Raw genomic sequence first — 68662 nt, 5'->3', positions numbered from 1 at the left:
AGATGGTCCCCTCCCCTTCCTTAAAGCATTTACTTTACACGACTTGTAAGTTCTTTCTTTGTTTCTTTGAAAACAGGTAGTATTTTTAAAGGGTAGAGGCACCTGGGTGGCTCAGTGCTTGAGTATCCGACTTGAGCTCAGGTCATGATCTCATGGCTCATGACTTTGAGCCCTGCATCGGGCTCCGTGCTGTCAGCAGAAAGCACTCTTCAGATCCTATGTCTCCCTTTCTCTCTGCCCCCCCCACTCCTTCTCTGAATAAATAAATAAATAAATGAATAAATAAAGAAAGAAAGAAAGAAAGAAAGAAAGAAAGAAAGAAAGATTTAAGGAACAAAAGGCTAAAAGAGCCCCTTGCCATCTTTATAGCCCAGGAATGTGTTCTTCAAGGACCTGGGAAACATCTCTTTGGAATGTAAACATCAAGCAAGATTGTGTCCCGATCTTCAGTTTCTGTGGGAGGGTAGAAGCCTAACTTCAGTAGGCACCTTGCTCCAAGTTGCAAAACTAGCTCCTGTCATAAAGATATGAAAAAGCTTATTTTTTCCTTGGATAAAGCCGATTAATTGTATTAGTCTGCTCAAGCTGCTATAGCAAAGTACCTCACACTGGGTGGCTTACACAGCAGAAATTTATTTTCTCACAGTTCTGGATGCTAGAAGTCCATGATCAAGGTGCCAGCAAATTCAGCTTCTGGTGAGAATTTGCTTCCTTGCTTGTAGAGGTCCACCTTCTCCTCTGTCCTCACATGGCCTCTCCTCAGTGCAGGTGAGGAGAGAGCGGGGGAGTAGGGGCGGGGAGGGAGGGAGAGGAAGAGGGGGGGTGCTCTCTGGTGTCTCTCTTATAAGGACACCACTCTTATTGGACCAGAGCCCCATTCTTATGACCTCATTTAAACTTACTTCCTCAAAGGTCCCATCTCCGAATACAGCCACACTGGGGTTTAGGGCTTCAGCATATTAATGTGGGGGAGGGAACACAAACGCACCGTCTGAAACAGCCACGACCTAATACACACGGCCACCCCAGTTCCCAGGGAAATTCAGGATGGACTATGTGCGGGGCCTGGTGGCGTCACGTCCTCTTACTTGAGGTCTACTTATGGTGGATGTTGAGAACACGTGATGAGCTCTACCCGCTTACCTATACAAAAGGGTGAAAGCTCCCTGTCTTTGGAATCTCTTAGCAGATTGCCTGTGGTGCGCATCACATTCTGGTGCAATGCCTACTCAATGAGAAAACTGTTTTGCTTCCACAATTGTGGAGACTTTTTCTGGGTTGGCAGATGATTTGGCTCTATTTTTTTCTCAGCTAGGAAAAATGCCTGAGAAGAGCCCTCTTCATAGTCGAGGGAAGAGGGCAGGGGGAAGAGGGAAACAGGTACCCCCATTGTGCCCTCCATTTCAAAGAGGGCCAAATGAAGATTTCAAGGTACAAAAGGACCTGGGAGCATAGAGAAGCCACTGCAAAGCCAGGATTGGGATTCTTATCAACCTTATGTTCTCCTCAATTCTTTCTAATTTTTTTTAAATGTTTATTTATTTTTGAGAGAGAGAGACAGAGAGACAGAGAGACAGAGCGTGAGCAGGGGAGGGGCAGAGAGGCAGAGGGAGACATAGAATCTGAAGCAGGCTCCAGCCTCTGAGCTGTCAGCACAGAGCCCGACAAGGCGCTGGAACTCACTAACTGTGAGATCGTGACCTGAGCCAAAGTCAGCCGCTTAACAGACTGAGTCACCCAGGCGCCCCATGTTCTCCTCAATTCTTACCTACTTTGCCTGCATTTGCCCATTTCTGCATTTTTCATTAGTCACATGGATGTTCCCTGGAGCCGTAAGAAGGAAAAACACTCTCCCAGTCTCCTGGTGGCTCCACTCAACCGTGCTGAGGTTGGAGGGATAGTGTGGCTAAGACAGTAGGTGCTTGAATCAAACAGACCCGGCCTCTGTCAGCCTCCATTCTTCACCTAGAACCGGTGTAGAGACGACAGTACCCAGCTCACCAGGCTGTCCTGAGAATTACACATGGCGATGTGGGTCGGGAGCATAGCATAGCGCCTGCACACAGAAGATTTTGATTTCATTCTATTTTCCCAGCGTGGTCACCACAATCACAGCAGGCACCAGTGGCAGAATTCTGGCTACCAGAGTGGTTCGCCTAATTGGCAAGTGAGGAATTTCCACCTCAGTGTTGGAGCACGTGGAAGCGTCATGAAGAGTGAAAACTACGCTCTCTCGAGTTATGTCGAATGGCGTGACTATCCCCTGCCTGCTGTGGCCCACATCGACAACGTCCGCCAGCCAGAAGGCCTTGAAAGAGAAGAGGCCTTCCTGCAGCATCCTCTCCACTGATGAAAAAGCTGAATCGTGCCACATTCAGCTCAACGAGAGCTTGGCTGAAACGAACAGGAGCACAAACAAGCAGAAGATGGTTGTAGGCACCACCATGTTCTCCATCAGCCACTGCTCTCGTTCTGATCTGGGAGAAGCACTGCGTGTACGGCCCCATCCCGCAACCTCTGAAGAGGAGTGGGTGGCCAAGCAGACCGAGAGGAGGCTCGACTTGGAAGGCCAGCCCAATCCACGGCTTCTCAGTCAAGCGGGACTACGACAAAAACGAGTGGAAGAAACAGTAGCCCGCCACCCGGCCATCTGAGCCTCGCCTTGTCCTGCAACCTCCACGCAGCTCGGTGTACTTGCTGGGAACTGTTGTGTCGCAGCACCGATGCTAACAGGTGAGCAGTTTACGTGACAAAAAATATTTCCCCCAAACTATGCTACACTGCCTCTCTCTCTGCCTCACTCACCCCGACCGACCAATTGTCCCAGCACTTGTCTTCTCTGATTTGAAACAGGCCAGGAAAGCACAACGTTCTTATTCTAGTGTTTCTAAGTTCTTTGCTCATGCAAATTGAGGTTTTTTTTTAATATATGAAATTTATTGTCAAATTGGTTTCCGTGCAACACCCAGTGCTCATCTCAAAAGATGCCCTCTTCGATACCCATCACCTACCCTCCCCTCCCTCCCACCCCCATCAACCCTCAGTTTGTTCTCAGTTTTGAAGAGTCTCTTATGCTTTGGCTCTCTCCCACCCTAACCTCTTTTTTTTTTCCTTCCCCTCCCCCATGGGTTTCTGTTAAGTTTCTCAGGATCCACCTAAGAGTGAAAACATACGGTATCTGTCTTCCTCTGTATGCCTTATTTCACTTAGCATCACACTCTCCAGTTCCATCCACGTTGCTACAAAGGGTCATATTTCATTCTTTCTCATTGCCACGTAGTACTCCATTGTGTATACAAACCACAATTTCTTTATCCATTCATCAGTTGATGGACATCTAGGCTCTTTCCATAATTTGGCTATCGTTGAGAGTGCTGCCATAAACATTGGGGTACAAGGGCCCCTATGCATCAGTACTCCCCTATCCCTTGGGTAAATTCTTAGCAGTGCTACTGCTGGGTCATAGGGTAGGTCTATTTTTAATTTTCTGAGGAACCTCCACACTGTTTTCCAGAGTGGCTGCACCCAAACTGAGTTTCTTCTTGTGGCAGAAAACAGATCCAGCCACGACAGGGATGCGGGGAAACCACCATTCTGCTGGTGCCAGAATTCTGGCACATTTTCTGGAGAGCCACTCTGTATGCTAGATCTGCCTCTTGGAATCCATCTTAAGAAAACAGCCATTCACGCAGAGACTTATACACAAGAATCCCACCGAAACATTATGTGTAATAGGAAAAAAGTTGCAAAGAACTGAAGTGCTGAACAAATGCATCATAATACATCTTGTACGTATCCATGCAATAAGATATTTTTGAAGAAGTTTTAGACAGAGGGAAAGCCCAAAAATGTTTCAGGAATTAAAACCTGATGCTAAACTTGAAAAAGCTTACTCCTTGCTATGATTGTTATACATTTAACGTATTCCTACAACCCTAAAGCTACGAGAGTATTCTGAAATCCTGACAGTAGTCAATGTTGAATGACAGGACCCAAGCAATCTTAATTTCCTTTCACTTCGTCAATTGTATCCGATCGCCTTGTACTAGAGTACTAGAACCAGAACCTCCCCTCCAACCTGAGGACACACGGAAGAAAATCTGGGTGCTGAAAAGAAACTCAGATACGGAACATTAACTCAGTTTTATTATCTGTATTCTTTAAGCAGCAACCAAAACAAGTGGGCACAGAGCACCCAAGGGCCAGTACAGGCAAATAACCAAGCCCCAGAAATAAAGTGGCAACTACTGCAAAGGTCATGCCCCTGGGGAAGGGCACATGGCCTTCCACTGGATACTGTCATGGACTCAGCCCCCTTTTCCAGGCCGAGGCCTAGAAAAAATCGCGGGCACCAAGTGCTGCATGGTCTGCACCACCATGAAAAGCTGGTTGAGCAAGGAGGCGGTGGAAATCTGCAGGAGGACAGGGTCTTCAGCAGTTAGTCGGCTAAAAGTAAGGGGAAAAGGAAATCACTTTAGATTTGAGAACTCCTGGCCCTCCTCACTCCAATCTCCCCCCTCAAGGTTACTCCTCCGTGTCTCCCTTAGAGCAACCCCTGAGGCTGCCACAGACCCGGGGCCCCATGTGCCTCCTTAGACCAAGCCCTTGGTGTCTGCACATCTCCAACCGAAGTGTCCGTCGGGCAGAGGTTACCTCAGCTCCCACTGCCTCCCGCCAGCCCCTTCTAGAACTTACATAAACAAGTCACTGCCAATCACTGTGAGCTCCGTGTGAACCGCTTCGTGGTAGCATTCGGCACTCGAGGTCAGGTACTGGTAGGTCAGCTCCGCATCCACGTAACACAGGAAAGGCACCGTGAGGGCACTGGTGGACATTCGGTTAAGGCACATCTGGGTGGACCTCATGGAGGAGGCTTCCTTGCCCATCGGAGGCCCGCCTTCCCCCAGACCGCCCTTAGGGCCACCCAAGACCACCTCGGCCGCCCCTTCAGGAAACGTGCATCACGGCACCCCCAGCTGCTTCCTCCAGCCTCCCTCAGCCCCCCCCCACCACTTCCCTTCTGTGCCCCCGCAAGTCCCCGAAACCTCTCCCGCCCATCCAACGGGGCCCCCACCTGCCTCCCCTCCCAGCCATTCCCCACTGCCCCCCCGACCTCGGGAGCTCCTTGGAAAGGATACAATTCCAACACTTGCTTTTCTGAGGCTTCCCCGGAGGCCGAGGCCGAGGCCGAAGCCTCTCCCCCCTGCCTTGGGGAGGGCGATGCCCCCTCGACCTGGGGAGCTTCCCCAGCCACGGTGCCCGACGTCGCGGTGCCGTCCCGGCCTCCGGGATTTCCGGGGCCACTGGACGAGCCAGCACTACCCGTCGCACCACCGGCGCCGTCGTCCAGGATCTGCGCGCCGTCCGCGCCGTCCGCGCCGTCCGCACCGTCGCCCGGGGCCTGCATGGCCCCCACACCCGCCCGCTCAGAGGCCGCCGCCAAAACGCGCGCCCCACCGACCGCTGAGGCGCTGGGACTGCTTCACGAAGCTCCGCCCCTCCGTGCGCAAGGCTGCTGGGGATGCCCAGGGCGCCTGCGCAGACAGACCTCTGGTGAGGTTTCTGGCATGTGATTGGTTCCCGCCAAGCTGGCCCGGCTGCCCACGGGCCGCCAGGGAGACCCCGTCGGCAGCGCTGGAGAGCCAGGGCTCCCTGACGAAGCCCCGCCCCCAGTACGCGACGCAACTCAGTCTCCCTCGCGCGCCTGTGCAAACAGGCCCCTCTTATTCTGGACGGAGGGTTAGAGTAGGAGCGTGGGGTTGGCGGAAGGTGGAGTGACGCCAGACGAAGGGGGACAGACAAAGGGGCAAATGTGGCGCGGGTAATGCGGTCAAGACGTGGCTGCCTTAGCTTTGTGGGGACGCTGGCCACCATGGTTAGGACTTGGAGAAGTGTGCACTGAGGGAAAGAATCTGCCGGTATCCCTGTGGTCCCTCGGTGCGTCTCAATTGCCCCATCGATACATGGCGGGTGGAGGGTGGCAAGCTGAGGGAAGTTGGATCGTTTTACAAAGTGTCTGCCACTCTCAAACTTTCCCGTTTCTAAGAATAACGGCATTCCTCGCTTGCAAGAGCTATTGATATGTTCTGGATAGAAGTCCCTTATCAAACACATGATTTTAAAATACATTCGCCCATTTTATGGGTTGTCTTCTCACTTTCTTGATTGGTACTGTTTGCAGAACAAAACTTTTAAATTTTGACATAGTCGGTTATCGATGGTTTCTTTGTCACTTACGTTTTTGGCCCCCATTCTATAGGGAGAAAGGCAGATACTCTGTGCAATACACAGTCCCACTGGGCAGTCACCTGTGTCAAAGAGTGGTGACTATGTGCATGCTGAGGTCACGCTCCTAAAAGCGGCTCATTCACTGGGTTCGATGGCTAATTCTATGTATCAGCTTGCCTGGGCATAGGGTACCCTGACAGAACGTTATTTCTGGGTGTGTCTGCAAGGGTACTTCCGGATGGGATGAGCGTTTGAATCTGTGGACTCAGTAAAGTAGACCCCCAATGTTGAGCAGGCATCGTCCAATCCATTGAGAGCCCGAATGAAACAAAAAGTGGAGGAATGAAGGAGGAATTTGGTCTCTCCCCCAGGCCTTTCCTCTGCCTCACTGTTGAGCTGTGACATCACATCTCACCTTGTCCTGCCCCCTGGGACTGGCATTTACACTGCTACCAGCTCCCTTGGTTCTCAGACCTTCAGACTCAGGCTGAATTACACCATCAGCTTTGCCGGGTCTCCCGCTCAGCTTGCAGGCAGCAGGTCATGGGACCACTCAGCTTCCATTCTCATCTATCCTATCTATCTATCTATCTATCTATCTATCTATCATCTATCTATCTATCATCTAATCTGAATGAATGAATTATCTGTTGGTTTGGCTTCTCTGGAAAACCCTGACTAATACAGATTTGGTACCAGGAGTGGTTCTAGAGGAACAGAATTTTAAGGATGGGTTCTCGGAATTGGTTCTGAGGTTTCTGGAATTGGCTCCAATCTGATTAGATTTAAAGATGCTCATGACTGTTTCTGGTAGCAAAGAGAACACTGGTAGCCTATGACATAAGCTGATAGAGATATGCAAAATATATGCACTGGCTACTCCTAATCAACTACTTATAAGAAACAAGGAGCTGGGTGACTCTTCTATGATACTTTTGAACCTCTTTGGAAAACTAACAAATATAATGACATTGGTTGGTAGCTCCTAATGTGGTTTGGGAACGTGGTTAAATGGAAGGATGAGCTCAGAGATTTGAATTCCCAGCTCAAACACCACATCACCGGCCTAGGGGCTTTTATGTGTGCCCTTTAAGAAATCCTAACGTTCTTTAGCCACAGAGCCAAAACTGCTGAAAATTCAAATGCAGAACCTAAGTGCAACTAACTGAACTATAATGCAAGTTGAACTCCCAGACTTGAAGTGTGCCCGCTGTGAAACTGAGGCCATGGATTGGGAAACAATGGGATCCTCTAAGTTGAGATGGAGACTACATGTGGGAAGACACTGCTGAGGCTGGGGGCATTGAGCCCCTAAATTCTTTTTTTAAAATGTTTATTTCGGGGCGCCTGGGTGGCGCAGTCGGTTAAGCGTCCGACGTCAGCCAGGTCACGATCTCGCGGTCCGTGAGTTCGAGCCCCGCGTCAGGCTCTGGGCTGATGGCTCAGAGCCTGGAGCCTGTTTCCGATTCTGTGTCTCCCTCTCTCTCTGCCCCTCCCCCGTTCATGCTCTGTCTTTCTCTGTCCCAAAAATAAAATAAATGTTGAAAAAAATAAAAAATAAAAAAATAAAATGTTTGTTTGTTTATTTATTTATTTATTTATTTATTTATTTATTTTTGGGAGAGAATGACAGAGTGTGAGAGGGGGAGGGGCAGAGAGAGAGGGAGACAGAATCCAAAGCAGGCTCCAGGCCCTGAGCTGTCAGCACGGAGCCTGATGAGGGGCTCAAACCCACGGACTGCGAGATCATGACCTGAGCTGAAGTCGGATGCTTAACCAACTGAGCCACCCAGGTGCCCCATTGAGCCCCTAAATTCTGATGAGTCTTCTTTACCAGTGGAAATGGCCTCCCCACCCCCAGAAGAAGTGGCCTATTTACCCCCAGTGGCAGCAGCCTCCTAGCTCACAGTGGTATGGGCCTCTGCACCCGCCTCTGAGGGGATTAACCACACATTGCCCAAGGAAACCATAATGGCCTCCCCGAGGCAGTTGCCATGCAAGATAATGCTGATTCTCTTCAGGACCTACCCCCACCACCCCTTTTTGCTTCTAGACCTATAAGTAGACTCAAGTCCCAGCAGGCCCCTACAGGCAAGTTACAAAGTGTGACACATGAGGAGGTATGTTCCACTCCAAAAGAATGACTTGACTTTTCTAATTTATACAGACAGAAATCTGGGGAGCATGTGTGGGAATAGATACTGAGGGTGTGGGACGACGGTGGAAGGGACATAAAGTTGGATCGGGCCAAATTTATTGACGTGGGCTCGCTAAGCAGACATCCTTCATTTAATATTGCATCTCCAGGAATTAGAAAGGTCTCTAAAGGTTTGTTTGTTTGGCTGCAACATGGACCTAAAGGCGGCTCACCATGAACAGATTAGAAATGCTGGACCTACGTCATTTTGGTATAGAGGAAGGGATCAAAAGGCTCAAGGGAGGGCAAGGAGGTCTGGTGCGGGGTGGGTGTCAGGAGGGGATGGGGAAGTCGGGTGCAGGTTGGCGGTGGGGACACAAGGGGACAAAGTGATCGGGTGCTTGGTAGGAACAGGGGTCAGGAGGGGAAGTGGAGGATGGGTGCAGATTCTGGGTCAGGAGTCAATGGGGAATTGGGGTGCAGGGTGGGGGTCAGGAGGGGATGGGAGGTTGGGTGTGGGGTGGTGTCAGGAGGGGCCGGGAAATTCGGGTTTCGGTTGGGTGGGAGTCAGGAGAAGACAAGGAGGTCTGGTGCGGGGTGGTTGTCAGGAAGGGATGGGGACATCGGGTGCGGTATGGGGTTGGGGTCAGGAGGGGACGAGGTGATCGGGTGTGGGGTGGCGGTTGGGGTCAGCAGGGAAAGATGAGGTTTGGTGTGGGGTGGGGGCCAGGTGGGGCGTGGAGGTTGAGTGGGCAGTGGGGGTCAAGAGGATGGCGGAGGTTGGATGTGGGGTAGGGTGGGGGTCAGGAAGACACAGGAATATCAGGTGTGGAGGTTGGGTCCAGATTCCGGATCAGGAGAGGATGGGGAATTGGGTGCGGGGTGGGGATCAGGAGGGGACCTGGAGGTTGGGTCCAGATTCCGGGTCAGTAGGGGACGGGGAGATCATGTGCGGGTTTGGGGTTCAGGAGGGGATGGGGAGATGGGGTGTGGGCCAGGAGGGGACGGGGCGTTTGGGGACAGCGGGTCCAAACCACTCCCGGGAAGGGCCGCACTGTGGCCGCCGAGCAGAGAAGGCGGTGGCTTCGGGGTGGCCAAGTCGCAGCGTGTGCAGAGGTGGGGGGCTGTAGCCCTTCCCACGTGCCGGGGACCCGCAGAGAGCGGGGTGCGTGGACGCAGGAGGGACAAAAGAGCTCAGGCAGGGGAGGACGGCTTGGCAAGGGAGGGAGCGGCCCCTCCTCGCCAGCCCGGCTCCGGGGGGGCCCTCCTCCCCCAGGTCCTCACCGCTCTGGACCGAGACGCCTCCTGTCGGAAGCCTAAGTTGGGGCAAAACCTGGAACAGACCATCAGCCTCTTGTCCGGCAACAGCTAAGGGTGGCGGAACCGGTGAGGAGGGGGCGTCCCAGGCCTGAGATGACCTCGGGGCCGAGCCCTGGATCGGGTGGCACGGGGGCGGGGATGGGGTGGTCACCGGACTCTCGTGCCCTGCGCACACCCGGGCCCCCTTCATTAGTGCCTTTCTTTGGGCCCTGCGTGGGGGCGATGGTGACGGGACCAAGGGTCCTGACCTGGCAGCAGCAATATCCCCGCCCTCCCACCCTCGTGCCCCCGGGTCGTGCCAGCCCCTGCCCCCTCTTCCTGTTTATACCCCCAACCACCTATTTATTTAATTTATCTGCACCTCACCGTGTCCGTCTGTCACCACGTGCCCCTTCTCTGGGATGTGGACAACCTCACGCCCCTTCTGTCCTTGGGTCGTCCTGGCTCCCTGGTGGCACGGTCAGCCTCGGCCTCGCCTCTGGCACCTGCCCCTGGCCGTGGCCGGCCCCGCCGGGTCCGAGCAGGGGCCCCCGACACCAGCAGCACTTGATGGCGAGGAGGGGGGCGCCCAGGGTGATGCGGCGAAGCCGTCCCCAGACTGTGGCTGCGCCCAGGGGTCTCCCCGCGGCTGGGTCCCGGCATCCCCTCCGGACTTCTCGGGGGTCGGACCGTACCTTTCTCGGGCGCCCTGTCCCCAGCACCTGGGGAGCTATGAGCGGGTTCGTGCCAGGGCCCCACGTGGGCCTGGGGGCTCTGGAAGTCTCCTTCTCCAGGCCCGAGCGCCCAGCTTCCTCGGCGTGGTGCCCGCTCAGCCCGGACCCCTCACCCCCGCTGCCCTGTCCTGCGCCCGCCCCGAGTGGCCGAGGCGGCAGTGCCTTACCCCTCTGTTCCCTCTTCCCCCTCCGAGGAATCTGGCCCCGGCGCGTGGTCCCGGAAACCCAGCTGTCCCCTCTGTTTTGGCATGAGCTTCTTTGTCGTTGTTCCTGGAACCTTGTTTCTGAATTAAACGTCGGGAAAACGGTGGCAGTGTGTGGCAGGTGGGTGGTCGGCGAGCAGGGAGGCAGGTGGGGAGGCTGTTGGACTCTGGAGGAGCTGGGCTCCCTTTGTGGGAGGAAGGGTGACCCGTTGCACGGGTCCCGCGCATCTGAGGAGGTCCAGGGCCACGTCCGATCCGTGCCAGCAAACCCCGGTGGCTCTCCCGTCAAGATCCGGTCGGAACCCGTTCCCTTCTCCCCACCTCCACTGGCCGCAGCCTGGGGGTCTCTCGCCTGCGTGCCAGTCTCCCCACTTCTGTCCTGCCTGCCCTCGTCCCCTTCCCAGCGCAGCAGGCACCGGGAACCTGATAAGACGTAAGCTGCATCCCGTCCCGCTCCGTTCAAGACTCCCTAGGGTCATCGACAGCACCCAAGCTCCTTCGTGTCCCACGACGCTTTACTGCCGCACGTGCACCTCCATGCTGACGGGCCCACCTGCTTCTTACCCCCCGACACCTGTGAAAGTAATGCAGGTGGGGAGAGCGTGGGACGCAACCTTAAGGAGAGCGGCCAGGAATGCTATTTGAGTGGGCCAGATGGAACCCCGGGGGACGAGAGGTCCAGGCAGGGAAGAGGCAGTGCAAGGGTCCTGAGGCAGGCCTGGGCCTGGTGTGTTTCAGAGAAGGGAGGAGGCCAGTGTGGCTGGATCCGAGAGTGAGCAAGGTGGAGAGGGGAGGGAAGGAGGCCGTGGAAGATGCGGGCCGGATCACATCTGACGCGGCGGGCCGCGGGGCAGGGCTCTGGCTCGTCTCTGGGAGGGGAGCCCGGGGACGCGTTGGAATCGACTTGTTTTGTGACCTGACTGACGTGTTAAGGCCGCCCGGCGCCTTCAGCAGTCCGTCTGTGGGGCCAGGGCGGTGGCCTAACTCTGGGCTTTGCTGGGAGAGGGAGGGAGGCTCACACTAAGTTCCGGTCTCTTGACGATCTGGCCCCACAATTCCGGGCCAGTCTTGGGAGCCCTATCCGGAAAGGGTGGGTCCCAGTGCCCCTTCTCTTTGTCCCTTTCCTCCAGCTGCCCCTTGCAGTCCCTCCCCTCCCTCTCTGGACTCTTACCCACAGAAGACTCTACCACCATACGGCTTGAAGGCCTACCAGCTAGGAGCCAATGCCTTTGTAAACTTAAAGAGCCCAGTTTCTCCGTTAAAAGAAGGGAGAGCCACGTTCTCAGGTGAAGTGACAAGAAAACCTACGGTTCCTCGAGTCAATAAAGGACAAGACTTTTCTATTACAAGTGAAGACAGACAAAAAGAAAAGCAAAAAAAAGTATTCACGACGGGGGTGCCTGGGTGGCTCAGTCGGTTGAGGGTCTGACTTCGGCTCAGGTCACGATCTCACAGTTCGTGGGTTTGAGCCCTGCGTCGAGCTCTGTGCCGACAGCTCAGAGCCTGCAGTCTGCCTCAGATTCTGTGTCTCCCTCTCTGTCTCTCTGCCCCTTCCCCGCTCACGCTGTCTCTGTCTTGCTCTCAAACACTAAATAAAAGCATTCAAACAAAAGAGAAAGGGAAAGAAAGAAAGAAAGAAGAAAAAAAGGATTCATGTTGGCTTAACCAAAGGGAGAGTTTCTGGATGTGTGTAACTGAACGATCGTGGCGGGGGCGGGGGGCGGATAGTTCTGTCTTCAGGCGTGGCTGGATCCAGGATTTGGTTCTCTGCCATGTGCCTTCTTGCTCTTGCTTCCCATCTGTCCAGTGTCAGCCTGTTCCCTCCCCCCGCCCCCGTAGCCCCGGCAAGGCCGGAAAGGAAGGAACCAAAACCGTGTTTGCTTGCAGAGATCACGACCATGCATGTAGAAACTCCGAGGGAACCCTCGTGAGGCTAGCACTCCTGTTTAGCGAGGTTCCAAGACACAAGCTACTCAGAGGGAGCTAACCACCCCCCACCCCGCCCCCAAACCCGTAGCCACTTGTGGCACCACCCCCTTGCTCATCGGAAACAAGGCCAGTAAGCCCCAAAATTCCTATTCTAGTGTTTCCGTGCTTATTTCCCTGGTACAAAAGGAGTCTTCTACTTCGGTAGGAAGCCACCCTACTGGTTGGTGATGCGGGGAGACCAGACTTCTGGCGGCGGGGCGCCTTTTCTGGAGAGCACTTGTGTGCCGAGAAGCTATAGAACGCGGGAATTCTACCTCTTGGAAACGATCTGAAGGAAGTAACTGTTCGCGCAAAGACTTCTGTTCAAGAATCCCATTGACTCACACGACCCATAATAGGGGCAAAGCTGAGAACGACCCGACTGCTCAACATTATGTAATAATACATTTGTGTGTCTCCTGGATAACAGTTTTTGAAGGGTTTTAGGGAGTGGGAAAGCTAGTACGTTCAACGGGGAAAAACAAAAACAAAACAAAACGAAACAAAAAGGATCCGGAGAAAAGTTAACGCTAAACTGGAAAATGGATACGTTATACGTTGCTATCCATTCAACGGGTAAATACAACTAGGAACGTATTCCAAAACGTCAGCAGTATTTACCGCTGAATATAGGACCTGATTTTCCTCTCCCTGAGTCGTCTTCGATAAGCTTGGGCTGCTGGACTACGATTCCCAGAACCTCCCTTCCAACACCAGAACAAAGGTAAGAAAATGTGGAGGCGCAGGAACTGAGAAGAAACTCGGACACAAAAGAGTAGCTCAGTTTCATGTTGTGCAGTGACAAACACGTAAGCGCCCGTCCCTCCGGGCGCAGGGAAGGAACTGAAGTGGGCCAAGAGCCACCGAGGCCCGGACCTGCAGAACGTTAGACCCCCGATAGTAAAGTGGCGAGGACGCCAAGTGTCAACGCCCCGTGCCTTGCCCAGTGAGGGCTACCAGGTTAGGCCTCGGCCCCCTTTCCCGGACCTAGGCGCCGCGGAGGCCGGGACCCCAAGGCGCGAATGTTTCGTATCACCAGGGGAAGCCGGTCCAAGAAGGAGTTGACGGAAACTCGGAAGCAGATGGGGTCTTCAGTAGTCCATCTCCTAGAAGTGAGGGAAGAGGGAAATCCGGTTAAAGGGGAGACCTGCTGTGGAGGTGCAGGGCACCAGCCCCTTCCCCCACACAACCCCCCACCCCCCCGCCTTCCACCTAACAGCGTGCGTCGGGGCCTCCACGACGGCACTGGAAGGCAGAGATGCGACCACGGCACCCGCCGCCACCGCCCACCCGTCCCGCGCATACTCTTGTTGGAGGACTCACACGGCCAGGGCGCTGCCCCTCACGCAAAGCTCCTTCTGAGCCAACCCTCGGTGGCGTTGGACGTGTGTAGTCAGGGCCCTGCGGGCCATCTCTGCCTCCAGGGGCGACCGGAAAGACACAGTGAGCCTGCTGGGAGGCACCCGGTTAAGGCACAACGGGCTCCTGGAGTTCCCATGGCCTGAAGCCTCCTGACCACTCAGAGGCCCGCCTCTACCCCCGGGACACTCGCGCTCCCTCCCGCCACCTCTGCCCACCCTGAGCCGCTTCCCCCACCCTGGGGGCCCGCCAGGCTGCCCACCCCCGCCCCCGTCCATCCCGTCCCCGGGCTGCCGCCCTGCTCCCCAGCCACCCCGCCACGGCCCCTGCCCAGACAGGCTCCACGGAAAGGATACAACTCCAGCAGTCCTGAGGAGGTCACCGCCGCCGCCGCCGGCGCTGCGTCTCCACCGGGGGCCAGGGCCCTCGGGGCCCGTTCGGCCAGGGGAGGGGCGCAGGCCCCCTCGACCACTGCTCCCTTGCTGCCAGGGCCACCCTCGCCATCGTGGCGGCTGCAGTTGCCCTGGCAACCGGGACCTCGGGGGCTAAGCTGGGGGTCGTGGCCGTCCGTGCCTCCGTCGGAGGCCTGTGGGCCTGCCCCCGCGTCCTCCGCGCCACCCTCGGGAGCCCGCGTGACCGCCGCGCCGTCCGCGCCGTCATCGTCAGGGGCCTGCGTGACCGCCACTTCCTCCGCGCCGTCGTCCGGGGCCGGAGAGGCCGCTTCGTCGTCCGGGGCCCTCGTGGCCGCCGCACCGGCCTCCTCAGAGCCCACCGCTACGCTGCGCCCACTGTCGGCCGACCGCTGAGACCCCTGGCAGGCCTCGCGAAGCCCGGCCCCTCGGCGCGCAAGGCTGTCGGGGATGGCCAGGGCGCCTGCGCAGACAGACCCCGCGGAGCTGGTTCCCACCGAGCCGGCAGAGCCTGGATCCGGTCGACGCTGACCCCGAGGAGATGGAGGCTGGTTCCGGACGCTGCGCCCCCCGACGCGTGACGTCACTGTCGGGCTCCTACGTCCCCGAGAGCATTCTGGTGAGGCCACTGGCACGTGACTGTTTCCGGCCCGGCCCGCCCCTCCCCCCAAGCCTGTGTCTGCGCAGGCGCCAGCCGGGCGCACTTGCCAGCAGCCAGCTGACCGCCGCCCGCCCGGTCCCGGGCATCGAGGCGTGGGCCGCGCTCAGGCGCTTCTGGGCAGCACCGTGCCTGTCCCTGTCTGTGGGCTCCCCGTACGGCTCGGGTCTGCGTGTCCCGGGGGCCCTGCGACCCGGGGGCCGGGGGGGGGGGGGCCTACGCGGGATGCCGAGCAGGGGCCACTCCCAGGCCCTGCCTGTCCTCAGGGAGCACACCCCGCACGGCCCCTAGGGGAGCTGGAAGGGATGGGCCTGGCTCCCTCACCATTTGTCGGTCCCGGGCGCCGTCAGTCCCCTAGTGCCTGCCAGCCTGGGGGAGGGTACACCGCCGAGGGCGCGACCGGCCTCCGGCCGGGGGCTCCCGGGCTCCTGCCTCCCACTGCAATGGCTGTGGGCTTGGGCCGGGGGCCCAGGGGGGCCCACCTGGACTTGAGGGCAGCGGCTCGGGGGAGCACCGCCCCGGCGACAGCTCCCCGGTCGCTTTGCCCTCTGCTGCGGCAGCCCTGACGGGCTGTCCCCCCCTCCCCCCAGGAACAAAGTCTTTCGGCTCTCGGGGTGGGGGGGCTGGACGTGCCAGGGGCCCTCAACTGGGAGGTGACCCTGTGTCTGCAGGCCTGCTGGGTGCTGGCCTACTTCTGTGTCTGCAAGGGGGTCAAGTCAACAGGAAAGGTACAGCTGGAGGCCGGCGGGTCGGGGTGGGTGATGATGGCAGGGGTGGGGGCAGCATGGCCGGTGGGGAGAAGGGGTGTCTCCGCTAGGGGGGGGCAGGTGGACCCTGCCATGCGAGGTGACCGGGCCAGGGCCTGAGGCGGGGGCAGGTCCTTGAACCCAGCCCGGTGGATTTCCCACGCGTGCCTGGGTAGTGCTCCGCAACCTCCACACTCCAGCCCAGCCGACTTCCGTCCTGAGGGGACAGGCCCAGGCGACCCCCAGCTGAACTTGCCTGTGTCGGGCATCCCTGCCCCAGTTTCCCTCTCTTCCTCACTCACTACTTCCTCACTCTCTGCTTTGCGGCCAGCCTGGGGGGACCCGGCCCGTGGCCCTCCCTTGCCTACCTGTCCTGCTCTGCTGAGGGTGGGACGGAGGCAGAGGTCTTCGCGGTCACCTCGCTGTCGCCTCTGTCTCCGGCCGGCCCAGTCCACTCTGTCCTGCCCAGGACCCTGCCTCTGTGCAGAGAACCACAGGAGGCATGGGACCTGCCTCCAGGCCGATGTCCTGCTCCCCACCCGGGGAAGGTCCTGCCTCCGCCCTCCCTCTCTACAGCTGACCTGTCCTTGCGGGGGCGGCCGGTGGCCAGCTGAGCACCCCGCTTCCTTCGGGAGGAGCCCAGGCTCTGAGGAGTAGAAGGGGGGGCTGCAGGCTGGCCTCCCGCTTGACCTCGGAGCGGACCGTACCACAGTGGGGGGAGTGTGGCCCGCCTGCCCCCCTGCTGAGGCTGGGGACCCCTAAGTGGGGAGGCGGGGCCGCAGGGCCCCTTCTGAGCAGGTTACCCCCCCCCCGTCCCTCCCCCGCCCCAGATCGTGTACTTCACGGCTACCTTCCCCTGCGTGGTCCTCGTCGTGCTGTTGGTGCGGGGAGTGCTGCTGCCCGGCGCCCTGGATGGCATCATCTGCTCTCTCAAGCCTGACTTGTGGAAGCACTCACTGGGTCGTGAGTGCCGCACCACGTGGGGCGTAGAGATCACGCACACAAGGATGTCAAAGAATTGAAAACACCAAAGGTCATGTAAAGTCATTCTGAACCTTTTGGGGGAGAAATGCACACAAAAGAAGTGGGGACCACCCTCAATCCCACCACACAGACATACGAGGTGTTTACACTTCAGGCTACCGTGGCAGGATTTCCGTGCACATATACAGTAGCTTCCTAAGTTGGGATTTTAGTGATTTCCCTTTTGCACTGTGGTTTTTCCCTATGCGACCGCATCCCTGTTCTCCGTGGCCACTAACTACTTTAGCTCCAGTCGCCATCCCTTCCCTCCTTGCCTGCTACTGGCAGGCTTGCCCCCCGACGGGAGCCCCTTCGTGACCTTCCCAGACCGCCGATCTGATCCGCACCTGTGCTCAGTCGCCCCCTCCAAAGGCCGCTGTGGTGTGTCCACCGGTACCGGGGAAGGGGACGGGGTGCGGGGCCGTGTCCGTCTGGGCTGTGGCCCATCTCCCTCCACGAACCGCTGCGAGGTCGTGGAGCCCCACGTGCTGGGGACACTGAGCCCAAGGAAGAGGCAGGGCCCTCTGGACAACAGGCCGTGGTGCCTGGCGGCCTCCCACGAGGTCTGGGGAGGGGCTAGGGGTGTGGGGAGGGGGTGGAGCTGAGGTGGGACTGGTTTGCGTGGGTGCAGTGGGGTCACGCGTCACAGCGCGTGGCGACGATTGGTGAGGGAGCAGCCGCTGGAGAGGCAGCAGCTGCTGGAGAGGCGGCCGAGGGCGGGGTTTATAGACGTGCACGTGTTGAAAGATCCTTGTTTTCCGGCTGCAGGTTCCTCCTGCCCGTGCCCGGAGATGAGAGCTGCCTGCCCCGTAGGCAGTGACAAAGAACAGGGCAGACAGAGACAGTCCGAGGCTCAGGCTGAGGCGCTCTTTGGTGACACTGCTCATTGAAATGCTTCCACCAGCCACAGGCCGCTCTAGACACTGGCCACCTTCTTGCTGTGACACCTGCCTCCAGGACAAGGCAGCTGTGCCTTTACTTTCCTCACTTGTCCTGAGGACCTATTTGGAGACGCTCAGGTACAGATTCGTAACTATAGAGTCACGGCGTTCTCCACTGCTCAGTCTCTCTCTGCTGACACTGCTAATTCTCCCTCAGGCAAGGCTCTGTTCCTCCTCTCTCCGATTTAGAGACTCACCTCGTGCACCGGGGCGTCGCCCATTCCCCTCCTCAGCCACTCGGGTGCCTTGTACGTGGCCCCACTGTTGTGCTAAATAAGAGAGTCTTGGAGGGGAAGGCAAAGGGTAATGTACTTCATGTCCCCTCCCCACCTCAGGGAGACCTCTTCCCCTTTTTGTTTTCCTCCAGGACCCTTGTCAGGACTTCAGGGAAGCAAGCAGCAGCGTAATAAACTGGAAAAACACTTTGGGGAAGGATGATACAAGTGAGAGCCAACCACAAGGAGCTCTGAGAATTGTGGGTTCGGAACCTCAGGGAATGAGGCCTCTGATGACACGGGAGTATAGAATGGGCAGTGGGGCCGACCTAGCCAGCTGTCCCAGCGCTCTTCTGCACAGATCTGAATCAAGGCCGAGAAGCCACAAAGTCCTACTCTGCAGGTATTATACATGACTATGTATATGCTAGTATAAAACTAAAACAAAAGTTCTAACATGTTGACAGTAGTTAATGTCCTGAATAACAGGACATAATTTTTTTCTCCCGTCGCCTAACTTGTCTTCTTCAATTGCCTTCTAGTACTTGAGTATCTGAATGTCAGAATCTCTCCCCCTACCTGAGAACAAAGGCGAGAATAGGAGAAGGCGTAGATGCTTTAAAAATAAACCCAGACACAGAATAGTAGCAGTTACCATTTGATCACCAAAAAAAAAAAAAAAAAAAAAAAAATGTGGATCTGAAGCACCCAAGGGCCAGTATAGGCAAAAGATGCGGCCTCAGTAAGAAAACGGCAGCTGCTGCAGGAATCACTGTCATGTGGGGGGGACACAGAGTTGGGTCCAGCCACCTTTTCACTGCTGCGGCTTTGTGAAAAAGGGGGGCATGATGATCTGCATGGCCCGTATCACTAGGGAAAGCTGGCCAAGACAGGAGGTGATGGACATTTGGAGCTGGCCAGGGTCATCGGCAGTCAAGCGGCTACGAGGTAGGAAAAAATAAGTCAAGTTAGAGGGCCGGTGGGGCACATTCCCCGCTCCGCCCCTTCACACAGCAACGATCCTAGAGCACCACACTCCTTCCTTCGACTCACTCCTTTCCTGTTTCCCTTGTCTCCGTTACAGCTCCTCCGGAATTGACCTTGTCCCTGGTCACCTGCCACCACCCTCTCCCTGGACCGTTCTAGAACTAACACAGTCAGGATGCTGCCGTTCACATGGAGCTCCTCCCGAACTGGCTCCTGGAGCTCCTCGTTTGGAGTCAGGAACCTGTGGGCAATCTCCGCATCCATGGCCGAGGGGAAAGGTATAGTGAGGGTGCTGGTGGAGACTGGGTTAAGGCACCATCCACAGTACTAATTTTGCCTGTGCCTCAGGCCTCCTCTTCAGTGAGGCCTGCCTTCCCCACCCCAGGCTGACCCTCAGGCTGTCCACAACCTCCCACCCTATACAGCCAGGCCACCCCGGATAGCATTGTCCCTACCGCTTCAGTCCCATCAGGCGGTCCACCCCACTCCCCATCCTCTGTCAGCACGGGCCAAACCCTAGCCGATACCCTCCAGGTGCCCGGAGCTCCCTCCTGCTCCCCTTTCAACTCCACTTCCCCAAGTCTCCCCCCCACACCCCACCCCGCCGCGCGCCAGACCACCTCCAGCCCATCCCCCTGCCGTCCAGCCCGCTGGGACTCCTTGAATAGGATACAACTGAAGCAGTCGGTTACCAGGACCTCTAGCGCCAGGCGCGGCATCTCCACCAGGACCTGGTGTGTAGGGTGCCCGCTCCATTTGGAGAGCGCCACCAGAGGCGGCACCTACCTCTCCCACAATGCTGGTTCTTTCCGGATCGCTCAGGCCTCCGGGGTTGCTGGGATGGCCAGGGTCACAGGCACCACCCGAACCACCAGGGACTCTGGGGCCACTGACACCACGAGGTCCACCTGGCACACACTGGCCACCACCTGCTGCGCCCACCACCACGCCCACGGCACCCGTGCCTTCGTCTGCTGCCCTCACGGGGCCTCCACCAGCCACCTGAGACCCAACTTTGAATCCGCCCACCCTCTCAAGGCATCACTGAAGGACAAAGCGCTCTCTCACAATGCTTCACCCCTTTACTCCACAATGCAATTCCGGATGCCCAGAGCAACTGTCCACACGGACCACTGGTAATGCCTCCTGACCTGTGATTGGTTCCCACCAAGCAGTCCCTTCTGTAGCCAATCAGTTCTCACCTATGAAGCTCCACCCCTTAGAGTGCCACGACACCCTAGGGCGTCTGCCCAAATGGGCACCCGCGTCGATGCGTCTGCCTGAACCAGCCGTGCCACGAGCCTTCGACGGCCCGCCAGCTGCGATATCCAGGAAGCCTCTGCCTGACACTACTCCCCACACGGTGGTGCGGCTCATGGTCCCCACTGTCCATGCCCAAACAGACTGCCATGGCCCAACTCCTAAAGCCTCTGAGCACGTGACTGAGCTGTGTAGAACTCCGTGACTCTATAGTCACGAATCTGTACCTGAGCGTCTCCGAATAGGTCCTCAGGACAAGTGAGGAAAGTAAAGGCACAGCTGCCTTGTCCTGGAGGCAGGTGTCACAGCAAGAAGGTGGCCAGTGTCTAGAGCGGCCTGTGGCTGGTGGAAGCATTTCAATGAGCAGTGTCACCAAAGAGCGCCTCAGCCTGAGCCTCGGACTGTCTCTGTCTGCCCTGTTCTTTGTCACTGTCTACGGGGCAGGCAGCTCTCATCTCCGGGCACGGGCAGGAGGAACCTGCAGCCGGAAAACAAGGATCTTTCAACACATGCGTGTCTATAAACGAAGCACCGCATCGTTAGAATGAAAGATAAAAACCATATGATCATCTCCCTAGGTGCAGAAAACGCGTTTGACAAAATAGAACATATTTCCATGATAAAAATCCTCCACGAATGGGGGCAGAGAAAAGTTGTATAGCTCAATACCACAAAGCCCACATACGACAAAACCCACAGCTGACATCATACGCAACAGTGAGAGGTTGAAAGCTTTCCCTCTAGAATCAAGAACAAGGCAAGGCTGGTCAGAGACGTACCGGGTTAAATTTCAATCCTTGACGTTGAAATGTGTTGAGAATTGGTCCGTGGCTCAGAAAATGCTTTATCTTGGCGAACATACTTGTACTTGAAAACAATGTGTAGTGGACACACATGTGAAATTCAGATCTCCTGTTTAGTGTTCTAAAGACATCGGTCAAGGTAGGTGATACCACTGATCGTATGTTCTATGTCAGGGGACAACAAACTTTTCACATAAAAGAGGCCCCGGGCTGGATTTGGCCAGGAGGCGGTAGTTTGCCAATCCCTGCTCTATTTCTTTTAACAGAGTGTGTTGTCTCTCTCTCTCGCTTGCTGAGAGAGGATGTTAAAAACTCCAACCGTGATTTTGGACTTGTCCCTTTCACCTATTAATCTCAAAAATTCTTGCATCGCGCGTGTGTCTGCGTGCGTGCGTGTGTGTGTGTGTGCGTGTGTGTTAAGTTTATTTATTTTGAGAGAGGGGGAGAGAGAGAGCCAGTGGGGGAGGGGCAGAGACAGAGGGGGACAGAGGATCCAAAGCAGGCTCGGTGCCGACGGGCAGAGAGCCCGACGCTGGGCTGGAACTCACCAACGGTGACATCATGACCTGAGCCGAAGTCAGACGCTTACCGACTGAGTCACCCAGGCGCCCCGTGCATTTTGAAGGTGTGTCATTAGGCACAGACATATTTATGATCATTTTCTCTTCCAGATGGATTCATTGCTGCTGTTACTAGTATGAAACGCATCCCTTCATCTTTGGTAACACAGTTTTCCTCGAAGTCTGATTTCTCTAATATCGATATAACCACATCAGGCTTCTTTGCTCACTATTTATTCGTAAGTCCTTTTCCATCCTCTTACTTGTAACCTATTGGTGTCTTTGTATCTTGAATGTGGCTCACGTAGACAGCGTGTAGTTTGGTCACTTAAAGAAAGCACCCTTCTAACGATGTCTGCTTTTAAATTGGACTGCTTGGCAAATTCACATTTAATACGATTACCGATATGGTCGGATGTAAGTCTGCCATTTTGCTATTCAGTTTTTGTTTGTCCCCTCTCTTTTTTTGTTTTTGCTCAGCTTATTTGAGGCAAAATGCACGTATGGGAAGTTGCACACATTTAAGCGTACGGTTTCATGAGTTACGACAAAGGTGTCCACAGCCAAAGCCGAGATACAGAACATTCCCATCGCTCTCACAGTCGCCCTTGTGCCTCCGTGCAGACAATGTCCTCCTCTACAGTCTGCCCCCACACAGCAAATTCAGCTTAGATTTTGCCTTTTCTGGAATTTCCAGGAATCACACAGTATGTCCATCCTTCTTTGTTGCTGACCGGTATTCCATTGCGTGGATGTACCGTAACTTAGGCTTAACCACTCACCTGCTATTGGACGTTTGGCTTGTTTCCAAACTGCGGTTATCGTTAATCAAGTTGATACGAAGATTCACGTACAAGTCTTTGCACACACATATATTTTTAATTCCCTTGTGTAACTAGCAGAAGTGGGATTTCTGGGTCACATGGTAAGCGTAAGTGTGACTGTATAAGAAACGGAAGCACTGTTTTCCGATGTGATCATACCAATTTACAGTCCCACCAGTGACATGTGAACTTTCCATTGTGTCTGTATCCTCTTTTAGTCATCCTGTGTCTCCCGACTTTATTCCTCTTTTGCAAGTTCGAGCTGCCTATTCCAGGTTCTTTGCATTTGGATATACACTTTGGAATCAGCTTGTCCATTTCTGCGTTATCACGATTTTTACTGGGTTTGCAATGAATTTCTAGAATGGTGTGGTGGGAGTGTACATCTTAAGAATACAGGGCCTTGGGGCACCTGGGTGGCTCAGTCGATTAAGCGTCTGACTCTTGATTACGGCTCAGGTCATGATCTCACGGTTTGTGAGACCGGGCCCAGAGTCGGGGTGTGCACTGACAGCTCCGAGCCTGCTTGGGATATTCTCTCTCTCTCTCTCTCTCTCTCTCTCCCTCCCTCCCTCCCTCTCTCGCTCCCTCTCTCTCTCTCTGCCCCTCCCCTGCTCATGCTCTCTCTGTCTCTTCCAAAATAAATAAATAAACGCTAAAAGAAAAAAGAATACAGGATCTTCCGCTCCACGCATAGGATGCGTTTCTCCATTTTTGTAAGCTTTCTTTCACTTATCAATAGGTTTTAGTGTTCACCGTAAAGGTTTTGCACATATGTTATTACATGTGTCCCCAAATACTTCATGTTTGGGGATGCTATTATAAATGGTAGTGATTTTTTAAAATGTCACTCTTCTTTTTTTTGTACATCACTTAGGGGTTTCTACGTAAACAAGCATGTCATCTCTGAATAAAGATAATCCCTTTTCTTTTTTTGCAATCTGTGTCACTACTTTTATTCCTCTTTCTTGCCTAGTGCACTGCCTAGGATTTCCAGGACAGTGTTGAATGGAAGTGGTGAACATCCATACCTTGTTTCTCAAACTTTGCGGGCGAGGGAGCGGGGGCGGTGATTCTATCTTTCACCATTAAGTATCATGTTAGCTGTAGGATTTTTGTAGGTTCCCTTTATCAGATTAAGAACGTTTCCCTCTAGTCCTAGTTTTCCGAGAGTTTTTGTCACGAGTGGTTGTTGGATATTGTCTGATGCTTTTTTTCTGTGTCTGTTGAAATGATCACATGTTTTTTCTCCTTTATTTTCTTAATATGACAGATGACACTGATTGACTTTTTTGTTTTTAATGAAAACCAATTCTTGGGATAAACCCCACTTGGCCATGATGGTATCATCCTCTTTGTATGTTGCTGGGTTGAATTTGCTAATATCGAATCAAGTTCTTTTGTGTGTGTGACTTCCTGAAGGATATTGCCCTGTGGTTTTCTTTTCTTGCAATGTCTTCATCTGGTTTTGGGGTTGTGTAATGCTGGCCTCATAAGATGATTTGGGAAATGTTTCTCCTCCTTTGCTTCCTGAAAGCATTTGCGTAGGATTGGTGATAGTTCTCCTTTAAGTATTTGGAGGTAGCCACTAGTAAAGCCACGGGGGCCTGGAGTTTTCGGCTCCATTGCTTTCATAGATATTCGGGTCTTCTATTTCTTCTTGAGTCAGTTTTGGTAAGTTGTGTCATTCAAGGAATTTGTCCATTTCATCTAAATTGGGAAACTTACCCACAAATATTGTTCCTAATATTCCCTGGTTACACTTTATTTTTCAAAATCAGCTTTATTGGTATTTTTAGAAAAACATTTTTTTAACATGTATTTATTTTTGCGACAGAGAGAGACAGAGCATGAATGAACGGGGGAGGGTCAGAGAGAGGGAGACACAGAATCTGAAACAGGATCCAGGCTCTGAGCTGTCAGCACAGAGCCCGACGCGGGGCTCGAACTCACGGACCGCGAGATCATGACCTGAGCCGAAGTCGGTCGCTCAACCGACTGAGCCACCCAGGCGCCCCTGGTATGTTTTTTGTTTGTTTGTTTGTTTGTTTGTTTGTTTTAAAGAAGCTTTCAGGGACACCTGGGTGGCTCAGTCGGTTGAGCGTCCGACTTTGGCTCAGGTCACGATCTGGCAGTTGGTGAGTTCAGGCCCCACATGGGGCTCGCTGCTGTCAGCGCAGTTCACTTCAGATCCTCTGTCCCCCTCTCCCTGCCCCTCCCCCACATGCACTCTCTCAAAAATGAATAAAACCTTTAAAAAGTGGGGGAGAGGGCGCCTGAGTGGCTCAGTCGGTTAAAGGTCTGACTTCGGCTCAGGTCATGATCTCACGGTCCGTCCGTCGGTTCGAGCCCCGCATCGGACTCTGTGCTGCCGGCTCAGAGCCTGGAGCCTGGAGCCTGTTGCGGATTCTGTGTCCCCCCTCTCTCTTTGCTCCTCCCCCACTCGCTCCCTGTCTCTCTCTGTGTCAAAAATAAACATTAAAACAGAAAAGAAAGAAAGGAAAAAAAGGCTTTCCGCTTCATGGATTTTCCTCTATTGTTTGTCCATTTAACGTTTTATTCATATCTCCTCTTAGCTTCATTATTTCTTTCCTACTGTGTATTTAGGTTTTGATTTTATGTCTTCTTCACAAAGTGACCCCTCTATCGTTAGCAAACGTCCTCCACCCCATCGTATTCCTTGTCCTGAAGTCTGTTCTGCCTGCTCTTAATATAGCTACTCAAACTTTCTTATTAGAAGACTTGCATGGTGTATCTTTGCCCATCTTTTTACTTTTACCGTATCTGTGTCTTCATAGAGCACATTTCTTACGCGTAGCATATAGTTTTGCTTTGCCTTTTTATCCAGTCTGGCAATCTCCGTGTTTTAGTTGCCACGTTTAGACCATTTAGAATAAATGTAACGAGGGGTATCGTTGAGTTTCCATCTACCATCCTGCTATTTATTTTCTGTTTGCCCCATGTGTTCTGCGTTCCCCTCTCTGTCTTTTCGCGACTCCTTTCAGATTGAGTAATTTCTAGAAATTCACTTTATCTCCGCCAGAGAAGTGTACATATTAACCCTAGGGTTCTAGGGATCCTAATATGTGTTTTACCTCATTATAGACCACCTTCAAGTAATTTCAAATCACTTCGCACGTAACGTAAGAACATTACAGCAGTACCCTTCCAACCACCCACTGGTGTCCTTTGTGCTGTTGTTGTCATACCTTTTATTTCTATAGCAGTTACACACCCCACGCCGTGTTGTCAATAATTTTGCTTTAGATGGTTTGCGACGATTGAGAGACATTTTGAAGGGAGAAAAAAATGTTTACATTTACCCACATACTTTCCAGTTCTGGAACCCGCTTCATTACTTCATGTAGGTCCAAGTTCCCACGTGCTATCATCCTTGCTTGTGGAGAACAGCCTTTAACATTTGTTGTAGTGCAGGTTTTCCGCTGACAACGAGTTAATCTCAGCTTTTATATGTCTGAAAAAGTCTTTATTTTGCTTCCTTTTTTCATGGAGGTAAAATCGAGATAACATAAAATAAACCATCTGAGAGTGAACAGTCGAGTGGCATTTAGCACATTCCCATGTAAAAGGGTTGCCGAGCAGGGCTGGCACAATGAAGAGAGCAGCTGGGGAAATCGGACAAGCTAGCCTTGGATAGGAGGGCAGGGCTCTCTTCCACCGAGGCAGGGGATAGGCAAGGGCGTTTGCTGCTGTGGGCCAGTCCGAAGATGTGATATGGGGCACGGAGCTGACAGACTTCTTGCCCGATGGTCAGAGAGGAGAGGAGAGGAGAGGAGAGGAGAGGAGAGGAGGGAGAGCGTATCACAGAGGGCCTGGTAGGTCGCCGGGGGGACTTTGGCTTTGACGCTGAGTGAGATGGGAGGCACTGAAAGGTTCAGAGCGGGAGGAGGAGGGACCTGACTAGTGTCCTATCACTGCTCCTGAGTTGGGGCTCTGCTGGGTTGGTGAGGGTGAAATAAGGGGACCACTGCAGGTAATTACGAGGTCTAGGGTCCTTATTCAGGTAGAAGCTTCTGAGGGACCGACTTTGATATCCTTGCAGGAGGTGCATGCACCGTGGCTTCAAGGTCTGTGCACCTTGTCTTGGTGTGGGGTTACCGATTCCATTCTACTGGCCTCGACCTTACCGCTGGCCTCCTGAACCTAGCCTCACTCCCCCAATTCTGAGTCTTATTTTCTTAAGCTTGAAACCTGTCTCTTTTTCTTGTTGTTGTTGTTGTCTCTGGACCTTCCCTCACCCCTGCTGCCTTGTGCAAATTGGAACTCCACACTTGGATCCTCATCTGACTCTGAGTTGGACTCTACAGGTGCAGGTTTCTGCGCATGGTTCCGGGCAGCTGGGGAATGAGACCCGAGTGTCGCTGTTCCTTCTGGAAGGGCTGGCCGACGCAGAGGAGTTGAGGCCCTTGCTCTTTGTGATCTTTCTGCTGGTCCACAGCGTGGCTGGGCATTGCCAGCCTTACTGTGATGGACTCCCGACTCCACACTCCCATGTACGACTTCTTAGTCAACCTCTCACTGCTGGACACTGCCTATATCTCCAGCACGGGGCCTCAGGTGCTGGAACACCTGCTGGCAGCAGTGCGGACCGTGCCCTATCGTGCTTGTCTTCCCCAGATCTTCTTTCTCCACTTCCTGGCTCCCTGGGAGTGCTTCCTGCTCACAGCCATGGCCTGTGACCGCTATGCAGCCATCGGCCGGCCACCGCACCACCTAGTCCTCTTGGGCCGTCGGACGGACCCGGGCAGGAATGGCTTCCACCTCCCGCCTGCTTGCCTTGGCCGATGCGTTCGCCCACACCGTCCTTGCAGCTCCACTGAGGTTCTGCGGGCCTCGCCTCATCACCCACTTCTCCTGTGGCCTCCCTCCACTGACCAGACTCTCTTGCTCAAGCACGTGGGCCAGCGAGCTTGCCCTGTTCGTCTTCAGTTTCGTGGTGGCTCTTGCACCCCGTGCCCCGGTTGCGATCTCCTGTGTACGTGTTGTGGCTGCGATTCTCAGGATTCACTCCGCTGACGGCCGAAGAAAAGCCTTTTCCACCTGTGGTGCTCACACCACCGTGGTCTGCATTTTCTACATCGCTCCAGTCCTCTGCTACATCCTCCCCAGCTCTGCGTGCTCTGGCTTGCGGGACCGGGCGCTCCCTGTGCTGTACGTGGTCCTCACCCCCATGCTCAACCCCGTCATCTACAGCATGCGAAACAAGGAGGTGAAGAGGGCTTTGTTCAAGGCCCTCGGGAAAGAAAGTGCCTCCTAGGCACTGGTCACATCAAATCAACGAGGAGTGTCCCCGGCTCAGGAGTTTCTCACATCCGAATGTGCTCCCAGTGCTAGGTGCCTGTCAGTCTCCACCTGCTCCACACCCCACCCTCGTCGCACACTGGATGCCATATGGATCCCTCCCTGTACAATGTATTACACGAAGGCACCAATTTTGCTGTGGACCAGAGCCAGGCTGTGACGTTTGCATTGGACATGGCAAGGGGCATGGCCCTCGTACACACTCTAGAGCCCCTCATCCCACGACACGCGCTCAGCAGCCGTAGTGTAATGATTGATGAGGACATGACTGCCCGAACCAGCACGGCCGACGTCAGGTTCTCCTTCCAATGCCCTGGGCGCAGGTATGCACCTGCCTGGGTGGCCCCTGAAGCTCTGCAGAAGAAGCCTGAAGACACAAACAGACGCTGAGCAGACACGGGGAGTTTTGCAGTGCTTCTGTGGGAACTGGTGACACGGGAGGTACCCTTTGCTGACCTCTCCAACACGGAGATTGGAATGAAGGTGGCACTGGAAGGCCTTCGGCCTACCATCCCACCAGGCATTTCCCCCCATGTGTGTAAGCTCATGAAGATCTTCTCCAGGGTGGGGCTGGCACATGCCAGTGCTTTGGGGGTGAATCCAATCACACAGGAGTTTGAAATGTCATGCACGTGATCCATTTGGTGAATCCTATTTTGGGTGCCAGGTTTCCCCCCATTTTCAGCAACGATCAAATATTTCTGTTGCTCTTTTTTTCCCCCCCCCCTCTTTCTAAAACACTGCTTTCTATTTATGGAAGTAAAACATGGTCATTGCATAGGTTGTGCAGTTACAGAAACTTACAAAGTGACCAAAAAAGAAAAAAATGCCCTCTATAACCTCACCACCGCGAGAGAACCTCACTGTAAACATTTTGATGGTTTATTTCAGGTTTCTTCTTGCACTACAAATGTATGTGCACGGGCGCCTGGGTGGCTCAGCCGGTTGAGCGTCCGACTTCGGCTCAGGTCCTGATCTTGCGGTTCGTGAGTTCGGGTCCCACGTCGGGCTCTGGTGCTGACAGCTCAGAGCCTGGAGCCTTGCTTCGCATTCTGTGTCCCCCTCTCTCTCCGCCCCACCCCTGCTGTGCTCTGTCTCTCTGTCTCTCTGTCTCTCTCTGTCTTTCAAAAAAAATGAATATACTTAAAAAATTTTTAAAAAACCAAATGTACGTGCATACACATATAAAGTAGGAAAGCAAAACTGGAATCATAGTGCACTTACAGCTCCGAACGCTTAGATATTTAAATTTTTTTCCGCTATAATGTATGCGTGTTATAAAATCATTCATGCCTTACACAAAGGTGTGTTGTTAGAAAGTAAACATTTCCCATAAACTCAGTGTCTGCAGTAACCATTATGACCAGTTTTACGTGCGTCCTCCCAGACTTTTTCCTAGGATATATTCATCTGCGTTTATAACGGTTTTTCTTTTGCTTGTTTGCATACATAGGATCATACCGATCAAGTAGGCAGTTGGTTAGACATGAGCCAGAGGCAAAGGCGGTGTTAAATAGGTGACACGTTAGAAGCCTGAGGGCACAATGTCCTGACTTTGTGGCTGTTAACATCCTGGTCCTATGGCTTCCAACACCCTCAGGTTGACAGACCAAGGGCCACAGGTGCAGAACAGGGGCTCTCCTCTTCAACCTTGGCCTCAGGGTAACCTACAGCTTCATTATACTAGATTTACCTCGTTTTGTTTTCAACTCTCCCCGCCCAAGGGAAGATGGCCATGGACTCTTCTGGCCAGAACCTTGTGGGCGGGGCCAGAAAAACTCCCCCTCCCAACCGGTAGGAGGAGTTGCCCACATGATGGGAAGCACCCTCAGTGGGAGACCCCCCTAGCTGTGACCCATCCGGAACCTATGCAAACATACAGAGAAAAGACACCCCAAACCCCAGACACCTCTGGGCCTGTCCGCTCTGCCACCTGGAGAGTGCACTGTCCTTAATAAACTGCTTTGTGCTTGCTACTTTCCTTCTGACTGTCCTTATTTGAGCGCAGATCCTCATGGAAACGTTCCGTGGGGGATCCAAGAGTGGAGGCGTCCATTCACGCTATGTAGACGCTCCCACTGGTAAACAATACCCTGTACCAAATTGGCTGTTTATAATCCTTATTCCAGGAATCCCATGGTCCTGTCATTTGTACAATCTTCTACTGGGCTGTTTGTGTCTTTTATGGATTTATTTGCTAAGGGTCACTTGTGTTTTGAAGATACTCACTTTAGTTTGCCCTTTGGGTTACTAATGTCTTCCTAACTTGTCTTTCCATTTTGTTTATGATGTTTTCTTCCCTAACAGAGCTTAACACCTTTGTGTAATTAGACACTGGTGTTGGTTTATTTGTGGTTGTGGCTGTTTGCTTCTGGATTTCGCACCCTGCTTTGTTTACTGTTTGACTTAGGAATAAGGTCAAGACCGGCTTTCTTTTTCTTCTGACTCGAGTAACCCAAATAATTTCACCATTGCTCTTTACGTACTCTTTCAAGTTGGGTTTGACTCTGGCTTCTGGCTCTTCATTTTACATCTCTTTCTCCAGGCACAGCTCTGGCTTGGTCCCTTAGAACACTGCTTGTGTCCTGGCTGAGAAACCTTACCCTCCCATGAGGACATGGGACTTGTGCTCGACTTTGGACATCAACTTTGCAGCCACCCATCTGGGCCTTTCTCCCCATATCCTTCACTCTCCTACATAGTAGAATAATGCTCCCTCAGCCGCTAACCAGGTAATATGCCGTAATTACAGAAACCTGGATCAGTAGGTCATGGGGGAATGTACAGTTCCTACAAGATCGTGAACTCAATAACCTGAAAACTCCATCACCACTGAAACTAGGGTTGTGTGTATTTAAACATATATAGAAATATATTTCAATTTCTTTTATTTCTTTTGAGAGAGCGCGCACACATGCACGTGAGCGGGGGTTGGGGAAGCAGAAAGAGAGAGAGAGAGAGAGAGAGAGAGCGAGAGAGAGAGAGAATCTCAAGATGGCTCCATGCTCAGCACAGGGCCCTATGCAGGGCTCGATGCCAAGAACTGTGAGATCATGACCTGAGCCAAAATCAAGAGTCAGACGCTTCACCAACTGAGCCACCCAGGTGCCCCTGTACAATCTTTTTAAACAAAATATTCATGGTAGTATTATTTATAATAGGTTTTTCTTAACGAAAGAAGAAAACCCCAAATGCTCCGGTATCCCCAGTGCAACAGTCCTCTAATGCACTGATGCCCTAGCCTCTCTCTCTTTCATCTCGTTCTTGTCCTCATGTTTCTCCCTGCGCCCTTCGAAGGGCAATCCAAGCTGAGCCAATCAAATCTCTCTGTCGGTCGGTCTGTCTGTCCTCCTCTGTCTCTGTCTGTCCCTTCTCCCACACCAATCCCAACTTTCTCTACTGTAACCTTCGGGCCGTTTCCTCAGAGAGGCCATCCCAGATCACCTAGCCCAAATTTGCTGGAGAAACAAATGTGCAAGAAGAAATGAAGATGCAGGTTTAGACCCTGGTGAAGGCGACATTTCAATTCAGCGGAGACATATGGATTAGTCAATAAATGACATTGAGACACCTGAGGAACCTTGGGGGGAAGGGGACAAAATTAGACCAATGTCATCTTTCACACCACAATAAATTCCTTGTGTGTTAACATTTCAAAGTACTAGAAGATGGCACGAGGGACAAATTTTATAATTTTACAGTGGGGATGGCTTTCCCTTGGACATAAACTACAAAGATCATAATGACAAAAATGTACCACTTGCATACATTAAAAAAAAAAAAAGAGGTTAGAGAGGGAGGGAGCCAAAACATAAGAGATTCTTAAAAACTGAGAACAAACTGAGGGTTGATGGGGGGGAGGGTGGGTGATGGGTATTGAGGAGGGCCCCTGTCGGGATGAGCACTGGGTGTTGTATGGAAACCAATTTGACAATAAACTTCATATTTAAATACAAGAAAAAGTTAAAAACCCTCCAGTACAGAATAGAACTATAAACAAGAATTCAGTGAAGCAATGAGGAAGGAAAGTATTTTCAATTACTTTGGCCAAGATTTGGTATCTTTGTATATAAAGAGCATTCACCAATCAATAAGTAAAATATGACTATTCCAATTGAAAAATTAATCAACGAGGGCCGCCTGGGTGGCTCAGTCAGGTAAGCACCTGAGTCGGTTTCGGCTCAGGTCATGATCTCACGGTTGGTGGGTTCAAGCACTGCGTCGGGCTCTGCACTCACAGCGCAGGAACTGCTTGGGTTCTCTCTCTCTCTCTGCCTTCTCCCCTTGCTCTGACACTGTAGCTGAAAATACACTCAGATGCGGAAAAATAGTTTTATTTTCTGCTGTAAGAACGCCCCTCCTCCAGCAATGGGGAAAAACAAGGCCCAAAGTCCAATACGAACAATTAGACCCCCGTAATAAAGCGGCAACCAGCATCGGAATGGACGCCCTAGGGAAGGAAGGGACGCTAGGTTACAATTAGCCCCTTTTGCCTGGCTCCGGCAATGTGAAAAACGGGGGCACGAAGCGCTGCATGGTCCAAACCAACAGGGAAAGCTGGTCAAGACAGGAGGCGATGGAAACCTGGAGTTGGCCAGGGTCTTCGGCAGTCAGTCGTCTAAAAGTGAGGGAAAAAGAAAATCCAAATGAAATGTCATCACTCTTGCCCCTATCTCTCTGCCCCCCCTCAGGTGGCCGCAGGCTCAGGGTGCCACACCTACCTCTTTGGACCTAACCTTTGGTGTCTCCAATTCACTATTAGAACGGCCCTCAGGAGATAGGCCCTAGCGACCTGACACCACCCCCCACGAGGGACCCGTTTGGAACTAACATAATTAGGACGTTGCCGAGTACCGTGAACTCCTTCCGAACTGCCCCGACCTGGGGCTGGCCCTGTGTTGCCAGACACTGGTGGGCCACCTGTGCCTCCGTGGGTGACGGGAAAGGCATGGTGACGTAGCTGGTAGCCATTCGGTTAAGGCATCATCGAAAACCGATCGCGTCGGTGCCTCAGGCGTCCTGACCACTCCGAGGCCTGCTTTCCCCACGGCCACTCTCCCCCCTCTCCATCCTCTCCGGTCCGCTCCCCTCCTTGCTGGTCCAAGGAGGCCGCCTCTCCCCGCCACCCCTCCCGGCCACCCCTGGCCCATCCGCCCCCCGGGCCGGTCCCTCCGGTGCCCCGGTCCCCCCCTCCCCTCCTTGCCCTGGACCCCCAGGCTGAACCCCCTCCCCTCCGCTCCCCGCCCCGTCGCCTCCTCTAGGCCCATCGCCCCGGCCACCCGCCACTCGGCCAAGAGGATACAACTGCAGCGGCTGGCTCCCCGGCCCTCCGGCTGTGGGCCCGCTGTGCCCACGGGGTCCCGGCAAAGGGTGTCCGCCAAGCCCTGGCACGGCAGCTGCGCCCGGGACGGGAGCACATGGCGCCTGCGCGACCCGCGGGGCCGCACCGGCCGCGGCACACTCCTCTCCCTCACCACCTCCACCGCCGGGGCCCTCGTGGCCTCCGGGGCCATCTGGGACACCGGGGTCTCCCGGGCCACGCTGACCCTCGGGACCGCCGGCCCCACCGCCTGCGCCTCGATCTGTGGCCTCCATGGTTCCCCGGCCTGGACTTCGGCTGAACCGCCGAGGGAACGAACGAACGAACGAACGAACGCACGAACTAACGAGGCTCCCTCGGGAAGCGGGTGACGTCACCTGCGCTCCCCGCGCACCTGCGCAAACCGGCCGGAGGCTAATGCCCAGAATCCCCTCCTGTAGGCCACTGGCACGTGACTGTTTCCGGCCCGGCCCGCCCCTCCCCCCAAGCGTGTGTCTGCGCAGGCGCCAGCCGGGCGCACGTGCCAGCAGCCAGCTGACCGCCGCCCGCCGGGTCCCGGGCATCGAGGCGTGGGCCGTGCTCAGGCGCTTCTGGACAGCACCGTGCCTGTCCCTGTCTGTGGGCTCCCCGTACGGCTCGGGTCTGCGTGTGCCTGGACCCGTCCCCGGGGGCCGGGGGGGAGGGGGCGACGCGGGATGCCGAGCAGGGGCCACTCCCAGGCCCTGCCTGTCCTCAGGGAGCACGCCCCGCACGGCCCCTAGGGGAGCTGGAAGGGACGGGCCTGGCTCCCTCACCATTTGTAGGTCCCAGGCGCCGTCAGTCCCCTAGTGCCTGCCAGCCTGGGGGAGGGTACACCGCCGAGGGCGCGACCGGCCTCCGGCCGGGGGCTCCCGGGCTCCCGCCTCCCACACCGCAATGGCTGCGGGCTTGGGCCGGGGGCCCGGGGGCCCAGGGGCCCAGGGGGACCCAGCTGGACCCGAGGGCAGCGGCACGGGGGAGTACCGCCCCGGCGACAGCTCCCCGGTCGCTTTGCCCTCTGCTGTGGCAGCCCTGACGGGCTGTCCCTCCCCCAGGAACAAAGTCTTGCGGCTCTCGCGGGGGGGGGGGGGGGGCTGGACGTGCCAGGGGCCCTCAACTGGGAGGTGACCCTGTGTCTGCCGGCCTGCTGGGTGCTGGCCTACTTCTGTGTCTGCAAGGGGGTCAAGTCAACAGGAAAGGTACAGCTGGAGGCCGGCGGGTCGGGGTGGGTGATGATGGCAGGGGTGGGGACAGCATGGCCGGTGGGGAGAAGGGGTGTCTCCGCGGAGGGGGGGGGGCAGGGGCACCACGCCTTGCGAGGTGACCGGGCCAGGGCCTGAGGCGGGGGCAGGTCCTTGAACCCAGCCCGGTGGATTTCCCACGCGTGCCTGGGTAGTCCTCCGCAACTTCCACACTCCAGCCCAGCTGCCTTCCGTCCTGAGGGGACAGGCCCAGGCGACCGCCAGCTGAACTTGCCTGTGTCGGGCAACCCCGCCCCAGTTTCCCTCTCTTCCTCACTCACTACTTCCTCACTCTCTGCTTTGCGGCCAGCCTGGGGGGACCCGGCCCGTGGCCCTCCCTTGCCTACCTGTCCTGCTCTGCTGAGGGTGGGACGGAGGCAGAGGTCTTCGCGGTCACCTCGCTGTCGCCTCTGTCTCCGGCCGGCCCAGTCCACTCCGTCCTGCCCAGGACCCTGCCTCTGTGCAGAGAACCACAGGAGGCATGGGACCTGCCTCCAAGTCATGTCCTGCTCCCCAGCCGGGGAAGGTCCTGCCTCCGCCCTCCCTCTCTACAGCTGACCTATACTTGCTGGGGCGGCCGATGGCCAGCTGAGCACCCCACTTCCTTCAGGAGGAGCCCAGGCTCTGAGGAGTAGAAGGGGGGGCTGCAGGCTGGCCTCCCGCTTGACCTCGGAGTGGACCGTACCACAGTGGGGGGAGTGTGGCCCGCCTGTCCCCCTGCTGAGGCTGGGGGCCCCTAAGTGGCGAGGCGGGGCCGCAGGGCCCCTTCTGAGCAGGTCCCCCCTCCGTCCCCCCCCCGCCCCAGATCGTGTACTTTACGGCTACCTTCCCCTGCATGGTCCTTATCGTGCTGTTGGTGCGGGGGGTGTTGCTATCCGGCGCCCTGGATGGCATCATCTACTATGTCAAGCTTGACTGGTCGAAGCTGGGGTCCCCTCAGGTGAGGGGGCGGTGGGCTGGACGGGACGAGGGGCGGGCCAGGCCGGCAGGGCCCCTCACCTCCTCCCCGCCCTGGTCTATCTCCAGGTGTGGATAGATGCCGGGACCCAGATTTTCTTTTCTTTCGCCATCGGCCTGGGCGCCCTCACGGCGCTGGGCAGCTACAACCGCTTCAACAACAACTGCTACAAGTAGGTGCCGCAAGGCTGCCCCACCGCCCCCGCCACGCATCCTCGGGCAGCAGGCGGCCTGACCAGTCCCCGCGGCCCCTCTGCCCCCAGGGACGCCATCATCCTGGCCCTCATCTACAGCGGGACCAGCTTTTTCGCTGGCTTCGTGGTCTTCTCCATCCTGGGCTTCATGGCCGCAGAGCAGGGCGTGCACATCTCCAAGGTGGCGGAATCAGGTGAGGACCCCGACCTCTCCGCCCGGCCTTCCGTCCTAACAGACCCCATCCGCGAACACACGTGCACACAGACGTTCTGGGAAACGAGAGACAGATTCACTTCGCTTGTCCCGTCACTCGGGGCCGAGGGAGGCCTGGCCGAGCAACTGCGAGGCACAGCTGTTCCCGTTGGCCCCGAGCCGGAGCCTCGCGGGCCGGGCCACGGGGGGCCTCGAGCTCTCGTCCGTCCATCCGTGCATCCCTCCCCGGGGCCCTGGGCTGAGCCCCTCACATTCGGCCGAGTGTTGCAGAGGGAGAGGAGGGGCTTTCCGGGGTGAACGGTGACCGGTGACCACAAGGGCAGCCGGCCGGCAAGACCCGGAGCCTGAGCCAGACACCCCGCTCTCGCGGGCTCAGGCCCCCCCGGCAACACCTTGACTCAAGGGGAAAGGCCCCCAGCCACCGCACGCCCCGCCCCGGCGTCATGCTTCAGTTTGGAAGCTCAGGGAAGGGGAGAAGGGGAGGGCGGCGGGCAGTGACGAGGCCGGACGGAACGGAACGCGGGCGCGGGACACAGGTGTCGAGACCCTGCCGCTTCCCCCTTCAGGGCCCGGCCTGGCCTTCATCGCCTCCCCCCTGGCCGTCACGCTAATGCCTGTGGCCCCCCTCTGGGCTGCCCTGTTTTTCTTCATGCTGTTGCTGCTCGGCCTGGACAGCCAGGTTTGCAGGGGGGGCGGGGGGGGACAGGACGGAGGGTGCCGGGAGGGTGGGGGAGGCCCTGGGGCGAGGGGGGACGGCTGGCAGGTGGCCTCAAGGGCGTGGCCTGAGCGCCCGGCCACAGTTTGTAGGTGTGGAAGGCTTCATCACCGGCCTGCTCGACCTCCTCCCGGCCTCCTACTACTTCCGTTTCCAAAGGGAGATCTCCGTGGCCCTCTGCTGCGCCCTCTGCTTTGTCATCGACCTCTCCATGGTGACTGATGTGAGTGGGGGCGGGGTGGGGGCCGCCCCAGGCCTCCCGCTGCCTGCCACCTTCCCTGACCCGGCTCCGTCCCCAGGGCGGGATGTACGTCTTCCAGCTGTTTGACTACTACTCGGCCAGCCCAGCAGCACGACCCTGCTGTGGCAGGCCTTCTGGGAGTGCGTGGTGGTCGCCTGGGTGTACGGTAGGTCCGGGCCCCGGGGCGAGCTGGGGGTGCGGGCCGGAGCAGGGGTGGTGGGGCGTCCGGCTCCAGCCCTCCCGCCTCGCTCGCCCCAGGAGCCGACCGCTTCATGGACGACGTCGCCTGCATGATCAGGTACCGCCCTTGCCCCTGGATGAAATGGTGCTGGTCCTTCTTCACCCCGCTGGTCTGCATGGTAAGGGCCGGGGGAGGCCCGAGCCGGGGGAGGGGTGCCGAGGGCCCGCCGCTGGCTGAGCGCGCGGCGGGGGGTTCTCACCTGCAGGTCATCTTTATCTTCAACGTGGTGTACTACAAGCCGCTCGTCTACAACACCTACGTGTACCCGTGGTGGGGCGAGGCCATGGGCTGGGGCTTCGCGCTCTCCTCCATGCTGTGTGTGCCCCTCCACCTCCTGGGCTGCCTCCTCAGGGCCAAGGGGACCGTGGCTGAGGTCAGTCCCCTGCACCCCCTCTTCCCTGCACGACTCCCTCCTTCCCTCCCTCCCTCCCTCCCTCTCACCCACCGGATCAAGGCGTTTCCTCCCAAGTGCCCCTTCTCCCACCCACTACTAGGATGTAGCATCAAGCTAGGAGTCTCTGGGCCAGAAGTCTCTGGGCCGGCCCACAGGGGGGTGGATGGAAGGAACGCTGAGCCTCCAGGTCTCGAGGTCACGGCAGGGGGAGGAGAGAGAGGTCTGTCCCTAGCCCCTGCCCCGTTTCCCTAGGACAGAGTGTGGGGTGTGGTCAGTGCCTGTGGGAGGGGCCCCGGACCCCCACCCGTGGCAGGTGGTGGGAAAACTCCAAACTCCTGCGCAGCCGACTTCAGTCCTGAGGGGACACGCCCAGGTGGCAGCCAGCTGCCCCTTGCCTGTGTCGGGCATCCCTGCCCCAGTTTCTCTTCTAGCAGGGTACAGAGACACCTGTGAGAACACTCGTGCAGGGCAAGGTGGCTCACTAGAGGAAGGTTGGAATAGAGGACGTGGAGTCAAGCTGCAGAATCCAGCACAGATCTTCCCCATGGCTACTTGGCACCAAAAACACTCGTCTCGTAAGACGTCACAGTAGCTCACGCTTCCTGTGTTCCAGGCTCTCTCTCAAGTGCTTTGTATACGTCAACCCGGTATGTCAGTTTTCCCGCAAGCATGATAGCAGCCACGGTCTCCTCCTGCCGTGTTGCCACTGTCCTTCAAAGCGTGAGCGCATGCTCTCTCTCCACGGCTGCAGAGACTCAAAGCCTGTCCATCTCTGGATGGTGCTAATTGCATCTTTACTCCATCCGTAAAATCGTGTGGATAGCCTGTAATCCGTGGGCTAAATTATTAAATTCACCTCCACCAATTTAGCTGGAATAAAATAGTAGAGGGAACATGGGGCAAGGAGGAAATTAGCTAGTCCAAATGAAAAGATGGGTAAAGTGGCAAAGAAATCAAGCAGGCCTAAGGGTTACAGTCCTCACTTCTACATTAGACGTGAGGCTCGCATAGGCACTTTTCGTTTCTTTTATCTGCCGTCCTTTCCCTCCCCGTTCCCTTTGCCCTCAGCCAACATCCCAGCTCATGAGGATGGGGTGACCCAAGCCTTCTTTCCCAAGGGGGCTGAGCCCTTGCTGGGCCATAAGGACTCACTGCCATCTTCCGCTGAATTTTACCTTCCCACGTAGCGGTACCAGGAGATGCCCCCGCCCCCCAAATTCTGTGGGTCTCCAGCACACTTCTCCCCAACCCCAATGTAGGGCAGCGGCTCTCTCTCCTCTGGATCACCAGGATACCTCTCCCCAGCCAATGCAATAACCCCTCTGGCTTGTTGGTGCAAGAGCACAAGGAGCCCCAAATGGCCAGGGAAATGCTGCAAAGTCAGTTTAGTGCAGCCTTTTTGTGGAGACCGTGACGGTGAATGAGACTTTGGTATGTCCAGGGACAGCATTGCCGGCAAAACCATGTCAGCAGGGAGGGCAGGTACGTATGTAGACAGACTATTCCAGGAAGGAAAACTTGTTGCCCCCTGCATGAGGGAGGGGGTCCGATGTAGTCAACATTTCAGCAGATCGCCTGGGTGATCTCTCTCAAGAATGACACCATTATGTGGGCCTCTGTTTTTGGTAGATGGGGCATGGAGCAGTAATAATACCCAGATCAGTCTTGCCGAGGTGAAGGCCGTGTTGTTCAGCCCGTGAATAACGGCCATTTCTGTCCCCATGGCCCCTTTTATCATGAGCCCACTGAGTCGGAATCGGGGCAACGGGGGGAGGGAGTGCCCGGTTGGCTCAGTCGGTTAAGCGGCCATCTCTTGATTTCAGCTCGGGTCATGATCTCACAGTGCGGTTCGTGGGTCCAAGCTGCACGTCGGGCTCTGTGCTCACTGCATGGAGGCGGCTTCAGATCCTCTGTCTCCCTCTTTCTGACCCTCTCCCGCTCGCACACTGTCTCTCAAAAATAAATAAGCGTTAAAAAAGAGAACCGGGGTCCCTGGGGAAAGAGGCTGACTGCCATGCACAGAAGGGGTCGTCTTATCTACCTGATTACCAAAAGCCCCCTCTGTACTGGGTACACCTTGGTGAACATGCACAAGGAATGAATGTTTCCTCACGATGTGGACCCATTCTTGGAAGTCCATTCATATAGTTCTTCCCCAGCCTGCCTTGCTATCAATCCTCCATCAAATGCTTCCAGGTCTGAAACACACCCCCTGGAAGGGACAGGGCTGAGGTACAATGGCGGCCAGCTGGGAGGGTTGTGGGGGTGGTACAACGGCTTTCTGACAATCAGTTATTCACCTTCGTCGTTAAACAAGTCATCCTTTCCCTACTGATCTTCAACATCAACTTCACTATGTAATTATTGCCCATATGTGTTGGAGACATTTTCTAGACTTTCTCTCAAGCCCATTGTTGTGTCTGAATATGCCCATACCTGCACCACACTCCCCTTTGAAAAGAATATGACAGGGGAACCTGGGTGGTTCGATGAGTTAAGCGTCTGAGTTGGTTCCGGCTCAGGTCGTGATCTCACAGTTCGTGAGATCGAGCCCTGAGTTGGGCTCTGCGCTGACAGTGCAGAGCCTGCTTAGGATTCTCTCTCCCTCTCTCTGCCTCTCCTCTGCTCACTCGCTCTCTCGCTCTTTCTCTCTCTCTCTCTCAAAATAAATAAGACTTAAAAAAAGAAAAAGAATATTTACAGGAAAAAAATTCATGAATGTCAATTGTAGGATTGTAACAGAACAATGTTTACTTTATTGAGCCTACATCAAATGCACCTGAACCAGAGCTCCTGCCATCCCAAGACCAACAAGAACCTCCTGTACCTTTCCAGGCCAGTCAGTGTCACCCCCTACCCCCCCCACACACACACACTGTGCCAGGCAAGCTTAGTAACTGCTTAAAGTGCCACAAAAGGACGAGACTATGTAAAGGCACATAGAGTAGGGTGTTGCGTATACAAGAAGAGCATAAACATTAAAAGCAAATCCTCTGGTGTCTTGAATTTCCTTTTTTTTTTTTTTTTACTTTAAAAGTTATGAGATTGGTAATGGGGGGTTAACTGCCTTAGAGACAAAAAAAATCGCTATTAAAACCAACCTTTTCAACAAAATAACCATTATTGCCATCCTTGACTCCTTGTCCTTTCCTTTATCATCTTCGTCTTCTTTCTGTTCCTCTTTTTCTCACTTTTTCAGCCTTTACAGCCCCATTTTCTTTTCTTACCTCAGGTCTCTGTTAGCCACATACCCCAGAATATCCATTCTGTATTTTTCTCCATCTGAACAACCTTATCATCTACTCATTTCTCCCCGTTTCTTTGTGGCATCTCCCGTGGAAAGGGTGGGATATTCCCCTTGAGTAGAATGCGATGCTCAGAACAAAATAAGGAAATGGACAAAGGGCTGCTGGATGAATTTAGATCCTTAGGTGGTTTTCTATTTAGGGGGAAATGAGCTGTGTCTGCCTCTGCCATGTCTTGCCCTTCGCAGAGCGTTTGGAGTAGGAGGCGCAAGCATATAGATGAAGCTCCTGATGCTCCTCCCGGCACCATGTGGACTCTCAGTTTTATTCCTTTGGTCTATATGTGTCCCCATATGCCAATACCACACTGCTTTGATTGCCGTTGCTTTGTAATAAGTTTTGGAATCAGCAAGTGTGTGTCCTCCCATTTTATTCCTTTTTTTCAAAATTGTTTTGATTGATCATGTCCCTTTGCAATTCCACGTGAATGCAAAGATCGACATTTCTCTTTCTGAGAAAGAAAGAAAGAAAGAAAGAAAGAAAAGAAGAAAGAAAGAGAAAGAAAGAAAGAAAGCCGTTGCAATTTTTATAGGTACTGCCTTGCATCTTTAGATCACTTTCGGTAGTACTGCCATCTGCCAAGACCATTCAGTGGGGAAAGAGTAGTCTCTTCAACAAGTGGTGCTGGGACAACTGGGTATCCACGTGTAAAAGAATGAAGTTGGACCCCTGCCAGACACCATATGCAAAAATTGACTCAAAATGAATCAACAACCTAAATGGGATGTCTTTCATTTATTTAGGTCTTCTTTAATTTCTTTCAGCAATGTTTTATAGTTTTCACGTATGATCCTTACTTACCCTTCCTTGGTTAAATTTATTTCTAAGTATTTTATCCCTTTTGATACTATTGTCGGGGGGATTATTTTCCTATTTTCATCTTCAGATTGTTCATTGCTGGTGTACCAAAAAACAACTGATCTCTGCGTGTTGCTCTTGTAACCTGAAACTTTCCATAATTCATTTATTAGCTCTAGCAGTTTTTTGTGGATTCCTTGAGGTTTTCTATATATAAGATCGGGCCCTCTGCACATAGAGATAGTTTTACTTTTTTGATGCCTTTTATCTCTTTTTCTTGCCTGACTGCTCTGGATGGAACTTGTAGTACAACGTTGAAAATCACTGTTGAAAGTCGGCATCCTTTCTTGTACCTGATCTTAGAGTAAAAGCTTTCAGTCTTTCACCACTGAGTATGATGTTAGCTGTGGGTTTTTCATAAATCCCCTTTATCATGTCTTGGAAGTTCCCTTATATTCTTAGGGTTTTTTTTTTTGTTTTGTTTTGTTTTTTGTAAATGTCTTCATTATGAAACGTTGTTAGATTTTGTCAAAAACTTTGTCTACGCCAATTAAGATGATTGGGATTTTTTCCCCTTTGTTTTATTGATTCCCTGGTAGATTTCACATATGGAACCACCCTTGCATTCCTAGAACAAATCTTACTTGGTGATTCTGTCTGTGTAATTCTTTTAATATGTTGCTGGATTCAGTTTGCTAGTATTGTGCTGAGGGTTTTTGCATCTGTATTCATAAGGGATACTGACTTGTAGTTTGTTTGTTTGTTTTCGTGGTGTCTCTACTTAGCTTTGGTATCAGGGTAATGTCAGCCTCATAGAATGAGTTAAGAGCCGTTCCCTCCTCTTCTGTTTTTTGAGTTTGAGGAGGATCAATGTTCATTATTCTTTAAGTGTTTGGTAGAATTCTCCAGTGAGGCTACCTGGTCACGTATTTTTATTTGATGGGTATTTTTTTTATTATTGGTTCAATCTCTTATTATAGGTCTGTTCATATTATCTTACCCACATTTCCATGAGGTTTGCTCCTTCACTTCTTTCAAGTCTTTGCTCAAGTGTCTACTCCTCAACAAGGATGTTCCTGGCTACTGTCACTAAAATGAACCCCCACCCCTATCTCCTGTCTCTCTTCCATGCTCCTTTTCCCTTAGTAATCATTGCCATCTAACATACTATTTATTCACCCTATGTATTGTCTGCTGCTTTTGCAGGACTGTAAGCTCCATGGGGCGGAAATTTCTGCCTGGATTGTTCACCACTGCAGGCCTAGTGCTTAGCAATAGTGGACATTCGGTTAATATTTGTGGAATAAATGCATGAATAAATCAGGATAGCTGGAGCTCAGTGAGAGAACAGTTCCTAGATGAGAAAGAGGTGGGCCACAGTAATGAATATGGATTTTAGCTTCAAGTGCAATGGAAGGCACAGGAAGGCATCAAGAAAGGCAGTAAAATTATCTAATTTATGTTTTAAGATCAATCTGGAAACTGTATTTGAGGGGGACTGTGGTGAATTCAGAAACCAGTAACTTTAGTGTCAATAGCTTTCAGGAGAGAGATGATGATGGCTTGAACTAGTATTTCAGCAGTGGAAAAGGGGAAAAGTTGATGAATTCAAGAAATACTTTGAATGTAAGTGAGACAGAGCTGGTAAACGGATTAGATTTGGGGGGGATAGGTAGGTGACGATGATCACCGTCAGAGTAAAGCCATCTTAGATCTTCTAGACAAGACCAGCCACCAGCTGAGTATCACCAACTTACCAGTGTTGATATCACAAAGAACAGAATTGATCACGTGAGACATGCCCAAATTTCTGTCCCAAAATATTATAAAATATAATACAATGATAATTGTTTTAAGCCAGAATAATTTCTGGTAGGTTATTATAGAGATAAGATAATCAAAACAACACTCTCGCTAAGAATAATTAGAAAAGCTGATAAATTATAAAATCATAGTTTTAAAGGTATGGAACTACGAAGCAATAAGGATTGAAGGAGCTAAAATTTCAGAGAAGGGAGTACTATATACTGAATATTTGTGTCCCCACAGATTTCATATGTTGAAACCTAATTCCCAGTGTGATGATATTTGGAGGTGAGGCCTTTGGGAGGTCACCAAGTCATAAGGGTGGAACTCTCATGAATGGGATTACTGCCCTTATAAAAGAGACCCTACAGAGCTCCCTCATCCCTTCTGCTATGTAAGGATACAGCAAGAAGATAGCCCTCTGTGAACCCAGAAGCAGGCTCTCACCAGATACCAAATCTACCAGCATCTTGATCTTGGATTTCCAGCCTTCAGAACTATAAGAAATAAGTGTCTGTTATTATAAATGTCCTAGACTGTGGCATTTTGTTATAGCAGCCTGAATGGACTAAGACAAAATGTAGTACTGGAAGTGCTGCTGTAACAAATATCTCAAAATATGGAAGCAGCTTTCAAACTGGGTAATGGGTAGAGGCTGGAAGAGCTTTGAAGTGCATACTAGGAGAAGCCTTTATTGCCATTATTAACACACCATTAAGGACAATTCTGGTAAGAGCTCAGAAAGAACAGAGACCTGGAAAGAAAGCCACAATCTTCTTGGAGAAGATCTAACTCCTCATGAAGAGGATATTGGTAGAATATGGTAATGAAGGTCATTCTGATGTGGTCTCAGAAAGAAGGAACAAGTTATTGGACACTGGAGGAAAGGCTATCCTTGTTTTAAAGTGGCAGAGAACTTGGCTGAACTGTGTTTTTGTCTTAGTGTTTTGTGGCTGACAGAATTTATAAACAGTGAAATTGGATACTTAGCCGAAGAAATTTCTAAGCAAAGTGTTGAAGGTGCAGCTTGGCCCCTCCTGATTGCTTATAGTAAAATTTGAGAAGATAGAAGTGATTTAAAGACAGAATTGTTCAGCAAAAAGGAAACATAACTTAAAGATTTGGAAAATCTTCAGCCTATCCATATTACAAAAATGACAACACTAAGAATGTGGCTAAGGGACCATTTGATGGGGAGGTTAGTATAGGTTAGCTATCTTAACAGAAGCCAGGCACCATTCTTCAAGACAATGGAATAATGGCCTCAGAGGTGATTCAGAAATCATCAGGGCTGACACTCCCATCACAAGCCCAGAGTGCATGGGGGATTGGGTGGGAGGGGCATGTCTGCCTGCACCTAGGTTTTAAAAGACAAGGTTACCCAGCACAGCCTCAGGCATACAACCCCATCCCAAGAAAGCTTCAGGGCCCCAGCAGAGAGAAGCTGCAGCACCATCCCACCAAGCCTTGTGGTGACATTGCCACCAAGTGGGCCTGGAAGACAGAGCAACAAGCCAAAGAAGATTATTCTTTTTTTAATATAATTTATTGTCAAGTTAGCTAACATACAGTGTATACAATGTGCTCTGGGCTTCAGGAGTAGATTCCCATGATTCATCACTTACATGCAACACCCAGTACTCATACCAGCAAGTGCCCTCTTCAATGCCCACCACCCATTTTCCCCTCCCCCCAACAACTCCTTCCATCAACCTTCACTTTGTTCTCTGCATTTAAGAGTCTCTTATGTAGAGAACCCAGAAATGGACCCACAAATGTATGGCCAAATGATCTTTGACAAAGCAGGAAGAATATCAATGGAATAAAGACAGTCTCTTCAGCAAGTGGTGCTGGGAAAACTGGGCAGCAACATGCAGAAGAATGAACCTGGACCACTTTCATACACCATACACAAAAATAAACTCAAAATGGATGAAAGACCTCAATGTAAGACAGGAAGCCATCAAAATCCTCAAGCAGAAAGCAGGCAAAAACCTCTTTGATCTTGGCTGCAGCAACTTCTTACTCAACACGTCTCTGGAGGCAAGGGAAACAAAAGCAAAAATGAACTACTGGGACCTCATCAAAATAAAAAGCTTCCACACAGTGAAGGAAACAATCAGAAAAACTAAAAGGCAACCTATGGAATGGGAGAAGATATTTGCAAACGACATATCAGGTAAAGGGTTAGTATCCAAAATCTATAAAAAACTTACCAAACTCAACACCCAAAAAACAAATAATCCAGTGAAGAAATGGGCAAAAGACATGAATAGACACTTCTCCAAAGAAGACATCCAGATGGCCAACCAACACATGAAAAAATGCTCAACACCAGTCATCATCAGGGAAATACAAATCAAAACCACAATGAGATACCACCTGACACCTGTCAGAATGGCTAACATTATCAACTCAGGCAACAACAGATGTTGGCGAGGATGCGGAGAAAGAGGATCTCTTTTGCATTGTTGGTGGGAATGCAAGCTGGTGCAGCCACTCTGGAAAACAGTATGGAGGTTCCTCAAAAAACTAAAAATAGAACTATCAGCAATGGCACTACTAAGCATTTATCTACGGGATACAGGTGTGCTGTTTCAAAGGGACACATGCACCCCCATGTTTATGGCAGCACTATCAACAATACCCAAAGTATGGATTGAGCCCAAATGTCCATCAATGGATGAATGGATAAAGAAGATGTGGTATAGATATACAATGGAGTATTACTCGGCCATCAAAAAGAATGAAATCTTGCCATTTGCAACTATGAGGATGGAACTGGAGAGTATTATGCTAAGTGAAATTAGTCAGTCAGAGAAAGACAAAAATCATATGACTTCACTCATATGAGGACTTTAAGAGACAAAACAGATGAACATAAGAGAAGGGAAACAAAAATAAAATAAAAAAGGGAGGGGGACAACACAGAAGAGACTCATAAACATGGAGAACAAACTGAGGGTTACTGGAGGGGTTGTGGGAGGGGGGATGGGCTAAATGGGTAAGGGGCACTAAGGAATCTACTCCTGAAATCATTGTTGCACTATATGCTAATTAATTTGGATGTAAATTTTAAAAAATAAAAAAAAATTTTAAAAAGAGTCTCTTATGATTTGCCTCCCTCTCTGTTTGAAACTATTCCCCTTCCCTTCCCCCATAGTCTTCTGTTAAGTTTCTCAAATTCCACATATGAGTGAAAACATATGATATTTGTCTTACTTTGCCTGACTTATTTCATTTAGCATAATACCCTCCAGTTCCATCCACGTTGTTGCAAGTGGCAAGATGTCATTCTTTCAAAGATTATTCTTGAGCTTTAGGGTTTACTGGAACTTGCACTATTAGGTTTCAGACTTACTCAGGACCTGTCACTTTTCCTTTCTTATTTCTTCCATTTGGAATGAGAATGTGTATCCTATGCCTATCCCAGCATTATATTTTGAAGACACAATATGTATGGCTTCACAGGTTCACAGGTGGAGAGGAATTTGCCTCAAGATGAATCATATCTTGAGTGTTACCCACATCATATTTAGATGATACCTATATGAGACTTGGCCTTAGACTTTAGAGTTCATGCTGTAACTGCTTAAGACTTTTGAGGCTAGTGCAATAGCATGAATGCATTTTGCATGCAAAAAGGACATGAATTTTGAGATGTCAGGGTGGAATGTTATGGTGTGAATATCTGTGAGGGTGGAGCCCTCATGAATGGGGTTAAGTGCCCTTATGAAAGGGACCCCAAAGAGCACCCTTGCCCCTGCTGCCATGTGATGACACAATGAGAAAATGGTGATCTATGAACCAGAAAGTGGGCACTCACCAAACACTGAATCTGCCATCACTCTGATCTTGGACTTCCAGCCTCCAGAACTGTGAGAAATAAATGTCTGTTGATTACAAGCCACCCAGTCTGTGGTATTTTTGTTATAGCCACATGAGCAGAATAAGATGGGGAGAAACTTTCATTTTTATTTTTTTTTAATTTAATGTTTATTTTTGAGAGAGAGAGAGACAGAGAGACAGAGAGACAGAGAAAGAATGTGAGTGGGCAAGAGGCAGAGGGAGAGGGGGACACAGAATCCAAAGCAGGCTCCAGGCTCTGAGCTGTCCCCACAGAGCCCAACATGGGGCTCAAACCCACAAACTGTGAGATCATGACCTAAGCTCAAGTCAGAGGCTCAACCAACTAAGCCACCCAGGCGCCCCGACAGCGAGAAACTTTTAGACGTGAGCTGAGGTACTGCAGCTGCTCTTTGCTTAGAGGAATATGCTGGCTCTAGTTGAAGGATAGCTGCTGAGAATCTGAACTTAACCCATACAGAAAGCTACTGCTAAGGTTCATAAAAAAAAAAAAAAAACAGCAGAACTTTTAACAGTTATATGGGTCTATAGTGACAAAATTAGAGACTTTTGGGTCCTCAAACCAACAGTTGCTCTCCCCGAAGACATGTGCATAGTTCTGAAGCGGCACAGGGCCAGAGGCTATAGACCTAAGCTGAGCAGTGGTAGGAATTTTCTGTAGTCTCACTGTGTTTGTAAAACAAAGACCTGCTAAAGGAGAGACCCTGAAACACAACAAACAAAAGTGAAAACCCTGAAGGAAGTGATAAATTTACACTGACCATCTGCAACTACTTTTTCCCTGGGAATAATTTCAGATCTCAATGCAGATAGAGGCTGAGGGATGATGCTGGAAAGGGAGGGGGGATAGAGAAATCAGCAGAACTTTAAGTGGTCAAGTGGAATTAAAGTGACAAAATTGGAGACTTGGGGGATATATTAGTTTGTTAAGGCTGCCATTACAAAGCACAACAAACTTAGTGACTTAAAACAACAAAAACTGGCATAAATACCAACTGGAATAGAATTGATAATCTAGAAATAAACCCTCACATTTATGGTCAATTTATTTTCAACAAAGATGCCAAGACAATTCAATGAGGAAAGAACTGTCTTTTCAACAAATAGTGCTGGGATAAGTGAATATACACATACAAAAGAATGAATGTGAACCCCTACCTCACACCATACTCAAAAATTAAATCCTAATTGATCATGGACCTAAATTTAAGAGGTAAAACTAGAAGAGTCATAGAAGAAAACAAACGTGTAAAACCATGATCTTGGATTAGATGATGGTTTCTTAGATATGACAACAAAACTACAAGTGAAAAAAAAAAAGAAAAAAAGATGAACTGGATATCATTAAAATTAATTTTTTTGCACTTTAAGGGACATCACCAAGAAAATGAAAATACAACCTACAGAGTGGTGGATCATTTTGCAAATCATATGTCTAATAGGGCTCTACTACCCAAAATATATAAAGAGCTATTACAACTGAATATTTAAACAGAGGGGTGCTTGGCTGGCTCATTTGGAAGAGCATGTGACTCTTGATCTCGGGTCATAAGTTTAAGTTCCACATGGGGTGTAGAGATTATTTAAATAAATTTTTTAAAACTTTTTAAAAATAAAAAGAGAAAAGAGAATGACATAATTTTATTTTTTTAAGATTTTATTTTTAAGTAATCTACACCCAACATGAGGCTTAAACTCACAACCCTGAAATCAAGGGTTGCATGCTCCACTGACTAAGCCAGCCAGGTGCCCCTAAATGACCTAATTTTAAATGGAGGAAAGGTCTGAATGGACACTTCTCCAAAGAAGATCTACAAATGTTTAAAAAGCACATGAAAAGATGCTCAAAATAACTAGCCATCCGAGAAATGTAAATCAAAACCAGAATCAGATGTCACTTCATACCCACTAAGATGGCTATATTTAAAAAGACAATAACAGGGATGCCTGGCTCACTCAGTCAGTGGAGCATGCAGCTCTTGATCTTGGGGTTCTGAGTTCAAGCCCCACATTGGGAGTAGAGTTTACTTAAAAATTTTCAAAGTCTATTCATTTTTCAGAGACAGAGTGTGAGTAGGGGAGGGGCAGACAAAGAGGGAGACACAGAATCCAAAGCAGGCTCCAGGCTCTGAGCTGTCAGCACAGAGCCCAACGTGGGGCTTGAACCCATGAGCCATGAGATCATGACCTGAGCCAAAGTCAGACCCTTAACTGACTGAGCCACCCAGGCACCCCAAGAGTAGAATTTACTTAAAATATAAATATTTTTTTAAAGACAATAACAAGCGTTAGCTAGGATGAGGATCAACTGGAACCCTCACACATTGCTGGTGGGAATATAAAATGGTGCAGCCACTATGGCTGGAAGACACTTTGGCAGTTTCTCAATAAGTTGAACACAGAATTACCATATGACCCAAAAATTCCACTCCTAGGTATATACCCAAAATAACTGAAAACAGGGGTTCAAATGAAAACATGTACAAGAATATTCATAGCAGCATGATGTGCAATAGCCAAAAGGTAAAAATACCTCAAATGTCAATAACTGATGAATAACCAGTTAAGTAAAATGTAATGTATGCATACAATGGAGTGTTCTTCAGCCATAAAAAAAAAGAATAAAGTACTGATACACGCTACAATATATATGGATTTTGAAAACATTATGGTAAGTAAAAGACACCAGACACAAAAGGCCACATATTATATGATTCCACTTATGTGAAATAACCAGAACAGGTAAATCCATAGAGATGGAAAGCAGATTAGTGGTTCCTAAGGGCTTGGGATAAGGGGGAATGGAAAATAACTGCTTAGTGGATATGGGGTTTCCATTTAAAATTTTTTTTACCTTTATTTATTTCTGAGAGACAGAGAGAGACAGAGCACAAGCGGGGGAGTGGCAGAGAGAGAAGGAAACACAGAATCCAAAGCAGGCTCCAGGCTCCGAGGTGTCAGCACAGAGCCCGACGCGGGGCTCAAACCCACAAACTGTGAGATCATGACCTGAGCCGAAGTTGGACGCCCAACCCACTGAGCCACCCAGGCGCCTATGGGGTTTCCATTTAAAGTGATGAAGAAATTCTGGAACTAGAGAGTGGTAACTGTTGCACAACATTATGAATGTACTAAATGCCACTGAATTGTATACTGTAAAATGGCTAAAATGGTGAATTTTGTGTTATGTGTATTTGACTATAATTTTTAAAAATAGCAGAGTAGAAGTTTCTGCAGTCTTGCCAGCGCTGTGTAGACAAAGACCCGCACCCACTAGACCCACCAAGACTGCCAATCGAAAGCCCTAGTGAACCAGGAGTAGACTGCAACCTGGCATCAACATAAACCAGTCCTTGATTAGACAGAGTATGGTGATAAGCCCCCAAATTCTATCTACCTAGCAGAGAAAATGCTTAACCTTCTCTGGTGGAAGATAAGCTCATCTAGAATACCTACAGTATTTTTATACATGATCTTTGGGACTCAGTTCAAATCACTAGGCATGAGAATTGACAAGACCATATGACCAGATAGCCGAGAGAAAAAAAACAGATAACCAAGAGAAAAAACAGATAGCCAAGAGAAGCAGACTGAGGGGTAACCCAGGTATTAGAATGAGCAGAGAAAATGACTTTAAAATAAGTATCACTAATATGTTCAGAAAAAGAGAGACGATGGAGATTTTCATAGAGAGTTGGAACTATAAAAAAATTAAATGGACATCCTAGAACTGAAAACTCCCATAATTGAAATTAAGAAGTCAATGAATGTCTGGCCAAAAGAAAATATCTAAACTGAGACACAAAGAATAGATTTTGGAAAAACTGAACAGTGTAAAATGCATGTAGGACATGGATAAGAGGCCTAACATACACGTAAATGGGGTCTCAAAAGAAGAAAAAGATAATGGAGCAGAGTCGATATTAGAATTCAGATTTTTCAAACTAATGAAAGACATCAAGCCATACATTCAAGAAAGGTCAGTAAAAGGTCAAGCAAGATAAATACAAAGAACATGATATCTAGGCACATCGTAGTAATACTGCTAAAATACAAAGACAAAGAGAAAATCTTAGTAGCAGCCAGAGGAAAAAAGGAAGGGAAAGAAACAACACTAAAATGGACGGCTGAATTCTCCACAGAAACTGTGGAACCCAGAAAACAAGAAAATCATACAAAGTGCTGAAAGAAAATCATTTCCAACCTAGAATTCTATATATCCATGAAAATATTCTTCAAAAATAAAGGTGATATATGCAGAATTCCCAGTATGATAGAGTGAAGAGGTTAACAAATCCTATACACAAAAAATCAAGTACAAAACTAGATAACATTATCCAAAACAAACATTGCAGGGCTCTGGAAAGTAATGAAAGGTAGGCAACAAACTGTTCCAACTTCAGTGAAGAGCACCTGGATTCTGTAGCTTTTTTGCCCATCGCCACTCTCAATCTCCCATCCCTTTAATTAGGTAACTGTACTGTCACAGGAGGGGATCTTAATTTGGGAAAGGGAGCAAAAGTCAAGGTTTTGTTGTCTTTTGAAAGTGGAGAATTTGATAAGGAACAAATGGGAAAACCCAGTTTGAAAAACGTTGTGATCATAGTTAAGATGAGCAGTGAGCCATCCAGAAATTTAACAGAGTCATAAAAGGGCAAAACAATTTCCACTCATCCCTAGCTGACTAGGGAATTACATGCATGAGCAGGGGAGACCCAAGAGAGACAAGCAGAAAGTGAAAGCTAAGGGAATGTACTCCCTGTAGAGGCCGCTTTTAGTCAAACAGGCTTGAGTAGTAGAATGTAGAAAGGGCCCACTCTGACCCCCTGGCTGAATACAGACAGGCCCATTGGGCGACCCACCTCAAGATGTATCCATAGTCCCTAACTAACCAATGGTTACTTACAGCCAGGCACATTTACCAAAAAGGGAAAATTGCATACATCACCATACCTCCTCACCTTCCCCCTTTAAAAACAACCCCCACCCACTGCTTGGTTGCAGACAGCCTCTCTGCTGTCCTGCCCGCTGCTCCCTTGCAGTGTATTCAATAACTCCTCTCTCCTATGTTCTGCCTCAGGTGAATTCTTTTCACCATCCACACCACTGGCTTCCACCCAATGGTGGCCCCACATTTGGGGCTCCCATCCAACCGGAGAGACACCACATTTAGACACCACACTCCCAATCCACATACAGATCAATCTGCAAATGGTGAAAGTGTTTTGGGCTCAAGAAGTTTCCACACAATCTCTGCCAAAATCATTGGCTTACCACTAAGCTATCCAGATGCTAGGAAGCCAGGTTAAAAAATAAAAATAAGAGGGGCGCCTTGGTGGCTCAGTCAGTTGAGCATCCAACTGTTGATTTTGGCTCAGGTCATGCTCCCAGGGTCATGGGATGTGGGATCTAGCCCTGCATTGGTCTAGAGTGCTCCACTTGGCGTGGAGCCTGCTTAAGATTCTCTCTCTCTCTCTCTCTCTCTCTCTGCCCCCTCTCCCCCACTTATGCTCTCTCTCTCTAAAATGAAAAAAGAAGAATTGTTTAAATCTGAAGAGAAAACAGCAGCTGTACTCCATGAGACAGACTGATTGTGGGAGTGACAAATTCCACAGTTTAGGTCCACAAAAGTTACTAAAACAGAGCAAAACAAAACAGAAAAGCTCAGAGGCCAAAAAGTTGCACATTATCTAAAATATCCATTTTTCAACAAAAGCAACAAACACAAACATGCAAAGTATAAGGGAACAGCAATTCTGTGGTGCACCCTGATGACCATGCACATCTCCACATAGGCAAGAATTGACTACAGTCTGACCTGGGTCTTGGTAGAACACCCTGTGGTTCTCCTAGAGCAAGGGGGGGAAATCCTAGTATGGAGCTGCTGTGTGGCATTTTCTCATCTGTAGCTTGTGGGATACTTCAAGAAAGCCATTTTTCATCTATTTCCCCAGTTGCAGTTGAGCACAGAACTTTCCACCTTTTTCCCCTCAGGTTACAGCTTCACAATTCTATACAAGTCTATAAACATGCTTGGCTGCAATTTTAGAGATGAATCTTCAATGGCAGAGTGTTCTACTGCCTGTGTCACCTGTCATATGGTTCTTCTGGTTTGGTGTCATCCTGTGAGACCAGAGACATGATCTGACACTATGCTGATCTTGCTTTTGTTGGCTGTGTAAGTTATAAACTATCTGAATCCATTTGGGCTCATTGTTTCCTTACCAGCTGAATCTATGAAAATTTGGCAAGCCAAAACCTAGCAGCCACAGTGCTGCTGCTTAGGAACCACTTGACAACTTGACACAAAGAAAATGGGAAGTTTGACCCATACTTACTAGTGAAAGCAGCCAAGAGAATTTGATTTTGAGAGGGTCTAGATATTCGAATTAGTAGTCAAAAGCTTCAAAGCACCTATTATGAATATGTTCAAAGAATTATAGAAAACTGTTCAAGTAATTAAACAAAAATATGACAATTCTTCAAATACAGAATCTCAACGGAGAAGTAGAACCCATATAAAATAACCAAATGGGAATTCTAGACTTCAAAAATGTAAGAACTGACATGAAAACTTCACTAGATCGGCTCAACAGCAAATATGAGATGAAGCAGGAAAGAATCAGCAAACTCAAAGATAAACCAATTGAAAGTACCATAATCAAAATAATAGAAAGAAAAACAAACTGAATAAAAATTAACATAGCTGCATATACACTTGATGGTGGATGCCATCAAGTGTAACAGCTTAAGTGTATGAGACTCCCAGAAAGAAAGGAGTTAAAGAAAGGGGAAGAAAATAAAAACTGAAAAAATAATGACTGAAATCTCCCATCTGATGAAAAACATTAATCTACAGAACCAAGAAGTTCAACAGCCTACAAATATGACAAACAGAAAGGGATCCATACCGTGACACACCACAGTCAAACTGCTGAAAGCCATAGACAAAAAAATCTTAAAAGCAGAAAAACAATCCATCGTGTACAAGGGAACAACAATTCACTTAATGGCTGACACCTCAGCAGACTCGATGGAAAGCCAGAATGCAATAGATGACATTTTCAAAGCGTTGAGAGAAAAAAACTGTCAACCAGTAATGCCATTTCCAGGAAAACTAGACTTGAAAATTGTCGTAGACTCTGGGTCTAAAGTTCTCTCTGGTCCAGCAAGAGAGCAGACGCAGGATTAAAATGCGAGAGAGGCTAATGTCTGGGAGAGGACGAGATCCCCGAGTAAGGGTCCTTGCTCTGTTTTTATTAAGATCAGAAGGCTTACAAGCGTGATGGGAGTGCACAGAGAGACAATGAAACCGTGTACATTAATTAACTCATAGACATGAAGGAAAAGGGGGGTTTCAAAGATATGCGGTGTTAGGGGTTTGGGTCAATACAAAACAAAGTCCTGGTGCCAGGAAAATGGTTGTTTACAGCAGGCATGAGGCTCTATTTCTGTTTATCTTAGCTAGCTTAGGGCACAAGACAGAGCATGCTACCTCAGGGCTAACAAGGCACTTTTCTTTTGCTAATTAGCTCCACTCTGGGCAACCTTGCCAGCTGTGGTCTATAGCCCTGTTTACCTGTTTACCTATTGTCGTCCTTCCTTCCTGTGCAAGCAGCTTTCTGCTATTATACTAAACTGGGGGGCGTTTCCGCCCTGAATACCTAATCTTGTTTACCTTATTTTTGATGCTTTCATCCTGTGGCTTTCTATTTCTTTACGCCTTGTTAACCCATTGGTGCAAGGTCAGGGAATTCCTAAGCTTATTTCCCACAGAAAATAAAATTAAAATAGAGACATTCTTGCGCATATTTACCTCTTAGTTTCTTCAAACATGGGTGTATTTTAAAGAACTTTAGGGCTAGAGTAAGAATAATGAAAAAGAATGTTCCAGAAAAATACGCAAGACCACATAGAGATCTGGAGGACACTTTGACCAAAGAATTTCTTTCTTTTTACAATATATTGTGTTCACATTGCAGATACTTCCTCACTGTGACATTTTATTTTATTTTATTTTTTAGTTTATTTACTTATTTTGAGGGAGAGAGAGAGCACTGTAAGGGTTAAATTGTAGTGTAGGGCTAACCTGTAGCCCTGAGAAATAACAGCTTTGTTTTGACACTGTAGGCTGAGATAACAGCCTTGTTTTAAATTAGGCTTCATCAATCAAGGGAACAAAAGTTCAAGGACAAAGTGGCACCAGAGGCAGGGTCAAGGAGGTCAACTGGTTGTGGCTTAACGGCAGAACTGTTTCCACCCCCATCTGGGAACTATTTCTTTGTTCTGTTCCCAGGTGATGATAAGACGATGTGGTCAGCTATAAAAACTCTGTACCCCGGCTGTTCGAGGCCGCGCTCTGATCAAGAGTGTCAGTCCCAATCGGTCAGCATTGCCTCTAGTTGCAATAAACTTTGCTGTGACTGTCACTGGTGCCCATAGCATTCTGTTTCAGGAGTCGTGTGGGTGCAACAAGCACGAGTAGGGGAAGGACAGAGAGAGAAGGAGAGAGAATCCCAAGGAGGCCCAGAATCACCAGTGTGGAGCCCAATGCAGGGCTCAAACCCACAAACCATGAGATCACCACCTGAGCTGAAACCAAGAATCGGATGCTTAACCAACTGAGCCACCAAGGCGCCCCTACATTGTGACATTTAAGACTCATTGAGTTCCTTGGGCACTCCCAAGGTTGTGGGGGTGGTAAAGGGAATGTAACTCTATGGATTGTGAGTGTATTTATTTTCAAGTTAGAAAAAAATAAAAACAATCTCAGATAAAGAGTGAGAGAATTTGTTCCTAGTGGACCTGAAATACAAGAAATACTAATGGAAAACTTTTAGGCTAAAAGGAAATAACTCAAAACCATATAAAGAAATGAAGAACAAAGGAAATTATAATACAAAAAGGGGTTTAGAGGCTCCACTTTAAACAATGGATAATTATCTAGACATAAAAAATCAGTAAGGAAACATTGGACTTGAATTTTACTTTAGACAAAATGGACCTAACAGACATATACAGAACATTTTACCCAATGGCAGCAAAACACACATTCTTCTCAAGCACACATGGAACATTCTCCAGGATAGAGCATATGTTGGATACAAAACAAATCTTAACAAATTTAAGAAGATTGAAATTATATCAAGTATCTTTTCCAACCACGGTGGTATGAAACTAGAAATCAATAACAGGAAGATAATTGGAAATTAAGCAACACACTCCTGAAAAACCAATGGGTCAAAGAATAAATCAAAAAATATCTTGAGGAGCGTGTGGCTGGCTCAGTCAGTGGAGCATGTCATTTGATCTTGGGGTTGTAAGTTCAAGCCCCATGTTGGGTGTTTAGATTACTTTAAAATATTTTTTTTTAGAGAGAGAGAGCGCACATGAAAGGTGGAAAGGGGCAGAGTCAGGAGGAGAATCTCAAGCAGGCACCACGCTCAGTACAGAGCCTGATGCAGGGTTCGAACTCACAAACTGTGAGATCATGACCTGAGCTGAAATCGAGAGTTGGATGCTCAACCAGCTGAGCCACCCAGGCACCCCTAAAAATAAAATATTCTTTAAAAATATCTTGAGATAAACAAAACTGGAAATAGTATTAAAAACTTATTATAAGCAACAAAAGCAGTTGTAAGAAGGAAGCTTTTAGCAATAAACACCTACGTTAAGAAAAAAGATCGCAAATAAACAACCTAACTCTGTATCTCTAGGAATTATAAAAATAAGTCCAAAGTTAGTATAAGGAAGGAAATAATAAAGATTAGAACAGCGGTGCCTGGGTGGCTCAGTTGGCTGAGCATCCGACTTCAGCTCAGGTCACGATCTCTCAGTTTGTGAGTTCAAGCCCCACGTTGGGCTCTGTGTTGACAGCTCAGAGCCTGGAGCCTCTTTTGGATTCTGTCTCCCTCTCTCTCTGCCCCTCCCCTACTCATGCTCTGTCTCTCTCTCTCTCTCAAAAACAAATAAACATAAAAAAATTTTTTTAGGAGCGCCTGGGTGGCTCAGTCGGTTAAGCGTCCGACTTCAGCTCAGGTCATGATCTCACGGTCCGTGAGTTCGAGCCCCACGTCGGGCTCTGTGCTGACAGCTCAGAGCCTGGAGCCTGTTTCAGATTCTGTGTCTCCCTCTCTCTGACCCTCCCCCATTCATGCTCTGTCTCTCTCTGTCTCAAAAATAAATAAACGTTAAAAAATTTTTTTTAATTTTTTTGAATATTAGAACAGAAATAAATATGGGGCACCTGGGTGGTTCAGTCAGTTAACCATTCGACTCTTACTCTCGGCTCAGGTCATGATCTCATGGTTTGGGAGTTCGAGCCATGTATTGGGCTCTGTGCTGGAGGCACAGAGCCTGCTTGGAATTCTCTCTCCCTCCATTTATTTCTTCCCCTTCCTGTGCTCTCTCTCTCCCTCTCTCTCTCAAAATAAATAAACTTCAAAATATATATTTAAAAAGAAGAAATAAATGAAATAAAGACTAGAAAAACTACAGAAAAGATCAACAAAACTAAGAGCTGGTTTTTTTTTCAACGTTTTTTTATTTATTTTTGGGACAGAGAGAGACAGAGCATGAACGGGGGAGGGGCAGAGAGAGAGGGAGACACAGAATCGGAAACAGGCTCCAGGCTCTGAGCCATCAGCCCAGAGCCTGACGCGGGGCTCGAACTCCCGGACCGCGAGATCGTGACCTGGCTGAAGTCGGACGCTTAACCGACTGCGCCACCCAGGCGCCCCAGAGCTATTTTTTGAAGAGATAAACAAAATTGACAAACATTTAGCTAAGACTCAGAAAAAAAAAGAAGACTCAAAATCAGAAATGAAAGAGGGGACATTATAACTGATATTACAGAAATACAAAGGATCATTAAGAGACCACTATAAACAATTACATACCAACAAATTGGATAACCTAGAACAAAGGGACAAATTCCTAAACATGCACAACCTACCAAGACTGAATCAGGAAGAAATAGAAAGTCTGAACAGATCAATAAGTAAAGAGATTAAATCTGTAATCAAAAACCTCCCAACACAGAAAAACCCTGAACCAGATAGTTTCACTAGTGAATTTACCAAACACTTAAAGAAGAATTAACGTCAATCCTACTTAAACTCTTCCAAAAATTTAATAGGAGGGAACAATGTTTTAGGATGTCAGCATTTCCCTGATACCAAAGCCAGGTAAGAACACTATAAAAGAAAAAAAAAAAGAAAATTACAGGCCAATATCTCTAATGAACATAGATGCAAAAATCCTCAACAAAATGCTAACAAACTAAATTCAACAGCACATTAAATGGATCATTCACCATGATCAAGTGGGATTTATCCCTGGGATGCAAGGATAGTTCAACATCTGCAAATCAATCAGTGTGATACACCATACCCACAGAATGAAAGATTAAAATCATATGATAATCTCAATAGATGCATAAAAATCATTTGACAAAATTCAACATCCTTTCATGATAAAAAAAAAATCTCAATAAAATATGTGTAGAAGGAATGTACCTCAACATAAAAAAGGTGATCTATGACAAGCCCACAGCTAGTATCATGCTTAATGGTGAAAGGTTGAAAGCTTTTCTCTAAGATCAGAAACAAACAACAACAAGACGAAGATGCCCACTCTTACCATTTCTTTCAACATAATACTGAAAGTCCAGAGCAATTAGGCAAGAAAAAGAAACAAAAGGCATCCAAATCATAAAGGAAGCAGTAAAATTATCCCCTAAAGACTCCCCCAAAAAACTGTTAGAACTAATAAATGAATTCAGTAATACTGCAAGATACAAAATCAACACTAAAAAATTTGTTGCATTTCTACACACTAACAATACACCATCCAAAAAAGAAATTAAATAAATAATCCCCACTTACAATCACATCAAAACAACAAAATACTTAGGATTAAAAGAAATTAAATAAATAATCCCCACTTACAATCACATCAAAACAACAAAATACTTAGGATTAAATTTAATAAAGGAGGTGAAAGACGTACAGTGAAAACTATAAGAACATTAATGAAAGAAGTTGAAGACAACACAAATAAATGGAAAGACAACCCATGTTCGTGGATTAGAAGAATTAATATTGTTAAAATGTCCATACCACCCAAAGCAATGTACAGATTTAAAGCAATCACTATCAAAATTCCAATGGCATTTTTTCACATAATTAGAAAAAACACTCTTAGGGGAGCCTGGGTGACTCAGTCAGTTGGGTGTCCAACTTAGGCTCGGGTCATGATCTAACGGTCTGTGAGTTCAAGCCCTGCATCGGGTTCTGTGCTGACAGCTCAGAGCCTGGAGCCTGCTTTGGATTCTGTGTCTCCCTCTCTCTCCATCCCTCCCCTGCTTTCACTCTCTCTTTCTCAAAAATAAAAATAAACATTAAAAAAGTAATCTTTAGAAAAAGAAAAAACACTTTTTTTAAAAGAAAAAACACTCTTAAAATTCATATGAAACCAAAAAAGACCCCAAATAGGCAAAGCAATCTGGAGCAAGAAGAACAAAACTGGAAGCATCATGCTTCCTGATTTCAAATTATATTACAAAGCTATAACAATGAAAATAGTATGTAGTTCTGACATAAAAATAAACATATAGACCAATGGGACAGAATAGAGTCCAGAAATAAATTCACACATATATGGTCAATTGATCTTTGACAAGGGTACCAAGAATATACAACAGAGAAAGAATGGTCTCTTCACTAAATGATGTTGGGAACTGGAGATCTATAATCAGAAGAATGAATTGGACCCTTATCTTACACCATACACAAAAATCAACTCAAAATGGATTAAAGGCTTAATCATAAGACCTGAAATCATAAAACTCTGAGAAGGAAACATAGGGGCAATACTCCTTGACATTGATCTTGGAAACAATTTTTTTAATACGACACTAAAAGCACAGGCAACAAAAGCAGAAATATACAAGTGGGACTACATCAAACTAAAGCACTTCTGCACAGCAAAGGAAACAATCACTAAAATGAAAAGGCAACCTACAGAATGGTAGAAAATGATTGCAAACCATATATCTGATAAAGGGCTGATATCCAAAATATGTAAGGAACTCTTACAAGTCAGTAACTAACAAATAAATAAACCAACTTTAAAATTGGCAAAGGACCTGAATAGACATTTCTCCAAAGAAGACATACATATGGCCAATAGGTACGTGAAAAGGTGCTCAACATCACTAACCATCAGGGAAATGCAAATAAAAATCATAATTAGATATCACCTCACACCTGTTAGGATGGTTATTATTTGGTGAGAATGTAAATTGATGCAGCCAATACAGAGAAAAGTATGAGGTTCCTCAAAAAATTAAAACTAGCACTACAATGTGATCTATGAATCTCACTTCTGGTTATTTATCCAAAGGAATTGAAATCAGGATCCCAAAGAGATATCTGCACTCCCCTGTTCACTGCAGCAGCATTATTCGCAATAGCCAAGATACAGAAATAACCTAAATGTCCATCAACAGATGAATGGATAAAGAAAATATGGCATATACATACGAAGGGATATTATTCAGCCTAAAAAAGATGGAAATCCTGCCACGTGCAACAATATGGGTGGGCCTGTGGGACATTATGCTAAGGGAATGAAATAAGCCACAATACAGAAAGACTAATACTGTATGATTTCATATGTTTATCTAAACTAGTCAAACTCATAGAAGCAGAAAATGGAATGGTGGTTGCCAAGGCCTGGTGGAAGGGGGAAATGGGGAAAAGATGGTTAAAGGATACAAAGTTTTAGTTACAAAATAAATTTATAACATAAATTCTAGAGATCTATACAGCATAGTACCTATAGTTAACAATAATGTATTATATACTTAAAATTTGTTCAGAGGGTATATCTTATGTTAAGTGTTCTCAACACAAACACTAATAATAATAACAATAATAATAACAATAATGGCAGGAGGAAACTTTATGGCGTAGATTGCAGTGATGTTTCATGAATGTATACTTATCCCCAAACTCATCGAGTTGTATACATTAAATATGTACAGGTTTTTATATGTAAGTCATACCTCTATAAGTGAAAAAGACAACAATGAAGAATTATTACACAGCAATAGATAACTAAAACAGTAGCAAAGCTATAAAGAAAAGAAAAAAGAACAGTAACATAAAACACAGGGTGGTGGTTACCTCTAGGAAGGAAGTAGAGTCATGATTTGGAAAAGGTACAGGGCTTTCTGGAGTTATGGTAGTGTTTTATATCTTGCCTTGAGCAATGGTTGCACTAATGTTATAGTAATGTATTAAACTGTACATTTATATTGTGTGTCCTTGGCTATATGTGTGTTATATTTCACAATAAAAGGCTTAAGAGGGGTGCCTGGGTGGCTCAGTAGTTTGAGCATCCAACACTTGAACGGGCCTGTGATCCTCTCTCCTTCTCTCTCTGCCTATTTCTCAAAATAAATAAATAAACTTCTAAAAAAATTTTAAAGGCTTAAGAAAGATTCAACCAAGCCGGTGTGTATATCTCTAGTTCATTATTTTCACTGCTATATAATACTCCGATAAATGATAGCACAAGAATATAAACAGATAACACAACCTAACACAATTAGACCTGGAATAGCTGAATATCAGACATTGCCTCCCCTCCTCTGCCCAGCCCCCGTTCTCAAACAGATGCAGTCTAAAGTTTTTACTTTCACCAGGAGGTCATGGAAGGGAGGGTAAAGCCAGGAAGGAAAGAAACACATAGCTTTGTCTCAGGAAGCAAGATGGAGGGAGGGTCTCCCCAGTATTCTCCCAACCCAATATCCCTAGACCAAGTAGATAAAACAAGGCCCAACTAAGTGGGAGATTCCTATAGCTACTGTCCCTCTCCTGGAAGTCCCAGCCCTTGGACCCAGAATCTTCATCAATGCTTATGCCAGGGCAACACCTGCCAGTAGATGGCACCAAACTCCAGCCAGGGTCAGGACAGATTTGGATGGTCTAATAGGCTTGCCTCATTCATTTCATTAATCCCACAATAACAAAATTCCACATTTTATATGATTAAATTTCTTGTAAGCTATCTATCACATTATGGCAGGGGTTGATATTACTCCAATTTATCCATTCTACTGTTGATGGGCACTTGGGTAGTTTCCAGTCCTTGGCTATTATAAACAAAGATGCTATTTAATTATTTAATTACATCGCCTTTAATTTCTTTCAGCAATGTTTTGTTGTTTTCGGCACACAAGTTTGTACTCCTTGGATAAATTTATTCCTAAGTATTTTGCTCTATTTGGTGCTATTTTAAATGTTTTAAAATATTTTTTGAAGAGAGAGAGTGCAAGCAGGAGAGAGGCAGAGAGAGAGGGAGACGCAGAATCTGAAGTAGGCTCCAGGCTCCGTGCCGTCAGTGCAGAGCCCAACTCGGGGCTTGAACTCATGAACCATGAGATCATGACCTGAGCCGAAGTCAGATGCTCAACTGACTGAGCCACCTAGATGACCCTATTTGGTGCTATTTTACATAGAATTGTTTCCTTAATTTTGTTTCAAATTGTTCACTGCTTGTGTATAAAAACACAACTAATTTTTGCATGTTGATCTTATATCTGCAACTGTGCTGAATTCATTTGTTACCTTTAATGGTTTTTTTGTGGATTCCTTAGAAATTTCTATATATGGGGTGCCTGGGTGGCTCAATCGGTTAAGTAACCGGCTTCAGCTCAGTCAAGATCTCATGGTCCATGAGTTCGAGCCCCATGTCGGGCTCTGTGCTGTCAGTTCAGAGCCTGGAGCCTGCATCAGATTCTGTGTCTCCCTCTCTCTGCCCCTCCCCCACTCACGCTCTGTCTCTCTCTGTCTCTCAAAAAATGAATAAACATTAAAAAATTGTAAGAAATTTCTACATATAACATTACGTCATCTGCAAATAGAGATAGCTTCACCTCTTTCTGTCCAATATAGATGTCTTTTAATTCTTTTTGCTGCCTAATTGGATCGTCTTTTTTTATTATTAACTTGTTTTATTTTTTGTTTTTTAAGTTTACATCCAAATTAACTAGCATATAGTGCAACAATGATTTCAGGAGTAGATTCCTTAGTGCCCCTTACCCATTTAGCCCATCCCCCCTCCCACAACCCCTCCAGTAACCCTCAGTTTGTTCTCCATATTTATAAGTCTCTTCTGTGTTGTCCCCCTCCCTGTTTTTATTTTATTTTTGTTTCCCTTCCCTTATGTTCATCTGTTTTGACTCTTAAAGTCCTCATATGAGTGAAGTCATATGATTTTTGTCTTTCTCTGACTGTCTAATTTCACTTAGCATAATACCCTCCAGTTCTATCCACGTAGTTGCAAATGGCAAGATTTCATTCTTTTTGATTGCCGAGTAATACTCCATTGTATATATATACCACTTCTTCTTTATCCATTCATCCATTGATGGACATTTGGGCTCTTTCCATACTTTGGCTATTGTCGATAGTGCTGCTATAAACATGGGGGTGCCTGTGTCCCCTCAAAACAGCACACCTGTATCCCTTGGATAAATGCTTAGTAGTGCCATTGCTGGGTCGTAGGGTAGTTCTATTTTTAGTTTTTTGAGGAACCTCCATACTGTTTTCTAGAGTGGCTGCACCAGCTTGCATTCCCACCAGCAATGCAAAAGAGATCCTCTTTCTCCGCATCCTCGCCAACATCTGTTGTTGCCTGAGTTGATAATGTTAGCCATTCTGACAGGTGTCAGGTGGTATCTCATTGTGGTTTTGATTTGTATCTCCCTGATGATGAGTGATGTTGAGCATTTTTTCATGTGTTGGTTGGCCATCTGGATGTCTTCTTTGGAGAAGTGTCTATTCATGTCTTTTGCCCGTTTCTTCACTGGATTATTTGTTTTTTGGGTGTTGAGTTTGATAAGTTCTTTATAGATTTTGGATACTAACCCTGTATCTGATATGTCGTTTGCAAATATCTTCTCCCATTCCATAGGTTGCCTTTTAGTTTTGCTGATTGTTTCCTTCACTGTGCAGAAACTTTTTATTTTAATGAGGTCCCAGTAGTTCATTTTTGCTTTTGTTTCCCTTGCCTCCGGAGACGTGTTGAGTAAGATCAACACGTGAGTAAGACGTTGAGTAAGACGTGCTGCGGCCAAGATCAAAGAGGTTTTTGCCTGCTTTCTGCTCGAGGATTTTGATGGCTTCCTGTCTTACATCGAGGTCTTTCATCCATTTTGAGTTTATTTTTGTGTATGGTGTATGAAAGTGGTCCAGGTTCATTCTTCTGCATGTTGCTGCCCAATTTTCCCAGCACCACTTGCTCAAGAGACTGTCTTTATTCCATTGGATATTCTTCCTGCTTTGTCAAAGATTAGTTGGCCATATATTTGTGGGTCCATTTCTGGGTTCTCTATTCTGTTCCATTGATCTGAGTGTCTGTTCTTGTGCCAGTACCATACTGTCTTGATGATTACAGTTTTGTAGTATAGCTTGAAGTCTGGGATTGTGATGCCTCCTGCTTTGGTTTTCTTTTTCAAGATTGCTTTGGCTATTCAGGGTCTTTTCTGGTTCCATACAAATTTTAGGATTATTTGTTCTAGCTCTGTGAAGAACGCTGGTGTTCTTTTGATAGGGATTGCATTCAGTATGTAGATTGCTTTGGGTAGTATCGACATTTTAACAATATTTGTTCTTCCTATACAGGAGCATGGAATCTTTTTACATTTCTTTGTGTCTTCTTCAATTTCTTTCATAAGCTTTCTATAGTTTTCAGCATATAGATTTTTCACCTCTTTGGTTAGATATATTCCTAGGTATTTTATGGTTTTAATTGGATGTCTTTTATTTCTTTTTCTTGTCTCATTGCTGTGGCTAGAACTTTCAGTACAATGCCAAAAAGAAGTGGTAAGGGGCACCTGGGTGGCTCAGTCGGTTAATAACACGTCCAACTCTTGATTTTAACTCAGCTCATGATCTCACAATTCATGAGTTCGAGCCCCATGTCAGGCTCTGTGCTGATGGTGCAGAGCCTGCTCAGGGGTGTCTCTCTCTCTCCCTCTCTCTCTGTCCCATGCGCTCTCTCTCTCTCTCAAAATAAACAAACTTTAAAAAAAAAAAAAGAAGTGGTAAAAGTGGACATCTTTATCTTATTCTTGATCTAGGGAGAAAGTCATTGAATATTATGTTAGTCATGGGTTTTTCATGAATGCCCTTGATCATGTTGAGAAAGTTCCCTTCCATTCCCAGCTTTCTAAGCATTCTATCATGAAGGGGTGTTGGATTTTGTCAAATGCTTTCTCTGTGAAGGATTTTTGGACCCATATTCATAAGGGGTAGTGGTCTAGTTTTCTTATATCTCTGTCTTGCTCTGGTATCAAGGTAATGCTCGTGGAATGAAGGGAAGGGAAGGCCCCACACAATGGATTGGGAAGTATTTCCTCCTCTTCATTATTTTAATGAGTTTAAGAAGGATTGGTGCTAATTCTTTAAATGAAGCTATCTGGTCCAGGACTTTTCTTTTAGGAGTTTTTTTTTTTTTCTTAAGTTTATTTATTTTGAGAAAGAGAGTGCACACACATGGAAGAGAGTGAGTGGAGGAGGGGGAGAGAGAGAGAGGGAGAGAGATAGAGTCCCAAGCAGGCTCCACTGCCAGCATGGAAACCGACTCGGGGCTCAATCTCACAAACCACAAGATCATGACCTGAGCCAAAACCAAGAAGCTTAACAGACTGAGCCACCCAGGCACCCCAGGAGGTTTTTGATTACTGATTTCCTTGGTCCATTTGGGTTGCTTTAACAAAATGCATGGATGGGTGGCTGATTAACAACAGAAATTTGTTTCTCATTTGTTCTGGAGGCTAGAAATCTGAGATCACAGTGCCAGCATGGTCAGGTGAGAGCTCTCTTACTGGCTGCAGACTTCTTGTGATGTCCTTACATGGTGGAAGGGGCAAGCAAATCCTCTGGGGCCTCTTTTATAAAGATGGGTCCCATCTCAATCATCTCCCAAATGCCCTATCTCCTCATACCATCCTTTGGGGGTTAGGATGTCAACATATGAATTTAGGGGGAACACATTCAGATCACAGCAATGATTCAGTCTCTTTACACATGATAGGCCTGTTGAAATTTTCTATTTCTTTTTTTTTTAATTTTTTTTAATGTTTATTTCTGAGAGAGGGACAGAGCACGACTGGGGGAGGGCCAGAGAGAGAGTGAGACATAGAATCTGAAGCAGGCTCCAGGCTCCAGGCTCCAGGCTCTGAGCTGTCAGCACAGAGCCCGATGCAGGGCTCGAACTCACAAACTACAAGATCATGACCTGAGCCGAAGTCGGACACTCAACTGACTGAGCCACCCAGGCGCCCCCCCCCCCCCCGTTTTTCTAATGTTTTGAAAATTTCTATTTCTTCTTGAATCAGTTTTGGTAGTTTGTGTTTCTAGGAATTTGTCTATTTCATCTAAGTTACCTAATTTGTTGGCATATAATTAATTATTCATAGTATTCTCTTAGGATCCTTTTTAATGGGGGAATTCAAGCTAACTTTATTAATAATCACATTGTTCATATCTTACCAATAAACATACTTTTAAAAAAATTTACCGTTTATTTTTGAGAGAAAGAGACAGAGCGTGAGTGGGAGAGGGGCAGAGAGAGAGGGAGACACAGAATCTGAAGTAGGCTCCAGGCTCTTAGCTGTCAGAGCAGAGTCTGATGCGGGGCTCAAACTCACAAGCAGTGAGATCATGACCTGAGCTGAAGTCAGACAACCAACCGACTGAGCCACCCAGGGGCCCCCTTTTTTTTTTTAATTTTTTTTTTTTTACCAATAGACATATTTTAATGATGACAGTTTAATACCACCCCAGATATAAATAAAAATACATACTCTCAAGGGGCACCTGGGTGGCTCAGTTGGTTGAGTGTCTGACTCTTGGTTTCAGTTCAGGTCATGGTCTCATGGCTTGTGAGTTGAAGCCCCACGTTGGGCTCTGTGCTGACAGTACAAAGCCTGCTTGGGATTCTCTTTCTCTCTCTCTCTCAAAATGGATAAATAAACTTTGTTAAAAAGTTTAAAAAAAAAAATACATATTCTTGGGGCACCTGGGTGGCTCAGTCGGTTAAGCATCCGACTTCAGCTCAGGTCATGATCTCGCGGTCCGTGAGTTCGAGCCCCACGTTGGGCTCTGTGCTGACAGCTCAGAGACTGGAGCCTGCCTCCAATTCTGTGTCTCCCTCTCTCTCTGCCCCTCCCCCGCTCATTCTCTCTCTCTCTCTCTCTCTCTCTCTCTCTCTCTCTCTAATTTTTTTAACATTAAAAAAATTAAAATTAAAAAAAATTTTAAATACATATTCTCAAAGGACAGAAAAGGCTTGAGATAGAGACCAAGATATCAGTCATAAATGATTTGCATTCGGGGGGGGGGAGCAATAATAAATGTTCTCAGCTTTTCTTGTTTATTCTTCTTTAATTTCTCTGAAATTTACCCAATGTGGGGCTTGAACTCATAACCCTGAGAACAAGAGTCACGTGCACTTCTGACTGAGCCAGCCTGGCACCTCACTCATGGCCTTTCTTTATCAAGTGTAACAGGGCTGGGGTCTGCAGTGATGTCTTCTCAGTTCTCCAATATCTGCATCCCACTCAGGTGGCTCCACGCAGTCCAGAATGAAGGCCATCTCCTTTGGGACAGAGCAGCATGTGGACTTCCATCTCCCATCATTGGGTCCCAATGTCCTAGGGACCATGTCTCAAATTAAGTCACCATGAACTATTTGACTAGAACAAGTAATGGGATAAAGCTGAAGTGTAAGCCTTCCAATTGGATTTCAGGTGAAGTAACAGCAAATTGGAAAGAGATGCAAAGATGTTTCAAGAGTCTTGGAAATTCGCAGTCATCTAAGAATACACTTCACTCAATTTCAGAAAAAAATCCCAGACTCCCCTAACTCCTGGTCCAGGCATTGATATTCTCCTATGATATTTCCTTTGCTGAAAAAGGAACATTGGAGCTTAGGAGGGAACACTTTGATAAGATTTCAAGTATTTTCCTAGCTTTTCATTTTCTCTTTTATATATACTCCAATTAAATTTTATTTTGTTTAAAGGCAATTTTTAATGTTTATTTACTTATTCTGAGGGGGACGAGCACGAGCGGGGGAGGGGCAAAGAGACATAATCCCAAGCAGATTCCATTTCTGTCAGCACAGACCCCGATGTGGGGCTCGATCCCACGAACCATGAGATCATGACCTGAGCCAAAATCAAGTTAGACACTTAACCGACTGAGCCACCCAGGAGCCCCATCCAATTAAATTTTAAACAGTAGCTGGGGGGCACCTGGGTGGCTCAGTCGGTTAAGCATCCAACTTTGGCTCAGGTCATGATCTCGCGGTTTGTGAGATTGAGCCCCACATCGGGCTGTGTGCTGACAGCTCAGAGCCTGGAGCCTGCTTTGGATTCTGTGTCTCCCTCTCTCTCTCTGCCCCTCCTTCACTTGTGTGCTCTCTTGCTCTCTCGCTCTCTCTCTCAAAAATAAACATTAAGAAAAATTCGTAAAAAATAAAAATAAATAAACAGCGTTGGTCATCCAGAAGCACAGACTGTCATAGTTTTCATGTCCCCTATAGTGCCTTGCTAAATATACATTTGTTGACTGAATCTTTTTAAAATGATTATTTTT

At 48.8% G+C, this 68662-nt stretch overlaps 6 protein-coding genes and 2 pseudogenes across 9 annotated transcripts; 4 read left to right on the top strand and 4 right to left on the bottom strand.

Annotated features, from left to right (window-relative positions):
* Nucleotides 1–1915: 1915 nt before the first annotated feature.
* Nucleotides 1916–2698, top strand: LOC123383511 (annotated as a pseudogene).
* A 1430-nt stretch (nt 2699–4128) lies between these two features.
* On the bottom strand, nt 4129–5516 carry LOC123383475 (cancer/testis antigen 1-like). Its single transcript, XM_045051082.1, has 3 exons — nt 5139–5516; nt 4696–4824; nt 4129–4446 (listed from the first exon to the last, which is right to left on the bottom strand). The coding sequence occupies exons 1-3, from the start codon at nt 5405–5407 to the stop codon at nt 4308–4310; spliced, it is 537 nt and encodes a 178-aa protein (XP_044907017.1). The 5' UTR covers nt 5408–5516; the 3' UTR covers nt 4129–4307.
* A 7826-nt stretch (nt 5517–13342) lies between these two features.
* On the bottom strand, nt 13343–15323 carry LOC123383288 (collagen alpha-1(I) chain-like). Its single transcript, XM_045050403.1, has 4 exons — nt 15272–15323; nt 14285–15056; nt 13893–14018; nt 13343–13675 (listed from the first exon to the last, which is right to left on the bottom strand). The coding sequence occupies exons 1-4, from the start codon at nt 15321–15323 to the stop codon at nt 13531–13533; spliced, it is 1095 nt and encodes a 364-aa protein (XP_044906338.1). The 3' UTR covers nt 13343–13530.
* Nucleotides 15324–18582: 3259 nt separating this feature from the next.
* Nucleotides 18583–19718, bottom strand: LOC123383386 (EKC/KEOPS complex subunit LAGE3-like). The gene is made up of 3 exons (XM_045050898.1): nt 19582–19718; nt 19075–19200; nt 18583–18862 (listed from the first exon to the last, which is right to left on the bottom strand). The coding sequence occupies exons 1-3, from the start codon at nt 19662–19664 to the stop codon at nt 18736–18738; spliced, it is 336 nt and encodes a 111-aa protein (XP_044906833.1). The 5' UTR covers nt 19665–19718; the 3' UTR covers nt 18583–18735.
* A 651-nt stretch (nt 19719–20369) lies between these two features.
* LOC123383385 (olfactory receptor 3A3-like) lies at nt 20370–28317 on the top strand. The gene is given in 4 exon segments (XM_045050897.1): nt 20370–21110; nt 21643–21770; nt 26684–27110; nt 27112–28317. Coding segments are annotated over 2 exon segments (789 nt in total). The 5' UTR covers nt 20370–21110; nt 21643–21770; nt 26684–26843; the 3' UTR covers nt 27634–28317.
* Nucleotides 27647–28317, top strand: LOC123383287 (annotated as a pseudogene).
* A 3678-nt stretch (nt 28318–31995) lies between these two features.
* LOC123383384 (cancer/testis antigen 1-like) lies at nt 31996–33448 on the bottom strand. 4 transcript variants are annotated; one of them, XM_045050895.1, is made up of 3 exons: nt 32980–33448; nt 32532–32644; nt 31996–32295 (listed from the first exon to the last, which is right to left on the bottom strand). In XM_045050895.1, exons 1-3 carry the CDS (start codon nt 33270–33272, stop codon nt 32288–32290), a joined length of 414 nt encoding a protein of 137 aa, XP_044906830.1. In that variant the 5' UTR covers nt 33273–33448; the 3' UTR covers nt 31996–32287. The 4 variants fall into 4 exon arrangements, with proteins under 4 accessions (XP_044906830.1, XP_044906829.1, XP_044906831.1 ...); XM_045050894.1 differs by having other exon boundaries at nt 32532–32637; nt 32980–33424; XM_045050896.1 differs by having other exon boundaries at nt 32509–32644; nt 32980–33418.
* An 886-nt stretch (nt 33449–34334) lies between these two features.
* Nucleotides 34335–39806, top strand: LOC105259690 (sodium- and chloride-dependent creatine transporter 1-like). Its single transcript, XM_045050892.1, is given in 10 exon segments — nt 34335–35196; nt 35283–35386; nt 35477–35601; nt 36188–36300; nt 36422–36559; nt 36636–36680; nt 36683–36743; nt 36836–36936; nt 37024–37191; nt 37647–39806. Coding segments are annotated over 10 exon segments (1011 nt in total). The 5' UTR covers nt 34335–35091; the 3' UTR covers nt 37698–39806.
* The last annotated feature ends 28856 nt before the right edge of the window (nt 39807–68662 follow it).

This window comes from Felis catus, chromosome X, assembly GCF_018350175.1.
Source record: "Felis catus isolate Fca126 chromosome X, F.catus_Fca126_mat1.0, whole genome shotgun sequence".
Classification (NCBI taxonomy): Eukaryota; Metazoa; Chordata; class Mammalia; order Carnivora; family Felidae; genus Felis; species Felis catus.
Note: the sequence above shows the minus strand (reverse complement) of the source record. Positions and strands in the feature narration are given on the sequence as shown.

Bases quoted from the DNA above. Each gene is read 5' to 3' on its own strand.
- LOC123383384 (XM_045050893.1), bottom strand. From the start codon at position 33,272: ATGGAGGCCACAGATCGAGGCGCAGGCGGTGGGGCCGGCGGTCCCGAG. The intron at 32,638-32,979 runs GTATCCTCTTGG...AATGGCTACCAG, and splicing joins GGGAGCCAGCCGCTGCAGTT to CTACGTCACCATGCCTTTCC. The intron at 32,296-32,508 runs GTTAGTTCCAAA...CCTCACTTTTAG, and splicing joins CTCGGCAACGTCCTAATTAT to ACGACTGACTGCCGAAGACC.
- LOC123383386 (XM_045050898.1), bottom strand. From the start codon at position 19,664: ATGGAGCGGGCACCCTACACACCAGGTCCTGGTGGAGATGCCGCGCCT. The intron at 19,201-19,581 runs GTATCCTATTCA...AGTCTCCACCAG, and splicing joins GGTAACCGACTGCTTCAGTT to CACCCTCACTATACCTTTCC. The intron at 18,863-19,074 runs GTTAGTTCTAGA...CCTACCTCGTAG, and splicing joins AACGGCAGCATCCTGACTGT to CCGCTTGACTGCCGATGACC.
- LOC123383288 (XM_045050403.1), bottom strand. From the start codon at position 15,323: ATGGTGAGGGAGCCAGGCCCATCCCTTCCAGCTCCCCTAGGGGCCGTG. The intron at 15,057-15,271 runs GTGTGCTCCCTG...GGCGGCGGTCAG, and splicing joins TCCCCTAGGGGCCGTGCGGG to CTGGCTGCTGGCAAGTGCGC. The intron at 14,019-14,284 runs GTATCCTTTCCG...GCCTCCCAGCAG, and splicing joins TCCTCAGGACTGCTGGAGTT to GCTCACTGTGTCTTTCCGGT.
- LOC123383475 (XM_045051082.1), bottom strand. From the start codon at position 5,407: ATGCAGGCCCCGGGCGACGGTGCGGACGGCGCGGACGGCGCGGACGGC. The intron at 4,825-5,138 runs GTATCCTTTCCA...AATGTCCACCAG, and splicing joins GAAAAGCAAGTGTTGGAATT to TGCCCTCACGGTGCCTTTCC. The intron at 4,447-4,695 runs GTAAGTTCTAGA...CCTTACTTTTAG, and splicing joins ATTGGCAGTGACTTGTTTAT to CCGACTAACTGCTGAAGACC.